This window comes from Apteryx mantelli, unplaced genomic scaffold, assembly GCF_036417845.1.
Source record: "Apteryx mantelli isolate bAptMan1 unplaced genomic scaffold, bAptMan1.hap1 HAP1_SCAFFOLD_34, whole genome shotgun sequence".
In the NCBI taxonomy this organism is placed as follows: Eukaryota; Metazoa; Chordata; class Aves; order Apterygiformes; family Apterygidae; genus Apteryx; species Apteryx mantelli.
In genome coordinates, this window is record NW_027118693.1 from 587,324 (window position 1) to 658,407 (window position 71,084).

A 71,084-nucleotide genomic window follows, 5' to 3' on the forward strand; every position below is an offset into this window, starting at 1 on the left:
AAGGAGCAGCATTCTGGAAACCAAAGTCGGCACTACCGACAGGAATCCAGGAGAGCAAGGCCTGTGTTTCTATGCGTGCAATGTTTATCACTGCTCGTGCCAGTGGAATAAGCAAGATAAGGCCCAAGTTTTAGACACAGAGCAATGGAGAGGAAACAAAGAAGACAAAGATGTCCCTGAAGCAGATCACTGTACTTGAGTTGCTCATTACCTATACGGCCATGCCCAGGAGTTCAGAGACAGCTGTAACAATTAAGTGATTAAATATCCACACGCATATATTTAAATTCAATCAGAATCACATATTTGCTGATTTCTGACCTTTTGTTTCTCATTTGAATCACATTTTCCACTTCCACAGTCACACTGAAGAGGTTGTGAGCAGAGGCTGCCGTTCTGCCTGTTGAGGAGTTCCTGGCAGGTCTTGGGAGGGAATAGCTGCTGTGATGCTGTGTACTTCAGGCACTTCAAAAAAAAAAGGGGGGGTGACATACAGGACTGGAATAATTTTCTCAGAATTGTATCAGGTACATACAGGAAAAAGTTCTAAGTGCTGTGGATAAATTAAACTCAAATGGATTATATGTTATTTCACATTGAAGCGTAAGTATCTCCTTGGGTTTTTGAATTGTCCCTACATAGTAGTTTCTGAATCCATTGGCTAAATTTCAACCAGATCTTACAGAGCAGGGAAGGGGTTTCAAAGGTAATTAATTTCTTATGAAATGTGAAAAAATAGGCAACTGAATAAGAAGTAGTGTAAGTATCCCAACTGAGAGAAAGATCGTCGTGTGAGCTCAAAGTATGCCAGGCACCAGAGACTGAGCTGCAGAGGGAAGGCCTTTGTAGATGTACAAATTCCAGATAAAGCCTCAGTTGGGATTTTCTGTCAGTCATGAGACATAAGCCTCCTTCATCTGCTCTACTGCTCAGGGACTGTGTGTGGTGATGGGCGGCTCAGAGCAATGAGCTCTTGTCTTTCTCTTTGCACAGGGTAGGGTGAGTTCTCTCTCACCCACCAACAAAGACGGAGCAGCTCTGCTAGCTGTCCTGGCCCAAAGTAACATACGCAATAAGCTGCATTTAACAGGGGGTAGCAACTGTAAGTGAGGAGGGCCAGAACAGGAGGCCATCACCCCCCTCTCAAATGCTCTACAGACCATCGGAGCCCAGACCCTGATACTGGAGCTGTTGGTCTCAGTCTACTTTCCGCAGAGTCTGGAGTGATGTTTTCTATTATTCAGAACAAAAAGAGTAGATGAATACAATCAGCATAGGAAGATTGATCTAGCAGTGTAAGTTATTTATTCTTGGTCTGTAACTGCATTGAACACTGAAGATTCATTCTCCTCTGCTCATTTCAGGGCATCTTTTTTCTTTTCTTTCTTTTCTTACAGTCATTCCTGGGACCTTTTTCCATCATCCATAATGAAAATTAAACATAGAGTTTCAGAGAATACCTGGAAATGTAGATTTTTACTGGCAACTTCTGGGTACTTCAAAAAATGCTAGCCTGGGTTGCAATGATTTTGTTAGAAATAAACTAGCAATTTCAAAGGAGAAGTGTAAAATGTGTTTGCCACTTCCCCTATATGATATTCCATCTTTAAAATCAAAGAAATAAACCCCTCACTGCTGACTGCTTTATTGCTGGGTAGAAGGCAAAGGCATCTGTGTCCTTTCTGCCCTGCTTCATCTCTGCCATCTGCAGGGATATTTCTACCTAGGAAAGCTTTTCCTGTCTGATTGATGCAATCACTCAGGTGTGGTCATATCCACATGGACAATCATCCTGGGCAGGGAGCTTATTAGTTCTCACAGTTCACTGGTTAAAACACTCACCCAGTGCCTTGGACATTCAGCTTCAAATCACTTCCCTGCTTGAAGGGATATTCTGCCACAGCAGCCACTGCCAGGGTGACTATCTTTCCACCCCAGCTCTGGGTTAGTTTGGATGTCCACCACCTCTCTTGGTCATGCTGGTCCACTTCGCAGACCAGTGAAACATACAGGTACATGAGAACCAGGACCCGGGAGCGCCATGCCAATGCATGGGTCCCACTTCTCTTGGAAGAGAGAAATTAATGCAGTCCATGTGCTTGCAAGAGACCAGCGCCAGCACCAGATGGGCCACCTTAAATGCAGCATGGCAGCTCTTCGAGTTTTTGTCTGGCTCCAGATAGGTGGGTCTGTCTCCTCTCAGCAAGAGACATAAGTTTCTTTCCTTTCTCAGAGTCTCCCAGCCCTGCTTAAATCAGAACTTTTATTTTTGGTAAGGGAAGTGATTCCAACCCATTTGCACATCTTTCAGTCTTGCTGCTACAGAAAAACAAAACCAGGAGAGAGAAGAAGAAGAAGGAAAAAAAGCATCTCTGATTCCTTTATTATGCTTCTCCGTGCTTAATTCTAACACCTCCTTCTGTGAGCCCAGAGAGCACTCAGCTATGCTAATGGGAAGGTATCACAGCTCAGCAAATGCATGACTTGCTAAGGCAAACGAATTATTGGCTGGAACTAACTCAGAAAAAGATGGCCCTGGCTTTTTTTTTGTCTTCCTGCCACGCTGTCTGTACTATGGTTTTAGATACCTTTCCTTGCATGGAAGGGTGTATGATTTATCGAAACTGGAGAGCTTGCAGAGAAAAAGGCTGCAAAATTATTTTGTATCTGACACAATCGTTAGTATTATTATTTCTTCTGTAGCTGGGAAGGACACTTATAAAACATCTAACAAGCTGCTAAGGAGATTGCCTAAAGCACTGATTTAAAAATCTGCTGCTAGAGCCTATTCCTTGGTGCTCTGTACAAATTTCAAGCTCCAGTATCTTTGTATGGAAGGGAATTCAGATGAAATTTCTGAATAGTTTACAGGGTCTTTCTGACAGTTTAGTGGGTGCTCTCTTCAATTATTGGGCCTAAGTTACCTGCTGATGACATGAATCAGAGGTGCCTGGAAAAGGCTGGTGCAGTCTGAGCAAGCGTGTTATAGAGCAGAAGGGCATTCAGACCTCCTACTTTGCGCTGCTGAAGAGCAACGACCCCCCCCCCTCTGCTCACATGCATATTGCAAGCCCCCCAGATGTCTTCTGAATTGAAACCAAGTGCAGTTAGCCAGATGTCAACTGCTGAGTGAAGAACACTGTTGGAGCGTTTTGCATGGTCTTGTATGGGTAATCCAACATGAGCTCTGCTTCAGCCAAAAATTGCACTGTAATCCAGCCTGTCTAGAAGTCCTGGTCCTGCTAAAGGGGATGCCAGCGGAGGCCAGCTGCTGGTACTTTCTCGGGGGGGGGGGAGAAATCTATTTTGTGCAGTTGCTGTGTCAGATCACCCAGGTCCAGCAGAAGGAGCAAACTTTGATGAGCAGCAGAGCCCAGCCTGTCCTCCTGGTGGCTCTGCTTACATGCTCAGAGTCAAACATCTGCATATGCACATCACTGCATCGGAGGCTGAATGTGCCTCTTACTCCTGGTGAAGTGAAGTCAAGGACTTGAAAACTGGTGCTCACCAGATCTACACAGAGGAACTGTATTTCTCTAGTTACAGGGACTGTGGCTTGTCTTGAGCATGAGCTGCCTTTTGAATGGTAAGCATGGAGTTTATAATCACTAATCCCTATATTTTATATGGCACTTTTCATTAGCAGATCACAAAGCATTTTGCAGAAGAAGGTCAAAATCATGATCTCCATTTTAAAGATGGGGACAAGGAGCTGAAGGGACGCAGAAAAAGGCTCCCCACAGGCAGCTGACAGAACTAAGGACAGTATCCCACAGTTCCCACACCGAGCTCAATGATCTGGCGTCTCTAGTCCCATTATTAACACTGAGAAGACTCCCTTTAATTGGTGTTGAATGTTTGAAAGTGGAAGGAGTTGTCGTCATGGATATAGCATCCACAGGTTCTCCTTTGACTTGGTTGGAGCAGTTCTCTTTCACAATAGCTCTGTGGTCTTCAGATGTCAATGCAACAATGAGCACAGAAACAGGGATTCATTTGCAATTGGTGCAGATGCTTACTATGCAATAAGAAGACAAAATAAATCGTTGACTGTAACCCTCTTAGATTAACTGAGCTAGTTGATTCACTGATTTCTCCAGCACCAACTGCTCAGGAGCAGACTGTCAGGCCCTGTTGAATCAGTTACCTTCCATGACTTGTGACATGAAACTTTCACTCAGTTTGTGTCCTTCACAACAGAGCATCAGTATTATCTCCATCCCCTGCCTTGGACACTAGCTCTCCTCAACAACATGTGGTCTCAGCACTGAACAGGGAGAACCCCCCCCCCCCCCGCCATTCCTTCACACACACACACCCTAGCAAGAATATTTCAGCTGGTGACAGACATGGCTGAGAACTCACCTGTGGTGTTGCTGACATCCTACAAACAACCTCCCTGCCATTCCCTGCCTTCTTCCTCCACATGCAGGGACACTCAGCTCATCAGAGCATCACACCATCTCCTTCTCAGAGGTGCCAGCTTTCCCATCTGAGCTCGGCCCAGCCCTCAGGTGGCTCCTTACACATTTTCCTTCCAATAAGAGGTTTTGCCACACTTTCAGAGCCAATATTCAGATTACCTCTGGCAGCACACCTGAGGGGTGGCACGTTAGGCTCACCTTGTGCAAGAACAGCCCTGGGGAAAGGGGCATTTTTGCAGTGCCTCACAGAGACCTCTTTATCCACAACAGCCTTCAGTTTGGGGAGCAGAACCATTTACAGGAATGAGCCCAGCTGGTGCAGAGAGTTTGGCCAGCTGTTAAAAATAGGGGTAGACTGATCCAGCTGTATTGCAGAAATGCTGATTTCTAACAGCTGTTTTAATGAAGTGTATTTTTCTTCCTTGTCTAGTGTGGATGAGGTGGGTTAAATCATCCTTCCTATGTTAAATAAATTGAAATGGTAGCAGCACAGTCAAAGCTTGTGGCCAGGCAGCTTGCCCAAGCAAGGCTCAGCTCTCTGTCCTTCCACTAGTCTCTTCCAGATTGTTGTTATAGGGATTTACGAGCACTTGCAACACGCTCAGCACATCTGAGATAAAGGAGATGAGAAGCAAATCTCTGCTTCTGGATCTCTGTCCTCCCCCACCCCAGACTGGAACAGTTCCTAGTACATACTGATGGGTTAGGTTCAGTTCTGAAGACCAAACTTTGCTCAGCCAATTACTGCATTCAGTCAATACCACCCATGCTGTCCAAAAAAAAAAAAAAAAAAAAAAAGCCAAACTCCTTTTCAGAGCAGTCAGCTTGATGTTGTCTGGTCCTTCAGAGTCAGTCTACCTCTTGGGTCCTTTGGCTGTTTTAGCAACCTGCCACTGAGTTGGATACAGTCTCTATAGCAGTGACTCCAGCCCTGAGATGCTGGCACAAGTTTTCTCATTGACTGTCAGTGGTCTAGCAGCAATGGATTCTCCACTTCGGTTCACCACTCTCAGCTTCCCTAATCTCTCTGCATCACCTTATATTAAGTGATCAGCCTACAAGCACAAGGTATAGCCAATGCCAATTCTGGCTACCTCTTCCTGTCCTGCTTTACTTTCCCTCTCCTCCTCTGCTGCTAAAAGAGATGGGGAAAAAAGGTTACCCATTAAACCAAAATAATTTGATTTAACAGATTCCAGGGGAAGGGGTATTCTGATCTTTATTGGAGGAGAAAAACCCAGACAAAGGAAACTCTCCTGTTTCTTTTTTCAAGAGTCTCCCTTTATTTTTGACCGTTCATCTTTATTTTCCTTATAAATACAGATGCTCGGCAGCTTCAGCCAAGGCAACAGTGGTAATTGTCACCATAACTACACAGTTGTTGAAACCTGACTGTTCAGCAGTATGCTAAACTCCGCAGCAGGCTGACAGCTATCACACTCAATACATCTTTCTAAGACAGAAAGGCTAAGCAAGGCTAAGCCAATACTACAAAGGATCTGAACAGCAATTTCCATCTGGAGAGTTTCTGTTCCTCTGTGATACAAACCACTGGGACATGCTCTTTGGTACTAACAGCAGCATACCCACAACACAAAATTGTTTGCTGTTTTCTACCTCTGTATGAGTTTTTTTCTGCTAAGGGGACTTAGCAAAACATTTTACTTTCAAAAAGAGCCATGAAAAATAAGCGATAAAGAGTGGGTGCAAGAGGGAATAGTAGCAGTTTCTTGGAAATCAGTATGGTTTTGAAAGGTTTTCTGCAGGAGTACAGGTGCTGAGCCAGGATGATACACTCATCTCTTTGTAAACAGTTCTGCTTTTCTCTGATGGCAACTAAAGGAATTTAAGAAGAAATCTAGCTGTTTGCTTTTTACTGTGTGACAGCTCACACTCACCATAGGCAGTAGAAGCAAAAACATTCATGTTTTTTTGTCTGGGAAACCCACAGGGTTTTACATACACACTACCCACGCACAGTCAGGCGTCTAGATCTAGGTGAACCATTTTAGGTAGACTGCAGATAGGTCTTACAGAATGTTCCTAGGAATGAAACGCTGACAATATAAGGAAAAAGCAGCACTGGGATTCATCTGGAAAGACCTTTTGAACTAGGCTAACCTTTTTGGGCAGGGAAGATAGACTGCAATATTGCAATGTAGATAGACAGACCATGACTGGACCAGGGGCTCTCATGGAACACAAGTTGCAGCACCTAGTGATTACTGCTCCTCACCATGCACTGCATGTTCCTGCGGGACACAGTGAGAAATGAAGGTTATGTCCCAACACGTGGGTGAGCAAAGCTGTGGTGGGTAGCCAAGCAGAGGAGTGCCTCAAGTGATGACACATGACTTTATTTCAGAAAGCTTTCTGCATCATACACGCTTGATCTTAATTTATTTAGAGGTGGCTTGGGATCACCAGGCTTGCTTATTTTTTACATGCAAGAATGCCTGTTGTTACAAAACTGTTCTTGAATCCTGAGTACTCCTGGATTAGAAGTCATTGATCAGTTTTAAGCACTGCAGGGGAGGGATGATTTACTATCAACAGCAGGAGTCACAGTTCAGGGGAAACTTTTATATCAGTACTAGCTAGAGAAGTTGGTTCCCACAAGAGTAGGTATTAGAGGAATTATTCCCCTCACCTTCCTTCTCTTTTGTCCCTTTTTGTGATCCTACAGAGGCTCTAGAAGATGGTGTGAAAGGTCCCACCAGCCAGGCAAGAGGTCTATTATGTTCCACATACTCCAGCAGTTCATTCATGCACTCCTGGCCTGTGTTCATTAAATGGTGTTTCTGGGTCAGGATGTTCCTGGACAGGTCTTGGAAAGAAGCAGCAGCCTGCAAGGAGTTGTGGGTCTCCTGTAATTCCTGCTGTACCTGCTGCATCTTGTCCTGGATGCTGGATGGGAAGCCTTGGCTGTTGGCCAGTAGAGTCTGCAGAGTGTGCTGCAGTTGCTGGGTGATGCCATGAGACATGGCCAGAATCTGGACCTCCAGCCACTACAGGGGAGGAAAGGAAGCTTTAGAAGCAGCTCCCAGTGCACCCACTCCCACCCCAAAACAGCTTCAGTGAGCCAGCATCTCCAGCAGACCACTACCTTCAGCTCCAAGGAAGTTGCGTCCTCACTCTCTTTTGGCTGCTTCTTGTTCCAGGTCAGCCACATCTGGTGCAGCTTCTCCTGCCCATTTTGAAGCTTCTGATCAATACCCTGCTTGACACAATCAATCTGGAGTAGGACAGGAAAGCGAAGACAAGGGTGAATTACTATAGCAGCAAGACTTGCCTTGTGACTACCCCAGCCAGCTTGTGAGCTGGCACAGAGATCCTCCTGGTCTTCACAGGGAGTAAAGGGGAAGACTGCTGTACAGCAAGCAGCTTCAAGACAGGACGCTTGGAGACAGAACAGTGTTCCTACCAGCTCAATGACCTCCTGCAACTTTGAGAAAGTCTCCTGTGTGACCATCTTGATCTTCCTCACTTTGGCTAAGAAGCACTGGTAAGCTTTTTGATGCAGATGAGTGGGCAAGGAACTCAGATGTATGAAATAACCCTGATGGTCTGACTGCTGCTGGACAGCTGCCCCTTCAGTCCCCTCCACAGAGACCACAAGGTCAGCTGGAAAAAACAGCAATGAGAAGTTAATTGTTAATTGTCCTAGAGTGCATACGACAGATGGTCAGCAGTCATGAAGCCTGGCAGGTTAGAGTCAGAGTGACCATGGCTTTTAAAAGTGTCTGTATCCCCCAAATATAGCAGGAACTGGGAGGCCGAGTACCCCAAACACACACACTCGCGCTACCTCTCTACATTGCAGAGAAACCTAGAAAGATCTTCTTTGCAGATCTGCCTCATGCAAGTGTTTTCTGACCTAGTGTCGGAGTGGGAGACGGACCCGGAGTAACGATGAGTCTCAATGTGAGTATGATCGTTCTCCCTTTATTAGAGCTTACACAGAGTATATATAGACAGGCGATAGGGCATGTGCTAGCAATAGCTGTATGATTGGTTTACAGTCTCTGTTCACGCGCCTAAAGCGAATACATGATTGGTGCAAAGTTGCTGTTCACGTGGAGGGGCTTGTCGGCCCCCTCCTTGACTTGTTTACCACTACTTGCCTTCCCCTTCTGTAATGGTCTAGGAATGTTCAAGGACAGTTCACATAGCTGTGGGATCCTCCCTCCATTGTGAAGACAGGATTGCTCACTTCTAAGAGATCATGCCCCTTTTCACTTAATCATTCTTCCACAACCTAGTTCCTCATCTGTGATGGGGAAATGGTGATCCGATTTTCCTGGCACAGCTTCCACACTTCTGTCAGTGATCTTGCCTGCTTCGCAATCCACTGCCATGCCCTGGCTGGTCACCACGGACCTAGCAGACTCCAGGACTCTCTGAACAACTTCCCTGGCTGCCTCCAACACCGCCACTCTGATAGCAGCATCTTCGGCACCAGTGATGCTGGGTGACACCAGCTCTTTGATGCTGGAGAGAACGTAGAGAGAGATCAGAAGACTGAATGTACCCACTTCTGTAGAACAGCATTTGGTACAACCGTGAGGTTGATGAGACTATTTCAACATCAGAGCTATTTGACCAGCCCAGGTGGGGAATAAGTCAGACTACAAGTGTGAGTAAGCTCTGCTTGGGGTGCAGTTCACCCAATTTGTGGGATGTGGAAACTGTAATGAGACTTGCATGGGACCTTCCACAAAAATAATCTGACAGTTTGTTAAAATTGTCATTGAGAGCTTCAGTGAGAAGAACGTGGGACAACAAATGTTAAGAAACTTCACCTCAGGTTAGAGTATTCAAATTTGTCAAGGGACAGTAGTCCAGCAGCAAGGATACAAAGAGTTTCCAGCTGTGCTCTAACATCTTCCCAGAAGATGGACTCTAGAACATGCATGTAGCAGAGTACCAACCCACCAGCTGGGAGAGAAGGGGACAGAAGGGCAAGTCAGAACAGCTGTGACAGCTCCAGAGGGTTCTGGCTTTGCAGCTTCAAACTTTTCCCAGTTGGGACAGAGCTGCAGGATTGAAACTCTCAACACAGAGTGCTCAAGTAACACTCATTTGTTTTTGGAGAGTAACTATTTGTTTGTTTCCTTTGTCTTTTAATCATTTCAGCAGGAAAGTCCAGCGCCAGGAGTGTCTGCACTGCAGCTACTGAGTACAGATTACAGTATGTTTGCCATCTAACTTCAGAATTTGCATTTAAGTCTATTGACTAAATGTACCACGCTTGATCAGACAGTCAAAAGAGCCATTCAGGCAAAAATAACCAAAGGAAGTTGGGAGTGAAAGGAGGAGCTGGTTTAGGCTGTTAGAGGAGCCTTGGGGTAGGAAGCAGGGGGAACGGACATCTGAGCCAGCCCAAGGGAACTGGCAGGTACCCAGGTCTCATCTCCTCTGTGAGGGAGAGCGTTCCAGAAGAACATGTCATGGACATTAAGAAGGGTGGGGGGGGGGATGTTCCTAGTTGGCGAGAATTTCTAGTTCTGTGTTAGATTGAAGGATTAGCACTTTTAGTCAAGGTACTCCTTCAGTCAATATTGGTTCTTTCCTCTCCAGTAGAAGTTGCATGTATGTAGATTCAACTGGTCTGTAACAAGGCTTTTCTCTGGAGGTCATAGCCACCCACCACCCTTCTTTTGTTCTGTTTTGTTTGTTTCTACAGACCAGATTTAAGTCTAAATTTTATTGCATAGAAGTTCAAGACCAAGGCACACCATTTGCTGGGTAAGGGTTCAAAGAGATTCAATACTGAAGTCAGTTATGAGTGACTCACAAGATACCTGGTGGGAGAAGAGAGCCTTGCTCTTCTCTCAGCCCAGAACAAGGAGACTGGCCAGGTCCAGCTAGACAAGCAAGTTCGCCTGGCCTCCCATCCACCAGAAACTGTTACCTTGTCATCTGGTTCTTGCAGGTTTGGCAACTTGTCTTCCAATTTGTCCTGTCCCAGGTAAATACATTCCTTCATTGTTGCAACTAAAGGCAAATCAGAAATCAAATGCATTTGAAAGTGAACGTGTAAATAGATCTTAGACTTTCTACATCCTGCCAGCATGTCCCCCACATCAGCAGGGGGGGAGACACTTGGAACAGCAGGTAGGTACTCTGTGTGAGCTGTAACTGGAGCAGCAGCTTCTGGGTGCAGGTGTGAGGAAGTGGCTGCTACTGTGGCTAGGGGGAAACTAAGCCTGCCCAAAGGGAGGAGTCTCTTCTGCTCAGCCTGTGCCCTGCAGCTTCTCTGGGAATGAGTGGTGGCACAGCCAAAAGAGCAGGCCTGAAGACCCTGTAAATAACCTGCTAGATTAAGCAAAATAGCCTGGCTCTTGCCTAGGAGTGATGCTTCTCTACATCTCTAGTCGAGAGCCTGGGCAATGCTTTCGTAGAATGGCTCCCATGTCTTGGGGGCCCCAAAACCTGATGCACTTGCCTCCGTGGACTGCAGCGTGTGTCTTGCTGACTAGTGTGGAGTCTTCCAGCTTAACATCAATGCGATCCTGTTCTGATAAAGCTTTTCCTGGAACTGTTTAATAACTATGTCAAATGAACTGGAGCTGGGTAAGGTTCTAGCAGTACTGAGACTGTCTACACTCTCCTCTGTCCCTTGGATGACTCTGTATTGGAAGAAAACCTTTCTGTTATGGACCAACCATAAATATCAATAGCGTTCCACAGCTTGTTTCTTTAGTGAGTTGCAGGTTTTGAAGTGAATATGAGCTGTGGTTTGCTCTCCTTCAACCAGATCAGGTTACTTGAACAGGCAGAAAGGTGAAGCTTTGGTGCAGGGCTGCATAGAAAGCTCTGTCAGGCTTGGAAGCCTCATGGCTTGTTTTATTTTTTTTGCCCTTGTAGGCTGCAATAAATCTGGTGGCTAACCTGACCTTGGTCAGCTCTGCCTGTGATGTGGTTTCTACAGCTTATGTCTCCACCAAGGAGAGCCACCCCTACATCAGATCTGTGGGTGAGGCAGCAGAGCAAGGAGTGAAGAGTGTGACTGAAGCCACAGCTACCTGTGTGCAACCAGTTCTGACTACACTAGAGCCTCAAGGTAATGTGGTGGGGAGGCTTACACCTGCTTGTGAGGGCCAAATCCCCTTCCCAGAGGGACTCCTAACTCTTTGGTTCCTTCCAACCCTGAAAGGAGCCCTTGGGTGTGGAAAGGCACCTCTCTCATTGACTTACTAAAGGGATAGCTCCAGACTTACAAGTAAAGCAAAAAAGGCTGAGTCCTAATCAGAGTAGCGTGAAGAAGTGTCTCTTCCTGAAGGACTGGATTTGACTCAGGTGTTGACTACCCTAAAACTGATCTTGCCAGGCCCAAAGTATTAGGTGACAGCTGCTTGTAGTTTGATTCTTAGAAGCCCATGGGGGCTGGAAGAAAAGCCCCACTTGGAGGGCTATCATTACTAATGGTCCTGTTTCCTGTGGAGCTGCCTTTCCCCCCCCCAACCCCCACAAATGGGAGGGGGGGGAAAAGCAAACAAACAAAAAAAAAAAACAAGAACCAGAACTAGACCCTCAGCATGTGAGAAGTTTTTAAACCTCATGGAGGGAGAGGGACTGATCCTGATGGCAAGGGTCTGACAAAACAGCTGATGTGACAGGCCTGGTTTAACTCTAAGACCAGAGTGGGCCCCCTCCTGTTTACTGTGTGATTCTAGATCCCTGGGACATGGAGGCTAGGGCAGAAGTGAGAGCTAAGCAACTGTCTGGTCAAGAACTAAACAAGCTGCAGGTGGGACTCCAAAGTATGTGGCTATGTTCTTGCTAGTGCAAGTGGGGACTGGTTATTCTCAAAGTGAACAGACTTAGCTCAAGACCAAGCAGCAGTGGAAACCAAGACAAGGTGCTCAGCAAATCCAGTTTACATCAAAACACATCTGCCTGAGTGAGAGTCTTTACCCACAGTCCCTGCAAGGCAGCATAATCGGGGAGGCAGAACTTGCAAGATGAAATAGTAGAAAACCCAAGTCTTGACACCTCCTCTTTTCTGCAGTTGCTGTGGCAAATGAATATGCCTTCAAGGGCTTGGATAAAGTAGGGGAGAAGCTCCCTCTCCTTCAAAAGTCAATGGACCAGGTAAGAACCAAAGGCTATGCCCTCCTTGGCTGGAAGAGGGGGGCAGAGCTGGCCTTCACAAGGATAGAAATACTTCAGATTCTCTTGAGGAAACAAATCTCTGAGTGCATAGAGTGAGCTCTCTTAGGAGTAAGAAAGCAAACGGGAGATACTGTCTGAAGACTCTTCTTGGTCCAGCAGGGACCGGGTCACAGAGCACTGCAGTTCTTATCTGACACTAACCTATTTCCGTAGGTTCTCTCTGACACAAAAGAGCTAATGTCATCCAGAGTGGCTGATGCATAGGATGCTGTGAGCAGCAAAGTGACAGAGGTGATAGATGCAACCAAGGAGGCTCTTCAGAGTGGCATGGAGGCTGCCAGATCTGCAGTGACCAGCAGTGTGGCAGTGGTTACAGATTCCAGAGTGTGCCAGATGGCTGCGAGCAGAGCAGGAGCTGTGCTGGAGGAAACAGGAGATGACCTCAGTCTGCCTATTGGAAATGAGGAACTAGGTCAGGAAGTGGCATATATGCCTGCATATTTAATGAGGATCATCAAAATGGGGATACCAACCTTGTTTTCTCATCTTTGAAATGGGTTTAAGAACTAATAGGAAGTGCTATGTTGGAGGCTACCTGGCTCATAGTCCAAGCTCTCCTGATGCTTGTTTAGTTTTCTTATTAAGCATCTCTGGTCAGACACTTACAGGCATTGTCTTTCTCCTCAGCCAAACTGGCAGCATCTGGGGAGGGCACAGACATAATATCTATGGAGCAGCAGCAGGAGAAGCAGAGGTACTTTGTGCGGTTGGGGTCTCTCTCTGATGAACTCCGCCAGTTTGCCTACCTGCACTCAACTGATAAAATGAAGCGGGCCTGGCAGGGCATGCAGGAGGCCCTTGCACAGCTTCACTGCGTCATTGAACTGGTAGGTAGAGCTCTGCCTCCCTGTTGGAGAGCAGGACAGGGCCAAATGTATGACTTGGTCTCAACCTCACTATGACAGTGACAGCTGTGTTGATGACCAGCAGGTTTCTGTCTTGAGACACTCTGATTCCCCCCCCCCTCCCCCAGATTGAAGTGTTTAAGCAAGGATTTAACCAAAAGCTTCAGGAAGGGCAAGAGAAACTATGCCAGATGTGGCTGGACTGGAGTAAGAAGTGTCCTAGGGAGAGTGGAGATGCAAGTTCTGCAAAGCCAGAGGTATGCCCATGGGGAGGGAAGCAGAGGGATCTGATTCACCCTTTCCCTGCTTGATTTCTTAAAGTAACTTGCTCCTCTGACCTTCTCCTTTCTGCCTCCTTCTAGGAGATGGAGTCTCTGGCCCTGCTCATGGCACACAGTATCACACATCAGCTGCAGATCACCTGCTGTAAAATAGTATCTGCAATCCAAGGCCTGCCTTCAAGCCTTCAGAATAAGGTGAAACAATCTCTTGGTAACCTAGAGGAGTTTCATGCTGCTTTCTCAGCAGCAAGCTCCTTCCAGGACTTGTCCAGCAGCATCTTGACCCAGAGCCAGGGGAAGCTGGCTGTGATCCAGGAGTACATGGAGGAGCTGCTGGACTACCTGAAGAACAACATGCCTCTCTCTTGGCTGGTGGGACTCTTCTCTCCAAGGGAGGAGAAGGAAGCACAGGCAGTAGGAGCAGGGACCCATGAAACCTCTGCCACCCTCATGTAAAGGGAGTAAGGCTCTGAACACAGTCTGCCTGGCTCAGCTCTGGGGGGAGTCTTTTCTGGGATAACTTTACACACACACCATTCCAGCTGAGGGTGAGATGTCACATCTGTGGTGTCTATTGGGTATTGATGAATTAAGTAAGAAGTCTTAAGAACTCTTGAGGGAGGTGAGGTAGCAGGGCCACACTTCCTAAATGGCTGTAGATCCATTCAGGAGTAGGGGCTGATACTTGGGCCAGAAGTAAAACAGCTGAAGCATCCAATGCTTCCTCCTCTCTAGCAAGGAGTTCATGATATGTCCTTCACCAATGTGCCCAGACAGTGTCTATGCTCAGCACAACGACTGCTGTTGGTCTAAAGCCTTCAGCTAATGTTCAATTTCTAGAAGTGTCTTCCTAGAAGCTGCTTGTACTAGGTTATAACTGTTTCAAATAAAACTACTGCATGCAGGAAAGCTTACCTTCTATTCTCTTTTGGAGAGAGGCTGCAAGAACAGGTATTGATCAACAGATGTGAACTGTACTCTTCTACCTGCAAAAGCTCTGGTGCAGAACAAGGCAGTATCACTTAAGGAACTGGAAAATGCAGTATGTGAACAGAGTTCTGAAAATAGTTTCAGAAGCCTCTAAGCAATGGTCTTCAAGTTCCCAGGATGCTTCCAAGTTGCAATTTCCATAGGTCTGGAGGTAAGGGAGTAGGTAGTCATCTTCCTATTCTTTGGTTCTGGGCAAAGTAGAGGCTGGACTTGTGCCGTAGGAGCAAGCCTGCAGTTCTGCTATGGAGACTCTGAGCATGCTCATCCTGGGTCTTGGGTAGCAGAGCAAGAGTCGTCACAGAAAACAGTAGCAGTGCTTGTGCCTGTCCCAGAAGTTTTCAGAGCCTGCCTTCAGCAATGGGGATGCACAAAACTAGTTCATCAGCTGGTGGTTATCCAAGTATTCAGGCCTTAAGTGTTTTGGGTAACATATCTTGATGCTGGGATACTGCACTCAGGAATGCAAGAAGTGGTCAACCAGCAGTGGAACAATAAGGAGTACAGCTGTGAACTTTGGTACTAGCCTGGGAGAGGCTGAGCTATAATGCCTTCTCATTTCTAGGCCTGGTGGCAGGCATGTGTCCTCCTGGTGCTTCCCAACACTTGGAAAAGCTGTGGGGAGCTTTCAGGATCCTGACAGCCTTTGTCATTTGGCCTCTTGTCGTGGGGGTGAAGGGGGGGGGAGAAGGTTATTGGTTATTAGTTAACAGATTTATTGAAGATGGCCATACAGTGTAGTCATAGCAAGCAAATCTTACTGCACATTTGTTAGTGCCCGAGTCTCAGTTTCTTACCACTCCAATGGTTTCTTGTTGGAGGTTCTCTTAACTCCAGGAGAGTAACCTTGAGGGGCGTCCCAACTCAAGGGGAGATTCACTGCTGTGCAGCCTGCTGCTGTGCAGGAGAGCTCAAGGGGCTCTAGGCTGCAGCACTATTTACGGGCACGGAGTTTGACTCATGGTCATACAATATTTGGTGTGGAGTTGTACCTTTTTTTTCTCATGCCCATTTCTGGCCTCACCAGTTGCAACCAGTATCACCTAGTTCCTCCTGGTCAGCCCTGGGTGCAGTCAGTTATTTGAGGTCAGCTGGGGCCTGAGATAAGGTGTTTGTGCATGGGGGGGATAGTTGTGCTTCACCACTCTTTGGGCCTGAGATGGGGGGGGGGGGGTAGTTGTGCTCTGCCATGCTTTGGGCCTGAGGTGTGTGTGTGCGTGTGTGGGGGGGGGGTAGTTGCATTCTGCCACACCTCTTACGCCTAATTCCCCTCTTAGAGTTATAGTTGTCTTCTATCTGGTGAAGACTTCAAGGTCTGTGGTGGGAGAGTGGACTGCTGGAGTGGCTGCCTGGGAAAGATGCGGACCCATTGGGATGGGAAATCACTAAAGCATCGGTGACAGATACTTGCTGGTGCTGGTCCTGTTGGCACCACCATCTCCTAGCCAGGAGGTGCTCCAATTGAGCCAAAAGCTCTTCAGCTACCAAGCTTAGCCATCTTCCAAACAGCTTCCCCTTCCCCCCACCCCGGACTTACCAGACTATGGAGTAGCTGAGGAGGACAGAGCAAATGCTTTGCTTGCCATTGGGAGTGAGGGACTGACATAATAAGAGTCATACTTGTTTCTCTTCTGTATGGCTTGCCTTCCTCTCAAGGAAAGAAGTGGAATCTGTTACCAATGTGAGTGCTGCTTCCTCCAGACTTAATGCCAGAGACACCAATATTAGCTTCCCTTTTCTTAGATGTTAGAAATGGGGACGCGGGAGGAGGCCCCCTTGTGGGAAGTAAGTATGGGTTTAGAGGAAGAACTCTTCCTCTATTTTTCTTCTCTTAAGCAGAAATGGCTACTGCTCCAACTACACTTCTATCCCCACATTACTGTGCGTAATGGCTTAGCGCTGTACCGTGGCAGGTTCATGTGGCCCTTTAGTCTTGGTTCAGTCATTCCACTGATACAATGTGATCCCCTGATGTGGTAAAGCTCCAGGTCCAGCTTCACTGAGCAGAGCACTTCAGAGACTATCAGATAACAACCCAAACTCTGCTTCTCATGTGTAGCCACTAGGTCTCATTGAAGACAAAATAATAAGCCAATGACAATTGCCAGGCCAAGCTATTGTCGAGATCTGATGTGAGATAAATTGCAGGGGTCATCTCTCCTCTGGATGCTTTGATTACTGCCAAGCAATTCCTCCCTGGCAAAGAGCTCAACGAGAGGCAGCTTCAGTCTGCCTGAGATCATCACAGCTGAGCTTGTAGGGAGGGAAGTGAGGCACTAATTGTAAGCAGTAGCAGAAGTAGTCCTGCTATTCAGTAGGAAATCTGCTGCAATTTCTCTTCTTCACCAGCAAAGCTGCACCTCGCTACCTTGGTGTCTGAACCTTTTTATTTAAACTTCCTTGGACAAAAGTGCTTCTTAGGAAATAATTACATATTCCCATACGCTATGTTGATTTTAATATTGCAGCATGTCAGATTAATATTATGCTTAGCCTAGTAAATCATGATTTGTCTACTTATGGATCACTGGGGCGTATTCTAACTTACTGCTTAACTCCATTTCCTATACACACTAATGGCTACTCTTACCCTGGGAGCCTGGTGCCCAGTTCTCTTCCTACTGGGAGAAGGTGAATCACTCTGAAGGGCTCTTTTTTTCCCCCTGAAGGATGTTTCTGGATGTTTGAGTTTATAAAGGAAAAACATGGACTACTAAACCATGCTGGAGGTAAACTGTTTCTGTGAATATGACCTCTTTGTGCTAAGCAAACAGGATGATTGCTAGCATGAGTAATTCCTTCTCTTCAGTTAGAAGGTTCCAGAGCAATGCCCCTCAAGGATGTCTTTAAAGCAATGAACTGCCCAAATGTCAGGGGAAAAACAATCACTTTTTTTCCTTAAAGACCTTGACTTTTTAAAATCTATAATTCTCAATTCTCTCTTCTCCCAGCTAAGAGATGCTCTGAATGGTGGGAATCTCTGTGGCTGCCTTTTGAGGGCTCAGGGCTACCAGATAGCACTTTTTACCTTTGTTTGTCCCTGCTCCCACCTTGCCTCGTTTACTCAAGGCACCCTGAGAGAGAGCTGCCAACTATCAGATGTTCAGGGAGGTGAAACTGCAGAAGTCAAAGCCCCATTGTGCAGTCCTAGCCCAGGTTTTGTGTCCAAATAAAACTGGTGCTTTAGGGGAAAGACTTTCAAAGTACTTGCATTCCTGAGATCTTTTTGAGACAAGCCCAAGAGAACAGAGCAGAAAGTCTTTTCCTTTCTCTCCTGGTTGCTGTACATCCAGCTTGTAACCTGAAGGAGCCATTGTCTTATGCTGCTCCCTAGCCACCCTACCCTTGGGCCTCTCTCCAGGTGCTAGCAGGTGAAAACTCAAGCTGTGCACACAGCTGGGATCTTCCTTGTATTCCCTGTGCTGGCCCTTGTGGGGGGCAAGCTAGCACCTGTATGGCTTTGGCTCTTCTGTAGTACTGCTAGAGCTTCTATGGCCTGCAACAGGCTAAACCATCCTCTTCACGGCAGCTCCTAAAGCTCTGCTTAGGAAGGGTAGGCTGAGTGGAAGTGTCTATGTGCCTTTTCTCCTGTGTTTAACCTCAGAAGGTTTAGGGAACCGTTGAGATTTGTTAGACGTAGCAAGGAGGGCGAAACTCTCACCAGACTAGTTGTGGCTAGGAATGGTGTGTGACTTTCCTGTGAGTTCTTCCTCTCTTGGTCTCATCCATGCTGCAGAGGCAGCAGAGTGATGAAGGTGGAAAGAGATGGATGCAGAAGAAATGGACTGGCTTTCTGTGATGATTTAAAGTGGAACTCATCTGAACTCGGTGGGGAGCATCGAGACTGCTCTCAATCTTATCCAAACCTGTTTTTCTGACTAGCTATGCTTTGAATTATACAAACTTCTTTAGACTTCTGTACAAAGTAATGTGACAATCCTCGCCAAGCACCCCAGCACAGTAGAAATGCTTTGAGATGTCTCTTTTGGCTCTTAGTGGCCCTTGGGAATGATGTGGTGTTCCTTGATTCTGACAGTTATAACCCAAGTGATTATATTTTACCCTTTCCTCCTACTATTTCTCCCTGGCTATGCTGTGGCCACATGTGATAACTCAGTTGCAGGCTGATTTGAGTTTTAAATGCAATCACAGGGCCACTTGCTCCTTGTTTGCTTCTTCCTAGATGCCACCTCACTTCCCTCTGCCAGTTTGCTTAATATTTTAATTATTTAATTCTCCACTTGTATTCATGCACTTCTACCTTTTTCTCTCTGTTCCCTGCTCTTTGTTCAAATGCTTGACTTCTAGGTCAGGGAGTGTGCTGGTCTTGGGCGAAGACTACCTTGGGCATGCTCTAAAAAGCTGTCACTTTCACAAATCTCTGGTTAGCAGCCTTGTCATGAAGGTAATAGACTAATCTCTCTAAAGTTCTTGGCTAGTGCTGAAAGGCAAAGGCTCTCTAGTTGTTTGCAAGGAGCCTAATTTCACCCTCTTATTTCCATGCTACTTGATGCACTCATACTGTCACCTCTTCTACAAAAACTGTACTGTTGCCTGCTGTAAGAAAACACCCTGTTTAAAGAATAAGCTTGTGACCTCCCTTAAGGGCTGCTTTGCTAGCTGGGGCCTGGATTAGATGTAAACTTCCTGTGAGTTCTAGTTTTTATATGACCTTAAGTCATCTTGGTTGGGGAACTTAAGTCCTTCAAAGCTGACTTGAATTAATTTGCAAAGGAAAAGGGATGATGTTTCTACCCTCAGTGCTGGGAAATGATGCTATCGTGACTGGTCAGTGTGGGAGCAGGATCAGGCTGTGGGAACTACTCTGCTTGATCTTTCTCCAGCTGTTGTCTGATGTGAGCAGGCAGGAATTCTATTTTGTGGGTTAGTATTTGGCCCTGTGCTTTTATATTGCAAAGCCCTATCCCCTCTTTCCTATTACTTGTCCCTACTTTGCATCAGAGAAAGATTGGATGCTTCAGTGCACTGGAGTGCTAACCCTGGAGGGAATTCCCTGTGCTCTGATATACCTGATGTGCTCTGAGTTGGATCCTGTGCCCCTGGACAGGGTGAGGTGATCAGGTGAGATCAGGATGGGTTTAGGAGCAGCTGAGAAAAGGCATTTATTTGCTGGAGAAGGGCAGGGCTGCTTTCAATAGCAGCATTTTGCAGTGATCCATGCTCCCAAATGGGGCACACTGGTGCTTTTCCAGTTAGAAACCTCTACAGGCCTCAGCATTCACTCTTCCTTCTTCCAGAGGTTCCTGCCGGAGGCCTCTTCTGTCAGGTCCTGGCAGTAGGACCAGACAGGTCCTACAAAGCTTTGTTTTGCTTCCCTCTGCCCTGCAGAGGAGGAAAGGGGATCAATAAATCTGCTTCGGATTGCCTTACAAATCAAGCATGAACTTGTGACAATTCCAATACTGCCTTTGTGTGGCTTGTTCAGAAACCCCCTGATGCCTGTGAGGGTGACAGGCATCTGACCTGATCAATAACGCAGTTGCCCTTTGCTGCTGCAAACCAGGCAAGGCACCTTCTGTGAATACAGAGTATAGGCAGCAAATAATTACCCTGGTTGTGGTGCTTTCTGGACATTGGTGCTTGCCCCTGTGGTAATGGAAAATCCATTTGCAGTATTGACTTCCCAGTCTCCTTTTGATTCTCATATTTGTTTAGGTTTGGAAATGCCTTGAGATTCTTCTGCAGTGAATGTGGAGGGGAGGTGATCCAGAGGATAATTAACAAGCTGAATGCTGATGTGGCTGTTTTTTGTGCCATCCTCAGTACCGATACTGTCTTTCTGTCCACTTGTGTTAAGCCCTTCATAAACTCTGGGAGCTCAGTGGAGCAGGAATGCTGGCCAGGTAGGCAAATTCAGACAGATTCCTGCCCATCTCTACTCCTGCATTGCCCACTTGGGCATCTCTGCGAGTTTCAGCAGTCTCCTTTTTTATTGCAGAATTCTTCAAATGTTAGTTTTGTCCTTACTCAACTCTGCAGCTCTCAGAGGTGGGCGAGGGAGTTCAGCTGCTTACTGGTCTGAGTTCAGCACCTGGGGGTGATGGAAGCAAACTCTGGACTTTGTTGCTCTTAATCAGTTTCTTATCAATTAGCAGCTTGCCTTCTCAGCTGAGTGTACCAGGACTGCTGGGGCAAGAGTTGGGACAGGCAGCAGAAACACTCCTAAGGTCTGGCAGATCTTCAGCTCAAGATATCTCTGTAAAGGGCCCCTATGGCAGCTTGCAAATGGGACTGGGATTAATGGAGAGAATTAGTGTGTCAGGGAGGAGTGTTTGAAGAGACCAGAGCAGAGAAGTGGGAGAAGAGCAGGAGAGTACTGTTCAGAGAGGGGTTCAGTCTGGGTGGGATTTGGCCAAGGAGGAGAAGGATAGAAGGGAAGGAGCTGAAGGATAGAGGGCCTAAGTTTCCTAAGAAACAGTATCCTCACCTACTTCAGTTCTGCAGGAGCTGTTATTCCCTAGAAGGAAAAATATCCTGAGCTATCTGTTTTTGAGGAAACAACAAACTGCCTTTACCTTACAGTGGTCCTTCCTCTAGCAGAGACATCAAAGAGCTTAGTCTTGGGCATGCTGTCCCCACTGAAACGTGATTCTCTGTCTCAATTGGGCTGATTTTTGGAGGAATATCTGGCTGGCATGTTCACAGGCACCTCTCACGTTGGGAACCAAGTGCTGCCTTCCCTCCCCACCTCTCCTGTGGGATGGTTATTGCAGCTGTAAGCTGAAGGTCACTTCAAATGTCATCTTCATTTAGGTGCCTTGATAGGGTAATTATGGCTGAAAATACAAGGTTTACCAAACAAATTAGAGTGCAGTGTTTACCCTGCAAGAAACTGATTGGAAGCGCTGCCTTTTTTTTTTTTAATAGAGAGAAAAGCAATTTTAAACCTTCAAAATGGTTCTGCCTGTAATATCTACTGTTGCATATGTCTCACTTCCTATCCCTTCTTGCTGATCCTCAGCAGATGAGGGGATGCAGTCTGTGATGCAGTGTCTGTTCATCCCCTGCTCATATGCCCTGGTCTGGATCCCCTCATCCTCATTGTGGAGCTGAACCATGAGCCCAGAAGGGTGAATGAGCATCAGCTGCAGAACCATGGGGACTTCATGCTTTGTAATAGTCTAGCCACTGGAGGAGTGGGTGTAAAGCAGGGAAGATCACATCCTAGATGGTCCTGAGTATTTCTGAGCTCCCTTGAAGACTAAGGAGTTCAGGGTGTTAGCAACCTCCAGGGATGGCTCAGCACCATGCTGGATTAAGGAACTGAGGGTCTCTTAGGCTTTTCGTACAGTAGAATAATTCAAGCAGTACAACCTTCCTTGAGGAACACAGGAGAAAGCATACAGGGTAATGCACACAGCTACAATAGCTACAGATGGAGATGTTCTTGGACAAAAATGCAGTGACAGCATAAGCAGGCAAACAGGCTTGTGTGCAGTATTCAGTGCGTGAACATGGAGTCTGTTGCCTTCTCTATGGAAACAGTGGGGAAATAAGACAGCCAGGAGCTGAGATGCTCAAATTCACATCAGTTACCTGTGCTAACTTCCTCATGTGTGCATTCCTTGTACCCTACTGGGATAAGTTCCTATACAGGGGAGGAGTTGTGCCTCCTCCAAAGGCTGCACTGGCTGATAAATTACAAAAAATTCTCTACACAACTATATCAGCACAAAAGTGGTTTTGGAGCAGACTAGAGGCTTATTTTGCTCCCACTGAATTAGTTTCCCTTTTCTTCTGTCTGCTGGTTTACCCACTCTAGGCAGAAGAACCAAAGTCTTATTTCTTTTCATTTGCGTTTTAACTCAGAAACAAGATTAAGTAACAGTCCTTAAAGGAAAGTTTCAACGCAGATTTCCCTTTTTCTTCATTTACTTTCTTTAAGATCCAGTGTGAAGCTAAACAAGCTTTTATATTATTAGTCTCAGGATTTCCTTATTCTGGCTTTGATTTATGGTCACACCTGGAGATTCTCAACTGTGTAAGAAGATTTGGCACACATCTCAGGTTTAAAAGTTGCAGAATTAAATAAAATGGAGAACTCCTTCCAGAAAACCTGATGGTTGCAGATCTTGGCTCAGGTTTTCATACCTTCCCATTGTCAATACTGCTGTAAAGAACTTGGCTCAAAAGAGAATGCAGCAAACTCTAGAGTAAACAACGTAAGGAAGGACAGAGGGCCCAAAAGCTTGGTTTCATTCCCCTGCAGTTGAGCTAGCTTTTCCTATTTTCTCTGAGGAATCTCATTCACCAAAGTATCTATGCAAAAAAATCTGAGCAGACATAGCAAATTCCAAGAAAAAACTTTTTTTTGGATTGACTTAATGTGGAAGGGATTCTTGTGTCAAAAGGAGTCAGCTCAGTGGAAAGATGTGTACATGCTTGTCTGCAGAGACAAGATCAAGTTACTAAGAATTCCAGAACTTATATTAACTCACATGTTGACTTTTTTTTGCTCATTTCCTGACTAAATGTGGCTGGGCAAAAGTAAAATTTAGTTGGAATTTTGTCATTTTCTTTTTCATATTGGAATATAAGTATTTCCAACATTTTGTTCTCATGGGCATGTTTCTCATGTCAGCTGCACCCATTTTAAAATGGAAGTCCAAGGGAAAATTGTTGCTGCTGGTTTGCATGGTGTATGCATAGCAGTGTTTTGCTATTGCTATGGCCATGTGTATTATGGGGTTTGGGACTGGCAGTTTCCAAAACAAGGGGAAAATAATGCAGTAACCAAAAACTTAAACTTGGTCTGAGTTGAGAAAAATGCTTCTTTTAGAATATGATCTTCTCTCTCCTGTTCAAATAAAGTTATAAGGAATTTTGAAACAAGCTGTTCAGACTGGCCAAGAGAGATGCATTCATTCTGCAAATTTTAAGATGAAATGACTTTACTAAATAAATACCAAAATATTTCTTGCTAGAAAGCAAAAAGCAGAACCTGAAGAAATGTACTCAGCTGTATTCCAGTGTCTTCAAAGGCTTTTATATTGCAAAATTGTACTGACTTGTGACTGTTCATGAAGTATCACTACTGGGAAAAGCCCACTCTGTAGCCAGCTCCTGAACATTAAAAAATAAAAAATAAAAAAAAAAAAAGGAAAAAATCTACAAAAACTATTTGTATATAATCAGCTGCAACTGCCCGGTGAGGACTGCTTCTCTTCAGAAGTTACCATCTGTAATAATTTCATCCTTTAATTCAAAGCCCTGGCTTTACATCTTAAAAAGTCTTCCTCAGAGAACAGCAGAGCTGAACAGCCTTTTCTCCTGTGACAGCTCCTGCAGAACCCGCTGGCACAGCTGTACAGCTGGGGGAGCAGGGTGCACCAGTTCTGTCATAGGATCCGCTGTGCAAAATACTGGTTATTCATCCCTGTTGCTTGTTGGAAGCCTTGGCTTGTTCCAAGGTTGTGTTGTGCTTAAGTCTGGTTGTTTTTATATAAGAGTGATGATTATACAGACTCAGCCACTTTTAGGTTCAAGGAACAGCAGGACACGGCACTACTGATTTGAGTAATTGCACCAGTTTTAATGCACTTCCCCGAAGCCTTGGCAAATCACAGGTGTGTTTGATGTTAGAATCCCTGTGCAGATAAGGGCACAAAAAATGCATGGCACCCATGAGTCTTCCCCCCATGGGAATGTCACCTAAATCCAGAGAGAGATGGGAATCAACACAGCCCTTGATTCATGCTTCATGTGTACTAGGAGGGAAGAACTTATCATAACACTTGCAAACAATACTCTTGGCAACAAGATGAAGCTGTATTTTCCCATGTGTTTTGGTTAGGGACACCTTTTCACAGCCTTCAAGACTTCTAAGACTGGCTGATTTAGTCACGTTCAGCACTTCTGAGGATTTCTGCCACCAGGAATAAAAACCTAGGTAATACTAGAAGGTATTTAGAAAGGAAAAGACAAAAAGAACCTACCTGCATCTTGCTCAATAGCTGTCGAACCAAAACTCCTGTTCCTGGGATCCTGTAAAACTGTTGCATAGTGGCAACTGCCGACTGCATAGCTTTGCCTGACTGCAAGGCAAGCATTCGGCTGTGGGGTGGAAGCAAAGAGCCGTGTTCTTAATCATCACCGAGAAATAAAGAAACCGATCATAAGATGCTGCACAGTCAGTTGTCAAGTCTCCGGGTAAGAAAATTTCATCCATAGCAAAACAAGAAGAGAATTCAACAGCCTCTCTTTCTTTGGTCCCTTTGGTAATATCATCTGGTAGCAGGATGGGCTAAAGACCCACGTTCACAGCACCCGTCTGGACGGGCCCGTCCAGTCCAAGCAATTACAAACGGCAGCAATCCCCCCTGGACCACTGAGGCAGACGCAGGTCTTTGGTACAAAGCAAGCTTAGAAAACACTGGACAAGCTCTGTCTTGCGTGCAAAGGGGGCTCCTCGCTTCTCCCCGAGACCTCCTCTCCACGCTGCCACCTGGCCAGCACGAGATTTCTCCTCTGCTACAGCAGCACGGCCACAAAACCCCACAGCCTACCTACGGCTGCCGCTGTCCCGTCACACCAAGGAAACAGCTTCACAGGCCTGGGCCACCCCAGCAAGGACAAGCTCAGCTTTACATGGGCGTTTGAACACTGAGGAAGTAGCTGTACTTCAGAAACACAGCCGGAAAGCTTGCTGGCACTCAGTTTCAGTGGAGCCGTCCTCTACGCAAGGCAGGTACCTGGCAAGTTTTCGGAGGAGGAAAATGAACTCCACTCGCCCCAAGGAGTTTGGTGGGCAGGGGGATTGCGCTGCTTGGTTTGGGTTTGTTTTCCTCGGAGGGAGGGAGGGAGATGCCCTACGGCACCGGGGAAGTCTCTCTCTCTGTCTCTCCTTGGCTTTACCATCCTTACCCTATGGGGTGGCAATTCATCTCCGTTAGCAAGTGACCCTTTTAGCCAGCCTGGCACATGGGGCAGCTTGCTGGGCAAACGGGACTCGTCCAGCAGCTGTCAGCAGGGGATGCGCTTGGAGCTGGAGGAGTCGGTCTTGAGAGGGGGTGTAGCCATGGCTGGGAAGTGCCAGGCTGCAGTGGGCTGCTGTTGCCCCAGAGAGAGGGTGTCGGGGCAGCGGTGCTGCCACGTGGGGAGCGGCACGCGCACACTGCCCCTTTGCCAGAGCTTCCCCTGCACCAGCACCTCACACCCCTTTGGGCACTGCAGCAAAGGCAGCGTCTTTCTCACACCGTTCACAGGTTTTGAGACCTGTGAGCCTGCCCTGCTCATTGGGGCTCCCGGCACACTTGGAGAAGGCGATGACCGCTGACAGACAGCAGCACGGCCTCTCCCTGCTCAAAGGAGAAAGGCCAGCCCTGCTCAGAGAGACCTTCCTGAGCTAAAGAGCAGCACCGCTGCTCTGGAGCAGGGAAAGCTTGTGTCCCTAGAGACACTTCGGGCCATGAGCTTGGAGGCCTAAGGTCGCCAGCACCATTCCTGCCCGACAGGCCTCTAGTTTAGCCTGCTCTTCTAGGAAGGCGGGTGTCCTTCCACTAACTGAGCAGGAAGAGTTCCCAGCAGCTTTGGCTGAGCTCCGCTCCAGATTTGGGTGTTATTCAGGGAAGCTCGGGGCCCTTCCTTGTGCGTTTGGCGCCCCCCAGGAAGAGGAGTCTTCGGGGAGGGCGAGGTGTGGGGCAGCACGGAGTGAGCCAGAGCAGCGTCCTGGTCGGCAGCGCTGCCTGCGCGTGTCTCTGAGCACCCATTTACTGGCTTGGGTGCTCTGGCTGGTGCCTGGGAAAGGCCAAGCCCTGGGCACACATGGCCGTGCCCGGGGAAGGCCTGGCATAGGCTTGTCAAGGGCTGGCTCGGCCTTGCTCTTGAACTCTCCTGCAAGCCAAGGGCAGGCCAGGGCTGCAGGCCGGCCCCGCGGTGGCCTCGCAGCAGCGGGGCGGTGGCGCGGGAAAGCGGCGACGCAACAGTGCGCGGTTGTGCTGGTAGTGCCAAGCGCTGGGAGACCGGCTGCGGCGAGCAGAGCTGCGTGCCGCTGGAGTGAGAGGTGCCAGCGGAGGGTCGCAGCTGCAGAAGGGCTCTTGATAGGAGCCACGGAGCATTATCTCGCTGCTGGCCTCCGAGACCTAGACGGACTGCTGAGTGCAGAGGAGAAGAGGGGCAAGGTGCATGCTGGACGGATGCAGAGGGCTCAGCTTGGGAGCCGGCGACCACGCAGGGCTGCTCTGGGGCATGCGGCAGTGCAGAGGGAAGTGGCAGCGATAGACAGAGGGCAGTGGAGGCTCTCCGGGGGTCCTGTCTCTCTGCCCATGCCGGATTCCAGCTCGGCAGACGGCAGGGGTGGCGTGCAAGGACGCAAGGGCTTTGGTCTACAGGCTTTGGAGCTGCAGGGAAGGAGGAGACAAAGCAGAGAGCTGCTGTGGAATAGGCCACTCTTTGCACTCTCCTTGTCTCCTTGGGCTCTTTAAAGAGCATTTCTGGTACGTGCTGGGCAAGAAGCCTCTTGAGATGGTGGCCCGAATGCCCATGAGCGTCTCTGTCTTTTTAGCTCAGGCGCAGAAGACAGCAACTCCGAGTAGGATGTCCTGAGCTGCTGGATATCCCGCTCGGGGTCAAACTCCCGTTGCTGCCTGGCTCCAACGCTGTCTTCTACCGGACCGAGCTGGGGGAAAAGGTAAAAGCAGGGCAACGGGGGAGGAAAAGTCCCTCCTTTTGCATTATCTCCTTGCCCAGACCCATTGAGCAGCCTGCAAAAGAAAGAGCCTTTCACAGAAATCAGCGTGGCGACGTGCTGTAGAGTGGGAGCTGCAGTCCTCAAATGAGGCAGGCCTCAGCGGGCAAAGCAAGCTCCGGGCTCCATGCCGCTGACAGAAGGCAGGAGTTGCAAAGAGCAGGGCCCGATACCGGCCACAGGTCAGCAGAGCGTCTCCCACCGCTGCTCTCTGCCCGTGCACGAGCTTGCCAGAGCCAACGCCAGCCTGCCTTGTGGCGCCGTGCAAGCGTGCCGCTCATGCCCTGCGTGCAGTAGGCAGCAAGGCGTCCAGGTGCTGGGGGAAGGGCTCCTTCTGGCAGGGCCCGAGATGTGAATCCAGGCTCTGCAGGCAATACCCTCAACCTCGGAGGCCTGAAAGCACTACCCTATGGGCTGACAAAGCTCGGAAGTCTCTTTCTCTCTTTCCTGATCTCTCCTACCCTGCTCATGCTGCGGACGATACTTTCTGCAGCTTCACCAGCCATCCGGTTATTTCAGTCTGGGAGATCCATACTGCCGCTCCCTGAGCTCCGAGTACAACAGTCTGCACGACCCACATTTGCGAGCCTACTACCACCGCAAAGACAACCTCTGGCGACTAAGGAGAGGAGGTTACATCACCAGCGACGGCAAAGTAGGTTGGACATCAGGGTGAGAAGAGCAGTTTCCATCGGAGGGGCAGCGGCAGGTTGCCAGAGCGCTTGCTGCAGCCGCTTCTTCCGGGTGGAGGGCGCAGGGCTGCTGGGCTGATTTCCCTGGGGGCAGAAGGAGCCCAGAGCCCGCTCCGGGAATTTCCACTCCTGCTCTTCCAAGGCTGTGCCGCGCTGCCTCGGCGCCGATGGAGCAGCGGGCGTGTGGGCTGGCAGCGGAGCGAGGGGCGCTGCTCCCCGCTGGCTGGCTGGCTGGCTGGGAGCAAAGCCGCCAGCCGCTGGGCAGGGCAGGCTGTGCAGGGGAGCAGCTCCCGCTGCCTTAGCGCTCTTTGGGGCAAGGCAGGCTGCGGAGTGAGCGTGACAAGTGGTGGCTGCTTTCTCCCCCTCATCTCGCCATAGGTCGTTTGCACCCTGCGGGAGTTCAACGAGTACAGGCAGTACCTGACCACGCTCAAGACAGAGGCCGACAAAATGTACCGTCGAGAACAAGTACGTAAAGCTCAGGGTTCACAGGGCTGGGGCTGGGGGCGGGCAGGAAAGTCATCCCCCAGCGCCTGCCGGCAGTGCCGAGGGAAGTCCTTCTCTCCTGCCCTGGGTGCGCGGCTGAAGCAGAGCGCTGCTCTGGGCCAGCGTGAAGCCTGCACACGCAGGCACGTGAGAGCATGTTGTGGCAAAGGGGAGCTAAAGCCTGCTGTCAACTTTCAGCAAATGCTTCGAGAACAACCGGCAAAATTAAAGAATGCCCCCGAACTGCCGCAAGGCATGGACATTTCTCACCTGCGAGAGCGGCTGCTGTGGGAGCAACGAGAGAGCCTGAGAGCTGCAGAGCAGGACGTGAGGGCCAGGTAAGAGGCAGCACAAGGAAGGCTTGCGCTCGGAGCGGGCCCGTGGCCCTTCGGCGAGGTGCTGCCTGGGGCCTTGTGTTCCAGGAAAGTGCCCAGTTGCTGCGTGAGCAGAGGCTGGTTGTGCCTAGAGTGGTGCAAGCAGTGCCTGGAGGCTGGCAAAGGCAGCTGGAAGCTCTTTGGGGCACTGGAGCCAGGAAGCCCAGAGCAGGAGGAGGGCAGGGGCTGAGCAGGCAACGGTCTGGGCAAGACAGCTCCAGGCGCTCTCTTTCAGCCATCTGTATGTCTCTTCCAAGGTATCTCGCCAGGATTGCGGAGAGCATGGAGAAGCCTGAGGCTCCTGAAGAAGACGCACGCCTCCCCCAGCCGGCTGAGCAGGAGCAGGTGTGCCTGGCACTCTCAGTGGGCTCTTGTGCTCTCAGACTCCGCCACTCAGCACAAATCCCTTAGCTGCACCACGTGTCCCCACGGTCCCTGTTGCTGGTTTCTCGTGTGTCGAGCAGCCAAGCATGCAGCGTCCCTGAGGCCAGTAGTGGCAGTGCTTAGCCTTTGGCGGGTTGGTTTCCTCCTGCAGGAGCTCAGAGGTTAGCTTAGAGAAGAGCCTGCTGTTGCCCGATTCTCATTAGCGGGGCATGTTAAATGCTGCCCTCTCATTAGCGGGGCATGTTAAATGCCGCCCGGCTCCATCCTGTGGCACAGCCTGACAGGCAAAGCATGACAGCAGCTGGGTGCTGCAGGAAGAAGGACTTATTTTTTTTCTCTTGGTCTCAAAACTCACCTTCTTTCCATCAGCACTGGAAAAGGTGCAAGCGAGCCTCCGAGAAGAGGCGGAGGTGTCATGAGAGCAGGCAGCAGCCATGGCAGAAGAGCGCAGAGTCCAGTCCAACAACCTAACCTCCTCCCCCTCCTCTACCCTTTTCTTCACCAGTCACTCATCACTTCCTGCTGGTTTCTCTTACAGAAGCCTGTAACGAAAGAAGTGCATCACCAAGTCCGCACCACGCTGGCATGGACTTCGCTGACAGAAGCCCAGGAGCTGGAAAAGCTGGCTGAGAGCGTGCTCGAGGAAGTGCTGGAGAGGGTGAAAGAGCTGCGTCCGTCAGTGCACATCCTAAGGAGGGCTCCCCTGGCAATCAGTGGAAGGTTATTTGCTAGCGCGAGAAGGGCAGAGCCTTCGGAGACGTCACCTGCAGATCTCCAGCAGGAAATTGCACAGGTGGCTAGAGCGATTGCAGCAACCCTTTTGGATCGCTTGGGGAAGCGTTTGGTAGGCAGCCCGTCAGACGCCTCTGAGGCCAGGCTGTCGGCCAGGCGGAGGCAGCAGCGCGTTGCCGGAGGAGCCACGCGAGCTGGCAAATGGGGAGAAAGCAGAGCGAGGCAAGCTGAGGTGGCAGGCTGTGACGGAGCATCTTCTCTGCCTTCTCGGGACCAAATCGCCACAGATGCTGTTGAGCGTGTTGTAGCCACCTTGCAATCCTTCGTAGCTTCCCAATTTGAACGGCACTTCCAGTGCAAATTTTCTGACATCCTGAAGCTGCCCCTTGAGGCTATTTCCAAGAGAGAACCGCAGCCACCCCAGACACCTGTCTCCACCCAGGTCACAAAAGAAGGGCAAGGATCAGCTAGTGCCTCTGGACATCGGACACCAGACGCCACAAGGTTGCCCCTGCTGCAACCTTTGCAAAATGTTGCTGCTGTGTCGCAAGAGAGTAGCACACTTGCAAGGCGTGGCATCCAAAATGCCATTTCCAACGTTCAGCACCTCCATGCAGAATTAAAAGCGTATGCGGAAATGATCGTCCGTGATGCTCTTGACACCCTGAAGAAGGAGAAGAAGTTGTTAGAAAAAGAAATGCATGCCAAGGCAAGATGCTTTGAGGACACTTCAGAAGAAAGCACCGAGGAGAGTGGGCTAGTGGAGCAGCTAGTAGAGCAGTGTGGTCGCCCTCTGAGCACAGCGGCTTCAGGAGGGAACTGTGGAAGGCGGGTCGCAAAAGAGCCCAGACCAAGAGGTGGGAAGGAGAGCTCTCTGGGCCAGGGCTTTCTAAGGCCGGAAGAAAAGAAAATCCCTGCTAAAAAATTACACAAGCGTCCAGCAGGCATGAAGCTCCCACCTATCACCAAATCTAGTATCTGGACCTCACCAGTTGTAACAGGACATGCGTAATCACTATTCTGCTGCTTCTTTTGCTAGTTCTGAACGAGCTGTGAATTTAGAGTAGGAATCAGTTAAACAGCAAATAGGTTTCTTTGTCAAAATCAATTAAGTCCTTTTCCCAGCCAGTGCAATTGTCTCCCTGGAATATCATATTCTGCTTGGCTGCCATTTCTTCAGGAGCTTTTGCTGGATAATGTTGATGTTTTATAGCTTGATTTAAATCATATGGATCAATGCATATGCATACCTTATTTGGATTTTCAATTACAACCATATATTTAGCCTAAATGAATTATCCAGGTTATAGTTTTAGCTACATAGAGAATTTTTCATAATGTCCAGTTCAATTTTTACTTTCTCTGTAAGCAAAATGATTTTTTTTTTTTTTTGAGAGAGAGGGTGGGATCATTAAAGTTATTTTGCCCTTCCCGCTGTAGTATTACTCTTCCAGATAGGCTAGACCAAAAGTTTTCAAACATCTTCAACCTGTGGATTCTGCATTTGCTTTAGATAGAGATGCAGCCTCTTTGGAAGTGTCACTGCTGTGGATTGCTCTGTGGCATGGATGAAGGCATAGTTTTCTTAGCAACTTCTTATGGATTCTTTTGAACTAGCTCACAGCCCCCTCATGCTCTAAGTCCTACCCAGAGTTCTCAGATAACAGGTAGAAACCACTGACCTAAATTTGCACTCTTGTAGGCTTATTGCCTTTTGACTGCAACTGGGATTTTTAAGCAAACATGGGTAAAATCAGGTAGGGCTTGGGTGCTTGGAGAATGCTTGGTGAGGACAATTGTAGGCAGGCACCTCTCTTCAACTGAAATCCATGAGAGGCAAAGATGGGACTTCTCCTCATACCTCTAGAAATTTAAGAGCTGGGCTTCTAAATTAAGGCAATTGTCCAGACTCGCTGTATACTGAGGGGAGAGAAGGCTGCTCTAGAAGGAGATTAACACCAACCTATGGTCTAAATCATCTTCTGGATGAAAAAATGATTCTCCTTCTCCTTGACTATGATGGGCCTATGCACATGATTAACCTGAGTCTACATGTATCTCTGAGCTCCTAAGTATATCTGGCTTTTAGCTTGACTAAATTTCCAAGTTACTGCTGAAAGCAGGACTTTGGCTTCTAAATCATCAAAGTGTCTAAGGAAGTTTTCCACATAGTTAATATATCCTCATTCCCTGCCTGGGAGAGTGAAACATGCAGGGATGCGACGAGGAAGGCTAAGGCCCGTTTGGAATTAAATCTGGCTAGAGATGTCAAGGACAACAAGAAGGGCTTCTTCAAATACATCAGCAGCAAGAGGAAGACTAGGGAAAATGTGGGCCCTTTGCTGAATGGAGTGGGTGCCCTGGTGACGAAGGATGCAGAGAAGGCAGAGTTACTGAATGCCTTCTTTGCTTCAGTCTTTACTGGTCAGGCCAGCCCTCAGGAGCCCCAGACCCTGGAGGCAAGAGAGAAAGTCTGGAGAGAGGAAGACTTTCCCTTGGTGGAGGAGGAGTGGGTTAGAGATCATTTAAGCAAACTTGACACCCACAAATCCATGGGCCCTGATGGGATGCACCCACGAGTGCTGAGGGAGCTGGCGGATGTTATTGCTAAGCCACTCTCCATCATCTTTGAAAGGTCATGGAGAACAGGAGAGGTGCCCGAGGACTGGAAGAAAGCCAATGTCACCCCAGTCTTCAAAAAGGGCAAGAAGGAGGACCCAGGGAACTACAGGCCAGTCAGCCTCACCTCCATCCCTGGAAAGGTGATGGAGCAGCTCATCCTGGAAGCCATCTCCATGCATGTGGAGGAAAAGAAGGTGATCAGGAGTAGTCAGCATGGCTTCACCAAGGGGAAATCATGCCTAACCAATCTGATAGCCTTCTATGATGGAATGACTGGCTGGGTAGATGAGGGGAGAGCAGTGGATGTTGTCTACCTAGACTTCAGCAAGGCTTTTGACACTGTCTCCCATAGCATCCTCATAGACAAGCTCAGGAAGTGTGGGTTAGATGAGTGGACAGTGAGGTGGATTGAGACCTGGCTGAATGGCAGAGCTCAGAGAGTTGTGCTCAGTGGTACAGAGTCTAGTTGGAGGCCTGTAGCTAGCGGTGTCCCCCAGGGGTCAGTACTGGGTCCAGTCTTGTTCAACTTCTTCATCAATGACCTGGATGAAGGCACAGAGTGCACCCTCAGCAAGTTTGCTGACGATACAAAACTGGGAGGAGTGGCCGATACGCCAGAGGGCTGTGCTGCCATTCAAAGAGACTTGGACAGGCTGGAGAGGTGGGCAGAGAGGAACCTCATGAAATTCAACAAAGGGAAGTGCAGGGTCCTGCACCTGGGGAGGAATAACCCCATGCAGCAGTACAGGTTGGGGGTTGACCTGCTGGAAAGCAGCTCTGCTGAGAAGGACCTGGGAGTGCTGGTGGACACCAAGTTAAGTATGAGGCAGCAATGTGCACTTGTGGCCAAGAAGGCCAATGGTATCCTGGGCTGCATCAGAAAGAGTGTTGCCAGCAGGTCGAGGGAGGTGATTCTCCCCCTCTACTCAGCCCTGGTGAGGCCACATCTGGAGTACTGCGTCCAGTTCTGGGCTCCCCAGTACAAGAGGGATGTGGCACTACTGGAGCAAGTCCAGCGAAGGGCCACAAAGATGATTAGGGGACTGAAGCATCTCTCTTATGAGGAAAGGCTGAGAGAGCTTGGCCTGTTTAGCTTGGAGAAGAGAAGGCTGAGAGGAGATCTTATCAATGTGTATAAGTATCTGAAGGGAGGGTGTCGAGAGGATGGGGCCAGACTCTTTTCAGTGGTGCCGAGCGACAGGACGCGAGGCAATGGGCACAAACTGAAACACAGACACTTCCATCTTAACATGAGGAAAAACTTTTTCACTGTGAGGGTGACAGAGCACTGGAACAGGTTGCCCAGAGAGGTGGTGGAGTCTCCTTCTCTGGAGATATTCAAAAGCCGCCTGGATGCAATCCTGTGCAATGTGCTCTAGGTGACCCTGGTGGAGCAGGGGGGTTGGACTAGATGATCTCCAGAGGTCCCTTCCAACCTCAGTGATTCTGTGATTCTGTGATTCTGTAACAGTTCTGAATCTTTAGCCAAGCTGTGGCTTATCTTCAAACTGGAAACTTTGTCTCAAAATTCTGTCTCGCCCGCAGATTGCTGTACAACACCCATCAACCACCTGTTGTCTATTTAGTTCTTCAAAATAAATCATCACTAGAGTTTAAACGACACAGATTCTGCGCTGTCATCCAGGGGTGTTCTGTGTGTAGACTGGACTTCACTAGCAGTGAAAACACCATTACAGAAATGGGGAATTTCATGTATATTTTATTATATTGGAAATTACTAGATGCTAAGAGGTCCAGAATAATAAACCCACTATTTTAGATTTTCTTTAACTCCAGGGACCCAGTTTTGCTAAATTAAATCTGAAAAGAGGGGTAATTGCTAGAATGATGTGAATGACTGATTTTTTTTTTTTTTTGCTATGTAACAGTCAAACCCCCCAATTTTTTTTTAATTGTTGAGTTTCAGAAAGCAGAAGCAAAAATCCACTCTCCATCTTTCCCAAACTGCAAATCTTAAATATTTCATGGGGTTCAATGAAGTTTTCTATTTAACACAAAACTTTTCATGCTGAAAACAAAGGCCAGAGGTTATATGCTACTCAAGGTTGATGTCACCTGAATTTTCTCACTGCTTGAGGGGATTTAAGGGATCAGTCATCTGCCAAGAAAAGTGCCCTGACCACTGGCAGTCCAAGGAGACAAACTGTATGCCTATATGGTAAATTTCACATTTCAACACTGTGAAGCTTTGTATAAACAATTAAATGTTCCCCGAGGCAAACCCACTTCCCAAATTACTGCTCTTGCCTTCAGGCTAATGAACCACTCTCAGGCTTTTGCTCTTGGATTTAATAATCATCTAAAAATCCTTGCAACCAAGAGCAATGCCAACGGCAAGGCATGAGGGACCATCAGCCCAGAACAGCTCATTTCCTAGAGGATACAGGACTCAGCTGGGAGTCAAATCAAATTAATTCTTTTCCATGTCTAGAGCAGGGACTTGAACCAGTATCTCATTGTCACAGGGCTCTTCCAACCACTCTTTGCAGGAAGGTTTAATCCACGCCCTCTCTCCAGAGATCCCATGCTGCTTAGCAGATTTCAAGAGCCATTAAAAGTATTTGACGGTTAAACAGAATTCTAGTCTTTGCTCCAGTGAATTTTAATTCCCTAAAGAAGTGGAACAGCTTAGGAAATAAAGATGCCATGTGCTCATTTGTGCACTGTGTATTGGAGCAGGTTGTTGTGGAGGTGGAGAATATCACCCAGATCCCTACAGGACAGGAAGGAGATGGACCTGGGCTTCCCTCATCTCAGGTAAGTGTTCCCAGTCTCTGAGATATGGGGCAAAAAGATGGTATATTATTTTGTGAGTTAGCCTGCCTTGGTTCCCCTCCCTTTCCCCACTTCTTTCCTCTAGCAGATTTGCTGCTAGTTGGGGAACAAGGAAAATTGCCTTTTTGGGGACTAATTTCTTATTAACTGGAGGGAATGGGAAAATGCACAGATTTTTCACCACCACGTGAGTTACTCTGTTATTGCTACTGTGGGATCAAGGTACCAGTTTCAGCTCCTAAATTCCCATGTGTAAGTGACTGGAGTTTTATTCAGACTTATGTCTGCGTATCATATAACTTTCCCTTTACCACCTGCATGCTGCTGGGATCCATTTTCAGAGCTCTGAGAAGACTCTGCCATGTGTTAATTTAATAATTGCCTAATGTTGTAATACACACATGCTTTAATCGAGCAACTCCCCAGGTCCCATCGCAGAATCTATTTAATTTGTCAATATTTCTTTATAATGCCTATTTTTTTCAGGTCTTTTTAAAAATAGTGACATGATTACAATAACTTCAGTTAAGCCTGGCACTTCATCAGACTGGCTTCTGAGATGCTGCACAGTAAATATTATAAAATCCCCATATGTCTTCCTAACAATTTTGAAAGTTTTTAAAAATTAAAGTAGTACATCCTCATTCTTACAAGGCACCAGGCTTGATGGTGCAATTATCTAGTCTATCAGTTATAATCTGGCCTACTTAAAACATGCATACTATTCTTCAAATGGTATGAAATGATGCAAATATAAATTAAGAATGGTCCCGTTTATTTTATGTCCACTGCAACTTTGGGAAAAAAAGTCTACAACAGGATGCCAAATGTGTGGCATGTTGGATGAGAAATGGATTTACTCAGTAAAATGCTGTCTGTGTTCATGCTTTTCTTCCTGATTTGGATACTTACTTGAAACTCATCTTAGAGTCAGATGAGAAAAGAAAGAAAAACATGACTCCTCGTTCCTGCCAGATGTGCTGGATATATTTATCGTATGGGGAGTATATGCCTCAGTTGTACTTCAGAGCCTTCGCTTTATTTAGACTTAATGAAATCTCTCCCAGCTGTAGGTTTCATGGGCCAAAAATGGCCAGTAAGAGCACTGACAACCTCATTAAGGCCTCTTGCAGTATGTCATTCCTGTTTCCTTGAGAAGGTTTTGCTTTTGGATAACTTTGGAGTTTTGCAAAATTATCAAATAAGGTTTCTCATAAACGCATCAAGAGCCATTAATGAGCCCCTAAGAACAAGCCTGATTTTTAACTGTCGATGACACTGAGCCATGGTCCATACCTGGCTGACATTCTTTTGCCTCCTTCCTCTATAGCTCTTCGGCAGGTGCCTAAGTCCTCCTGAAAACATTCACAACCCATTACCATCATTGTTGTTACTATTATTATCATCACTTGCCTTCTACTATTACAAGCCAAAGTACCCGTGGCTCTGAATCAATTGCCGAGACTACCATGACACACTGGGAAGGAGTCTTCTAACTTTAGATACCCCAAAGTTGCAAGTCTAAATCCGTACTCTTTGCCCTCAGATCCCATTGAGAAAAGCAGGCACCCTGAGGCAGTGGGTCATTTCCCCCATCTTTGGCACTCGGATAGGATTGATTCCTTCCTCCGGGAGCATGATTGTCTCTGTCAACAAGAGGCATCCTCGATGACCAGCCGAAAACAGCATCTGACTTTAAGACGGCTAAGTCAGGGCAGCTGAATCTTGAATCTAAGAGCTGATCTTGGTCTAAATGTCCTTCTTCCACATCATTGCTTTGCACCTTCTTAACCCTGTCAGTCATTATTATGTCTATCCTCCTAATGCCCTCGGGAAAGGACGTGCATTTCTGCTCATTTTGTAGCAGCAGTTTCAACACTTAGGAAGGATTGTGTTGGAAGACTGTGGTGAAAGAAGGAATCAGATGCAGATCAGCAAGAAGGCAAGTAGGCGCTGGGCCATGTTTCCTCCTTAGACATGCAAGTTCAGGATTTGTAAAGTGCTTTGAAGTCCCCTGGGATGAAAGCTGATATAAAATGTGACAGTTATTATTATAAACTCTCACAGCAAACTTGAACTTGCACAAATGTCTGTTCATAAGCTTATAAGAAATCAATTCAAAATAATTGCATTATGCCCTTTGTATTAGTGGATTTTCTACAGTAACTGACTTTATAAAGACATCTATCAGCTTAGCAAGGAGTTTACACCCAGTGCACTACTAGGAAAATTACATGACTCTGGATGTGAAAGCATCTTTAACAGAATAGTTTTAAATAAAAAGCAGCGCTAACAATACCGTAATTACGAGCATTGCCTTAGGCTAATCCAGCTAACAGAGTTTAATGCTGAACGAGTTTTCATCTACGATTCAAATGCACTGTGGAAGAGACTGAGGAGAAAAACACAGTGAAGACATGCACATATGCTTAGGGTTAGATTTGTAAAGGGGTGCAGGTATTTGTCTGTCATTCTAGGGACCTAAGCTGAAATATTAGATTTACATTTTTCCCAGTGGATCCTGGGGGTGCATATGTCTAGGAAATACCACCATCCCAGAGGTACTAACATTTCTGCCTCCAGGCATGTGTGTAACTGCTGAAGACCTGATGGCCACAAGCTGATCGGAGCTCTTCTCAGGCTTTCACTCTATGTGATTTGCAGCTCAGGGGCTTTTTGCCTGACTTTCAGCATGCTTCAGCTTCAACACAGTGCTGCTTTTGCTCCGTAGCTCAGGCACTCACAGGGCACATGGGAAGACTCGGGGTCATATCCCTTCCCCGCTTGATTTAGAGCAAGGATGTGAACGGGCATCTCTTCTACCTGAAGAACTGGGTTTGTGCATATATGTGGGTTGAGGAATCTTAAACAATATATTCATTCGAGAGAAAGAACAAGCAAGGAATTGGCCTTCCAGGTCATGGCAGTTAGGTATGGCATGAGAAGTTCAATTTCTGCTCCAAAACTCATTTGTGCTAAGCAGAGCAGCCACATTAGGGTCACAGGGCTTAAGGGAAACACCTCAAAATATTACAGTTTTGTGACTGGGCTCCTCAGTAGGAGATCCAAAGTCATGTTTCAGGAGACTTTATTTTAGGCCTGATGCCTCCCAAATGAGTGCACTAGTCCCAGGGCTGGTGGGGTCCTTGGACTCAGCTTTATTTCTTCATTTATTATGGCAGGGTTGAACAGCTTTGGCCTGTAACCCCAAGAGATGGTTCATGGTTCTGAATCCTGGCCAGAAGGTGGTCCCTGGCTCCCTCAGAAGGAAGGGTATAGTCTTCCTCCCTCCCTCGCCCCCCCCCCATGCCCCCGACACAACTGGGAGTTCAGCTATGGGGTGAGCTCTCTCTCAGTTTGTAGAGGGAAATACCAAAGAAAAAGGGGCTAGACTCATGGAATGGACTTTAAGTTAGAACAGGAAAAAGATATTTCAAAGATCAAAAAATATACAGGAAAGTCCCAAGTCAACAATCTAAAAAGCAAAGTGAGACACTGCCTGAAGAAAACCTGGGTTTGGGTTTCTAGAACCAGGTTCTTCCGTTTAGTCATTAAAGCATTTTTTTATCATCAATAAGCATTTGAAAATGTTATCGTAAAATTTTAGACAATTTTGAAATTCTACTTTTCAAATTTTGAGCCAGGAAATGTCCCAAGCTTAGCCTTTTCCCAGAAAAAAAGGACAAAAGCAAAAAACATACACTTTTATTGGTTAAAAATTTCATGTTTCCTTTGACTGGAAATGCTTTGAGACTTCTGCTTGCTTGCTGAAATGTGTTTTTCCCAGGGGATTAAAGTTAGGGTGGCATTTTCAGTGCTCGACTGTCGGAAAAGCAAAGGATGGGAGGAGAAACTCAGTCACAGAAACCTGAAATTCCTCATGTAGGGCCACACAAAGGATGTAGAAGATCCAAGACAGACCTCCGGCCTTCAGTCCCATGTCAATACATATTTGCTATCCTCATATTCCTGGATCTGGAGGACTCATCCAGGATATTTCTAGAGAACCCTTTCACTAAAAAATAGAATTTAATTCACATTCCTTAAACAGTTTGAAAGCAAGCCTTATGCAGACTTGTAGTTCCAGGCACTATTGCAAACTTGATGTTTAAACGACTAAGTAATCACCTCTAGGGAAAAGCCTGCTCCAATTTTATCTGTATCCCTTTCTTTAGCAAACAAGGAAATGATGAAGTTGTGCTGAACGTAAACACACTGAAACCTTGGTAGTTAGACTCTTTCTCGCATTCACAACAAAGCCAAGACTAACTGAGGAACAATGTTCATTAAGAAAAAGAAATCAAGCCTTTTCATGATTCTATAATAATTAACACGCTGTCTAAATAAATCAATAACTCTAAGCAGCTTAACAAGGAGGTGGCTGCTCTAGGACCAGCACAGGACCCGGGACAGACCGTCTGTGTAATCAGCAAGAGATTATCCCATAGCCTCTGGGGGTGATCATGGTGTCTTAGGCTGGAATAGCATGAACACTATTAAGATTTCTAGTGATTTTTGCATCTTGAGGATTTGAACTATTGCAATAGTACAGTCTCGGCCCCTGCTTTTGTCCCACTCTACAGTCCAGAAAAGGGCATAAAAAAAGGGAGTTAGACTTAGCTGTAAGATTTAGCTGTAGATATCAATTGCTTCACTTCTCTCACAAGGGTTTTCAGTCTGGAGTTTCTTGTTCAGGTTCATGACTAGTGCAAATTTAACACAAAGAGACAAATATGTTCTTTAAAAATTAAAGAAGCTGGCTTTGATTTTGAACATACTCGCCACATCTATACATTTTAACCAAGCCTGCTCATTCATTCCTATAATCATATTGAGGGTACCATACACTAAAATAGGAATACAAATAGTGTCAAAATACCTGCAAACCACCAAAACCCCAGGGATCTAATATGAGATACAAATCTAGAGGAAGTAATAATAAATGTGAAAGAACTCTGCTTGCAGTATTATATTTACAATTTCATCTAAAGTTTTTGCAAATATGTAATTTGCAAAGTACTGTCTTTGTAAAATCACAGCGTCTCAACATTTTAATGTATTGAAATGGCCCCTCTGAGACCTCACCTGCATCCTTTTCAAATTCTTCCACATGCTTCTCTCAGCAGAAAAGACAATTAGGAAAAAGCTGCGAGTTTGAAAAGGTGCCACAATGCAATAGAAAAAAAACCTCAGGAAGGGTTTGGGACCTTGATAGTAATCAAATCTACTGCACAAAAGAAAATCAATGATGTTGCTATTTTTATATATTAACATAAACATTTATATTTCATTACAGCAGTGAGAAGGACAAACTGTAATGAATCAACAGGGATTTCTAGAGTGGAACAAAGAGAAAAAGGCTCAGCTCGTCAATGTTCCCTCTCATGAAATACAACCCTATCCCTCCAACAAGTTATAAATCCTTCACCTTAAGACCCTTATGCAGCCAGAAGGAGGAAGAAGATCAGACCTCCAGCAACTAGTCATGGCCAAATTACTCCCATTTCTCTAGCTCTCTAATGAGGAATATTGACTGGGATTTCTTTAGCAAGGTGGACAGGGCCACAGGTGAGGAGACCTCCAAGCCACATGCCCTCCTTGATGCCAGCAATGGGAATGGATCCAGCTGGTCTTTGAGAAAGCAGAGCTACTGAGCCAGAGGGAAGACAGGCCACCTTGTTACCCTGTGGGTACCCAGAAGGCAGATCTGGAGCTCCCTGGAGACCCAGCAAGGCCCTGAGACCAGCCCTGTCAATGCTCCTTACGCTCAAGCACGTGGTCACATAGGGTTCCGGCCAAGCTCAGGAGCTCCCTGGGGCTGAACCTCACCTGGCAGCGGCATGGTCCTATATCAGGATGGCATTAAGGACAGTATATCTCAGTGCTGACCTGAGTAAAGCAGCTAAAATTCTGCATGCTCTTTCTCTAAGGTATTCCTTAGATATCCTTAGAATACCTATAAACATCATACAAGCTTTTTCAACTAGATACAATGCAAATGCCACCTGTATGACAAATGTGTTCATGAAGGCATGTTCCCGTTTGAAATGTTTTTCTTTGTGTGTGTGTGTGTGTGTGTGTGTGTGTGTACACAGTCCCACTGATTCCTCTTCTTAGCCCTTAGCCATAGGCTTAAGGTAAATTCACCAGCATCATCCTTTGGAAAAGAAGCTCTTCCTCACCCCAGAACAAAAGTAAATGTGGGTGCTTGTGCGACAACTAGAAGTAAAACTGACTACTTATTATTCAGTATTCCACAGCTATTACTTGGTATTAAGTCTCTGCATTTGTAATTCACTAATCCTTCATTTCAAAAGATTTGGGTAATGGGAACAATACTCTGAGACTCAAATGACCTCCCCACCATGGATAATGTTTTGCAAACAAAGCAAAATGTTCCCAAATACTCTATATAGGCTGAATGTCCTTCACATAACAAGTCAACAAACACTAGGAAGCAATGAATACATTTGAAGAAAATGGGTTTGGATCATGGACGGAAGGACTAAACCACTGAATAATGTATTAATTCTAACAGCTCTAATATGAATGAGGAAAAAGATATTTAGATACATGAGCAGGTCAGGCATCAGAAATATTAGTCTGTGCAAAGTTTGGATCAGGAAATGTAGACTCCCACTACCCTTCAATTAGAAAAAAATCTTACTAATTTTAAATTGCATAGAAGCATACCAGGGTGCTTGTAGCTATTGCAGGATAAAACTGGTCTCCTTGACAGCTCAGCCTTTAGGGTATCTTCCCTCCAAATTGGGGGGAATACTTGACACACTGGAGGTCAGGGCTGTTATTTAGAGGGACCTGACAGGCTGGAGAAATGGGCTGATGGGAACCTTATGAAGTTCAGTGAAGCCAAATGCAAAATCCTGCCCTGAAAGAGAATAATCCAGTGCAGCAGGACATGCTGGAGGCAGCTAGAAAACAGCTTTGCAAAAAAGGTCCTAGGGCTGTTGGTGGACAATAAGTTAAGCACGAGTTAACACTGTGCCCTTGCAAACCAAGGCACAATTGTGCCAACTGCATCCTGGGTTGCGTTAGCAAAAGTGCAACTAGCAGGGCAAGGCAAGGGATCCTGGCTGTCTGTTCGGCACTGGTGAGACCCCATGTGCAGTGCTGGGTCCAGTTTGGGGCTCCCAGTGCAAGCCAGAGAGCCCAGTGGAGGCCACAGAAATGATCAGGGCTGGAGCACAGGACATATGAGAGCTGGGTTTGTTCAGGCTGAAGAGAAGGTGAAGCCGCAGCTGCCCGATGGAGGGTGTGATGTGCCGTGGTGTGTCAAGTGAGTTCTTTTGGATCCTGACTGGAAAGAGGATTCACTCACATGAGGTTGGAGCAATGTGAAACTCCCTATATTACCATAAAGTGCTAATAAATAATAAAGTGAACTTATGACAAATGCTGTAGCAGATTTCAGTGCACAGTGACTCGCTGTTCTTGCCCAATAGGGCCACCTTCCTGCATGTTCTCCCTGGAGTCCCTCGGTGAGGGCATCCCCAGCACCAGGTGGCGGCCTGGCAAGCCAGCCGCATGCCGGGGTCCACACGCTGCGGTGAGCGGTCCTGCTTTCCGGGCTGCCTCACTTCTTGTGGCAGTTGGTCTCCAGCCTATCACGCCCATACCCGCCACCGCTGCAGTTTAAACCGTCCAATCACAACGTTTTCCTGTTGCTGGGCGGCTGGGCGAGTCTGCCCTGTCACTGAGGTGCAGCCAACGGGTGAACTGGTTTGCTCCGGTTCGCTCCGCTTTTGTGTGTGTGTGTGGGGGGGGGGGGGGGAGGGCAGTGTTCGAGACCGTCCGCAGGTCACTGCCGGGCCTGTGCCTTGGTCTGCACTAGAGCTGCGCTCAGGACTGTATTAGGAGCCGTAATGCACCCAGGACTTTGCTCTCTGGGCAGCGACCCCAGGGCGACCCTGTCTTGAGGGGTTCTTGCCTGTGCAGTGTGTCTCAGAGCGTGCTGAGAAGACTCTTCTTGGAGATGCATAGGGGAGAGCTGAGACACAGCAGGTTGGAACAAAGGTAATTCTCATTAGATAGAAGGAAAAAAAAATACCTTAAGGATGGTCAAGCAGTGGACCAAGAACGCAAAAAGGCTGTGGGGTCTCCATCCTTGGAGACATTCAAAACACAGCTGGACAGATGTTGGAGCAACCTGATCTTACTGGCCCTGCTTTGAGCAGCAGGTTGTACTAGGGACCTCCAGAGGATCCTTCTGTCTTACATGGTGCTGTGATTCATGCAGAGTTTTCAGTGCACCAAAGAATACAGTTTTGAGGCATAGAGTAGTATTGATTACAGGTAAATAATCAGAAGTTGTTAAATGATCTTGTTGAGGCTTTGACTATTCTGTGAAAGATGCAGCACTTTGTCCTACAAAATCATGTATGTCTGCACACCAGACACTGAATTCCAAAGGAGAGGAGGTTACATCACCAGCGACGGCAAAGTAGGTTGGACATCAGGGTGAGAAGAGCAGTTTCCATCGGAGGGGCAGCGGCAGGTTGCCAGAGCGCTTGCTGCAGCCGCTTCTTCCGGGTGGAGGGCGCAGGGCTGCTGGGCTGATTTCCCTGGGGGCAGAAGGAGCCCAGAGCCCGCTCCGGGAATTCCCACTCCTGCTCTTCCAAGGCTGTGCCGTGCTGCCTCGGCGCCGATGGAGCAGCGGGCGTGTGGGCTGGCGGCGGAGCGAGGGGCGCTGCTCCCCGCTGGCTGGCTGGCTGGCTGGGAGCAAAGCCGCCAGCCGCTGGGCAGGCTGTGCAGGGGAGCAGCTCCCGCTGCCTTAGCGCTCTTTGGGGCAAGGCAGGCTGCGGAGTGAGCGTGACAAGTGGTGGCTGCTTTCTCCCCCTCATCTTGCCATAGGTCGTTTGCACCCTGCGGGAGTTCAACGAGTACAGGCAGTACCTGACCACGCTCAGGATAGAGGCTGACAAAATGTACCGTCGAGAACAAGTACGTAAAGCTCAGGGTTCACAGGGCTGGGGCTGGGGGCGGGCAGGAAAGTCATCCCCCAGCGCCTGCCGGCAGTGCCGAGGGAAGTCCTTGTGATATGTGCTAATTTGTTGCATCAAATTGAGAAACAGCCTTGGGAACATCTTGTATTGTCGTATGTACTAATTTGTTACATCAGCGAGAAACAGCCTTGGGAACATCTGTGGGAACATCCTACAGCCTGTGGTGGGGGGCATGTACTCTGCCTGAGAAAATTGAGTTGAGCTAGCGAAGCGGCAATGTTAGTTTAGATAGCCTAATATGGCGCACAGTGCAGAGGAAGACTCCAGCCTTCATCCCCACGACCACCAGAAGGCTGAAGAAGACCCCCTAGCAACAGCCGGCGCAACCGCAGAAGAAACAGGAAGTGCCATGTATACCCGGGACTGGAATCGCATATAAGGAGACTGTGAGGGGGGGTTTGTGCGCGCCGTTGGTGGAGCAGGAGACTCCCCCCCGGCCGCCCAGCGCTGTTTTGCTTACTTGTGACTTGCTCAATTATTTTATAAATTGGAATTTATGCAACCCGGCCCGAGTGGTTGTCAATTTGTCACGTTTACCTATAACACTTCCCAGCTCGCACCCAGCCCTCGCCCTCAGCCCCAGCCCTACAGCACTCGCCCGCAGCCCCAGCCCTGACCCGAACCCAGCCCGTGCCCGCACTGCTCCCCAGAACCCCTGAGCAGAGCCTGAACCCTCCCCTGAGCCTCCCCTAACCCCTGCCTTAAAAGCCGAGCTCTGACCCATAGCCCGAGCTGCATCAGCCCTGGGATTTGCATTCAAGAAGTAATTTTCCCCAGAGCCTACTGACCAACTTCAGAGATATTTTCCCTTTTTTCTGTGTTTCATAGCCAAGCTATGAAATGCAGTATTAATTAAATGCAGAGTAGGTGGGACTGATCCTTTCTGCAGCCCAGACTTCAGGGTGGGAGTTAGGCTCAGTACCGTCTAAACCCTTTGAATACATGCTCGATTGCATGAGGATCTCCATGATCAAGCCCCTATGGAACAACTAAATCCAACATGGAAACATGCCCCATAGAAAAATGGGTCTGCCGTGCCCTAACTACGAACATTTGCAGGAGCTGCTCAATCAAAACAGAAGCTGCAGCTATGTTCTTTGAAGAAAAGGAGGTTACAGATGGCCGCTCACTCTGCACAGAGCTCCACTCAATTCAGGCAGTATTATTGCACCGGTAATCTGGTCCCATCTCTGTATGGAGAGATTATTGCCCTTGGCAGTTCTGCTGGCAAACAGGGGAATAGGAGGGCTCCCAAATGGGCTGAAGGCAAAATTAACCAGCTTAGTTCAAAGGGCCGATGAGCAGACTGGACTGATTCAGGCTGAAGCACATTATACAACATATAAATTATGCCCTCCACTAGTATAAGTAGGAGGATGCTGGCCTATTCATATGGCAGAGTTAGAACTGAAAGAAGATGCCTGTTCATTGTCTAAAAAAATTGTTGTAAAACTTAAGATGTTTTACCTATGCTTTACAAAAGCAAAACAGCTAACCTCATGTGAACTCAAAATGCAATTGCTCTGGGATGACTGTATTAAAATTGAGAATTTTTTTTAGGATAAAAGCAATCCTTCTTTTTCAAACCCTTGAGTTGGTGTTCTTTGAATTTCATACTTTCCTTTGTCTAAGCCGAGAAGCCTCTTGTCATAGCTATAGGTGTTTATTTTGACAAAGGCATCTATGTGCTTTCTGATCCGGTCTCCTAGAACATCTTCCAGGAACTTGAACTCCACTTGCTTCTTGTACTGTGACCAACCAATAAATCCCCCCAATGGAAGCAGGGTCAGGGAAGAACGCAGGTGTGACTGACCCCAGCTGTCGCAAAGAAAGCTGAATTAATCTCAGCACAAAGGAAACCAGAGCCTAAAAGAAAGGCCACCCTCCAGACTCATGGGAACACCTGAAGGCTGGAAAGACATCCTTAGAGGAGGAGAAATAATTGGCAGTAGAGAGAATGTGCTCCCCAGCTGAGCTGCAACTGGTCTAGCAAGCATTGCTGGTTTGAACCAGTGGCTTGCTGCTTTCCCCTTTCCCAGGGAAATACAAGCTGATAATGGATCACATCTGAAGAATAAAGAAGTGCAAACTTGGTGTGCTTCAGATGGAGTTCAGTGCACTTTCCACCTACTGTATTATACCTCAAAGTAATGTGGTAGCAGAAAGATGGAATGGACGACAGAAACAGCAGCTACACAAGAGTGACTCTTCTCTCGTAGAATACTTCTAAGTGGTGATCCCGTTTGTGGGAAGCCATAAGTCGGCTAAATAAGTGACAAACGCCGATGGGAAGTCCCATAGCTAAGGGGTTTGTGTCAGTAGCTGCATGAATCCCTCTTAAAACAGAAATAAAACCCTCTCGATGTCCTGGAGATGAGGTTGTGGTTAAACACCCAACTCAGGGATCAGTCTGGGTGACTCCGCTGTTTTCCAAAGGAAAAGGAGTATGGGATGCTGTAGACCCTGAAAGGAGTAAGTTCACCATAAGTGAGGCTTGGATGGTGTCCAAGACCTGGGTGTCTTCTCTTGCAGGGAAATGGGTTGTTATCTTCTCACCGTGGGAATGCTGATAACTGGAACAGACACCCGAAACCTGTTTCTAGCAGGTTCTGCCTTTTCATGTTGCCCATGGGACAACTCGGGTATTGAAGATCAGTTGCAACCCCTCCTTAAAACTACAGTTGCAGGAGGAATACCATCTGCAACAGCATGAGGTCAAGGACTGATAGGAAGCACTAATGTTACCTTCACCCTAAGATCTAACTTTAGTCTAAATGTAGCTGTTTGTAATAACACTGGATGGGAAGCTGCCCATGGTTTGACATAGAGTGAAATGGGTACTACATACATGAAAGGCAACATTTGCTGTTGTAATGTAACGTATATTTTTGACCAAATCACCAAGCAGACTTACTGTTTAACTGGGACTAGGACTAGGACTGAGGAAACGATGCCTTTTTTTGCACCATTTAATGTATCAGTAACACTTGAAGTAACCTTCCACCAGCTTGAAAACTTTCTCAAACAGAACGCCAAGGTTACTCATGTAACTGTCTAAAACTGGAGAATGCTTAGAGGAGAGAGAAGGAACGATGATATATGATAATAGCAAATGGATTTGGTTAGTAAAAGTGGTAACAAGCCTTACTGAAGCTCATGGATATGATATCCTTCAAGGCTGGTTTCCCCCAAAGCTAGCAATGTATTGCGGTTGATGTTACATCCTCTACTCCTACTGTTAATGATCCCTCTATTGTTCCTCAGCTTTCCCCATGCCACGGATGCAGCCCCAGGCAGGCAGAGGGATGGCGGCCTCCTCCATACCAGCCCGCTCCTCCCATGCCTCTTGGCCCTTGCAGGGGGCTGGAGCTGCCCCGTCCCAGGGCAGCCAGGCAGCGCCAGGGCTGGGATGGGGCATGAGGGGACAGGGAGTGCGGGGGCAGTGGAGCAGGGTGAGCAGCCCTGCTCGGGGCCCTGTGGCTGGGCCAGGGAGAGCTGAGGCTGCTGGGGCTGGCCGGGCTCCGGATGCTGCTTCGACATCAGCTCCATGCTAGAAACATCGAGTTTCCTCCCTTTGCAGAGGAGCAGCCTGCAGCGGAGGCCCCTCCATCTGGCGCTTGTGAGCCACATGTGGAGTGCTGTGTGCAGTCGTGGATTGCCCAGGAAAGAGAGAGAGTGACAGACAGGAGTGAGAACAGCAGAGGCCAGAACGATGGTTTGGGCCTGGAGCCCATCAGGCATAAGGAGCTGCTGAGAGACATGGGTCTGTTCAGCCTGGAGAAGGGAAGGCTCAGGGGAGATCTTATTGCTCTTTACGGTGACCAGCTGGGAGGGTGTAGAGAAATCAGAGCCACGCTCTGGTAAAAAATGGACAGTGGAAGGACAGGAGGCAACAGGCACAAGCAGAAATATGGGACATCCCACGTGAAAGAAGGAAAAACATTTCCTTCTTAAGGGATCAAACAATAGACCAGCTTCCCAGAGAGGTCGTGAGGATCTCCATCTTGGGAGTTTTTTTCAAAATTTGTCTGGACAAGGTCATGAGAAACCTCATCTACTTGGAGATGTTTTGAGAAGGAGCTAGGACTAGTGACTTATGGCCTAGGAGGTAGGACTAGAGACTTAGTAGAAACTAGTGCTCTCTCCCAGCCAAAATTACTCTGCAATGCCATGGTTCTACATGGTACTGAGGAGAATCACATCATAAGGGCACCCCCCCCTCCCCCCCGAGCTCATGTGTGGCCCCAGCAAAGCGTGAGGCACCCTTCTTCAGGGGTTCATTCCCTGGCCTGCATTCACCATCCACTTTGGCCTGAGGAGAACAATTTTTGCTTGCCCTCCAAACATGGTCTTGCTGGGATCTCCTGGAGCCGTGCAGGGAGCCCGTGGTGGCCATCTCCAAGCAGAGATGTATGCGCTGTGGGTCGCTGTGTGGGCTCAGAGGGCCCTTCACATCTTGGTTCCTTTCCCCAGAGCCCTGACTCTGATCCAGCAACACAGCGGTGTATGCCCCACACTGCCTAGTCTTAGCCCTGATGTACTCTTCTCCCGGGCCCTTTGCAGCCCAGCGCAGCTCCTCCCCCGCTCTCCCCACCCCACCGCCCTCTCTCCAGCCCAGCAGAGCAGCCCAGGCTGGGGATGGCCCCGCAGCAGTGCCCGCTGCAGGGTGCTGCAGAGTTCTCAGCACTCACACCACAGCTCGAGCCCCTTGGAAGGGCACAGCAGCTCCTGGGGGGCGGACAGAGGTGTCAGCCTCCCCATCAGCCCCAGGGCTAGGGGCCAGCAATGACACGAGGCAATTGAGACCAGTCGGTCCCTGTCTCCATTGCCTCGTGTCTAGGAGATCCTTAACCTGGACTACCTGCAGTCACTCGGTGCCAGGCCCTCTCCTCAGGACAGCACAAGACTCCTGGCCCCAGGGGTGTCAAGCAACTCCACTTTCTCGAGTGACGGAGCAGCCCGTCCTGAGTTGACATGCATAGAAACAAGCATTCATTTATTCCTCCCTGCAAACACACAATTTTCCTTTGTTCTTCTCCAGAGATGACCCTGCTTGCTAGAGAGCCTTTCCCCGGGTGAGTGTGTCCATGCCGGCCTGACCGGTCGTTCTTGCGCCCCTCCTCTGTGCTGCCCACAGGGCCCCGGGCTGGTAGTGCTGCTCTGCAGCGCAAGCGGGCTGTGGGGCCCCGGGGTGACTCTGCCCTGGTCGTGCTGGTCAGGGCAGACCCAGCTGGACCAGCATCATTGCACCTGACAACCCCCTCCCCAGGGTCTGTGGCTGTGGAAGACGTTTGGAGCAATCACAGAGCATTTCCAATGGTTCAGGATGGGTTCAGATGTGTCATTAGACCAAGGCCATAGTTTTTCATTGTGGGTGACATGAACCACTCCTGGGGCTCTCTTCCCTGTGTCTGCTGAGTCACCACTGCCCCTTCCGAGATTGCCAAGCCCTCGTTTTTTTAGCCCTTTACTTTGGGTGACTCCACTTGTTTTTGTGAGTCTCCACTCACTGCCCATCCCAGACACCCGCTGTCCTGGGAGATCCCCTGTGCTCACTGTGTGGCTCCGTATTCCCTTCCAGAAGGAAGGGCATCTGTCACCAGCCCCCTAATAAGTGAGACAGTCTTCAGCAGATACCTCTTTAACACTCACCATCTCCAGCGGTCCTGGGCACCCACAAGTGAGGGCTGAATCCAGCCCTCATTCTCTAACACATCACCCTGCAAGCGCATCCCCCTTACCCCATGGAAAACCCAAGCAGAGCAACAGGACTTTTTAGGGTGCAATTCCCTGAGTGCATTCCTGGCTCCCGCTTTGGAAGAAGAGCCCAACCTTCAGGTGCTGCACTGAGGAAATCCCCTTTTATTACAGAGATGCTACCTGGGAGGCCAGCTCTGACACAGCGATAGGCAGATTTACAGAAGGCCTCTGGGTCAGGCAGATGGGGTTTGTGCCTCTGGAACAGTGGGATGAATTCCACCATTTCTGTACAAACATGAATGTCACAGATAGAACTTGCAAACCACAGCAGTTGCCTGAGATAAGTTGGAAATCGCTTATGAATAGAGACGGGCAGCTTATTGCTGCTGAAATAGTACTAACTGAATTAGTTTCTTCAGTGCCTCCTTGAGCTCCTTGTTCCTCATGCTGTAGATGAGGGGGTTCACTGCAGGAGGCAGCACTGCGTACAGAACAGCCACCACCAGATCCGGAGCTGGGGAGGAGAGGGAGGAGGGCTTCAGGTAGGCAAACATGGCAGTGCTGATAAACAGGGAGGCCACAGCCAGGTGCGGGAGGCACATGGAAAAGGCTTTGTGCCATCCCTGCTCAGAGGGGATCCTCAGCACAGCAGTGAAGATCTGCACATAGGACAGCACAATGAAAACAAAACAGCCAAACACTACAGAAAAAGTAACCACAAGAACCCCAGCTTCCCTGAGGTAGGCGTCTGAGCAGGAGAACCAGAGGATCTGGGGGACTTCACAGAAGAACTGCTCCACGACATTGCCTTGGCAGAGTGGTATTGAAAAGGTGTCCATAAAGAAAACTACTGCCCCAGACAGCTGCTGCCATTTTGGCACAAGCGCTGCTGCCCATGAGGGTTTCATAGTGCAGGGGTCTGCAGATGGCAACGTAGCGGTCAGAGGCCATGACTGTGAGGAGAGAACGCTCTACTGAGCAGAAAAAAAAGATTAAAAAAGACCTGGGCAGCACATCCTGAGAAGGAAATGGCCCTGGTGTTGCTGAGGGAATTGGTCACGGATTTGGGGACAGTGGTGGAGATGGTGCCAATGTCTACGAGAGAGACATTGAGGAGGAAGAAGTACATGGGGGTGTGGAGGCGGTGGTCGCAGGCTATGGCTGTGATGATGAGGCCGTTGCCCAGGAGGGCAGCCAGGTAGATGCCCAGGAAGAGCGAGAAGTGCAAGAGCTGCAGCTCCTGCGTGTCTGCAAACGCCCGGAGGAGGAACTCATTGAGGGAGCTTCTGTTGGACATTTGCTCACCCCGGGCATGAGGGACTGTCCAAGGAAAAAGAGACAGTGACAAGTTAGAGCAGGCTTCTTGGAGCCCAACCCCTTCCATTTCTCATAGAAACCCCCACATTTCCTCTCTCCTCTCTCTTTGTGCAGCTCCCTTTCTGGGGCTCTGATTTGCACTGGCTGAGTGTGCCATGCGCAGCAGGGGCCTCTGCCCATGGTCTCCAGAGGAGTCAGTTCTGCTCTGCCAGAGGTGTAAATGGAGGCGTCAAACAGCCCCAGGGATTTGGTGGGATTCCTGGGGATGGGCGCCATGAGCTGGGTGGAGGGGACTTGGTCCAGTGACCCAGTGGGAATAATCTCTCTTCCCCATAATGAGAGCTGAGTACAGCCCTCATGCCAGCTGTTCCTGAAAGAGAAGATCCTTGTGAGGCATTCATCTCCCCCAGCCTTACCCTCTTGAACAGAGGTGCCTGTACCTGAATCACTCACACCAGCTCCCACTCCAGCAAGGCAGAGAAACACTCAAGTGAAGGCAAGGGGTGACCTGATCCTTTCTAGACAACTCCATTCCAGGGAGATAGACCCTCTCCTCATGCCAATTTACCATCTGCACCCTTCCTCCAGGCACTGCACAGGGAATGGGAAGTGACTAGCTCTGATGTACACATCCTGCAGCAGATTACATCCACCCCTGATGTGGAAGGGTAGTTCAACATTTTGAAACCCATTTTTTCCAGAAAATGATCTTCAGTGGAGGAGTCTGACTATATATTTATTAAGTTTTTTGATACCTCCATCTCACTGTGGGAGCACAGTGTGTGACGGGGTAGAAAATTTTGCCATTTCAGTTGCTCTCAGCATGAGCACTTGTGCATCCCAAGAGGAAAAAAGGGCTCACTGTGACTTTGTACAGGGTCACGGCACCTGGTCTGTCAGTGAGTTTTTCCCCTCACTGCCCTGTGCTTGCACCTCACCAGCTAAAGGAGAAGCACACTCACAAGATCCTCTAAGAAAGAAAGTGGACTGAGCTGGGAGTGGAGGAGTTCAGTTCCACAGTGGAGATTTGCAGATTCTGCTCTTTCAGCCCAGAGGTGGAGAGAGTGATGAAGAGTGTGACAAAGTTTCTCTCTCCCAGGATCAGACCAAGGACTCTCAGATATCACAGAAATGCTACTGGGAAGTCGTGCTCTTCTGGAAGGCAGCTTGCAGCTTGACAGGATACCCAAGAGAAACAGTCACAGGTCCTATAAAGGGACTCTCCTTAAGAGAGAGTCAGCTCATTCCCCAATCTGATGAGATGCATTGCCAGGAGCCTCACAGGTTGGAAGGGGATTGAGGCTTCTCACTGCCATGAAGAAAGCACCGTGGAGGACCCACAGGGCTGGCGCCTTAACTGCAGCTGAAATGGAAATGGAGCTGTGAGCTCTGGACGAGGGACTGAGACTCATTAATGGTTTCAATGAACAGTCAAGGGGTCTGCTAGGACCTTCTGAAAGTGCCTTCACCCATCGCTTAGTCTATAGACAACACCAGCTCCCCCTTTGCTGGCCTCATCAGGGTTTGTCTGACCTGCTCCTTAGCACCTGCAAACATGGGGATGTCCCTGGACAGTGCCCTGCTGCTGGGAGGTTTCTGCAGGGCCAAACTGAGAAAACCAAAGAAGGCGTCAGTGTTGCAGGGACTGACCATGACTTGCTCAAATCCATCCTCCTATGATGTTTCTGTTAGCAGTCCCCTCTTCTTCCCTGCCCATCTCTGCTGCCTAGAGCTGTCCCTGCTGGGAGCTGTTTCTCTGTCCCAATGTCTTTTCCCGGTTGCTGCTCACAGACCCCATTCCAACCTCTGTGTACCCACTTCTGCCCTACAGAGACCTCCCACAGGCAGGGCAAAGCTCACAGCTCCCTTTCCATTATCCCCTTGCCGGGTGGTAGGAAACTAAAAGCACCATCTCAGGAAATTAGCTTCTCTTTCAGGAAAACCCTGCATTTGCCTTCCTCTTGAAAAGTCCCCTCTGAAAATCCTGTGCAAGAGCAGCTGGGGCTGTGAGCAGTCCTGACCCACACAGCACTCTCTCAACAGGAGAATGAACCTGCCCTGCTGGGGGTCCATCCTCCCACCCAGAGCTGCTCCCTGCAGCACTTGGGGAGTTGTCCAGGCAGGCTGAGTGCTGACCCTTGCAAGTGGCAGAGTCACTGCCCCGGGCACACAGCACCCTGGGGCGCAGGGACACTGTTCTGAATTACAGCCCTGGGCAGACCTGTGTGCACACCCTGGCTTCACCCCCCTGCAGCGTCCCTGGGAGAAGGCAGCTGGATGCCCTGTCCCAGTGATGGTGTGGGAGGGAATCCCTGCTCTGAATGATCTCCTCCTCCTCCACCCTGGAGAAGCCAGGATAGTGACCCCACCAGGAACCTCAGGAGTGTTGTCCTTCAGCCAGAGACTTACTGTGTAAAGGGCTGTGAAGATTTCTCCCACAAATGAGCTCTCTTCCGTCTTCCCGCTCCAGACTGCCTTTCACATCTCTCTGTCTTGTCTCATCTTACGTCAGAAAGAGCAGGCAGTTCCCAGAGCCCTGCTGCTCTTTGCAGAGGAGCTGCTCCTGGACGCAGCTATCTCTCGGCAGTGCTGCCCCATTGCCATGAACTCCCTGCATCCAGGAACCCGGCCCTGCTCAGGAGCTGAGGCCCAGCAGAAGGTGTGATTTTCTCTGTCCCTTGTGCTCACTGCTCCTGGGAAATGTTCACTGAGGCAGACCAAAATAATCATCCATGATCCCTCTCTAAACAATGGAGAGAGACCAGTTAGAGTATTGCAGTTTGCCTCATCAGAGGATGGTTAACTAGGAGAGTTGGAAATGTCCCACTCCAGATGCCCCTATTCCCATCTCTTAGCTAGGCAGGACACCTCGGCAGGGACAAGACGTGAGTTCATTTTCCCACACTGCAGGTATTGATTCAATCTACACATCTCCTGCTGGTTTAAAGCCCCTAGGATGGAGCGGGATTCAGATCCCTCCCATGAGCTCTGCAAAAACACTGGAGGTGGGATCCTCCTTGCCAAAGCTGAAGTGAGCACAACAGAGATGTCTGCATATGAGCTCCTTGGCTACACTCCCATTATAATCAGTGGAGATGAAGGGTGGGAGTCAGCTGGTCACCCACTAACACTTGGTGAAATTTTAAGAGACAGAGGTGGTCCAAGGCGTGTTCCAGTGTCTGCTTGCTCTGATGGAGCAACTATGAGACCTCTATCCTTCTAGAGCATCAGGTGGGGGCCAGGTGGGGAATTTCCTTGGTCATCTGAACAGTAGAAGCCTCACAGTGCTAGATGTCCCCTCACTCTGAACCTGAGAAACATGCAGATCCCTCCATTATAAACAGTTGATGTATTTCAGTGCAGACACTCGATTCAGTGACATAATATTAGGCCTGCAGTGCCCTGTCCGATGCCTGGGGTGTCCAGCACAACCCCGTTTCTAGCAGATCCAGCATGGGACCTAGAGGAAAACCATGCCCTTTTGGAGTGTTTGCTCAGGAGATGTCCCAGGGCACCTCGGGTTTCCTACCTGTGCCTGAATAACTGAATCCCACCACGGCATTTGGGCAAAGTCTGAACCATCTACATCCAAGCATGCTGCATAGATGGGAGGCACATCACACCAAGGTCTCCACTCATTTTGCTGCAGGCTGTCCCAGCTCAGGGACTTCTTCATTGGCACCTTGTCCTTTTGGAGATCAGTTCACCTCTGTCAGAGGCCCCAAGGTGCTGCAGATTCAGCTTGGGCAGCAACCCCCTCTCCTGCCATTCCTGCAAGGCCCAGCCCTGTTTCTCCCTGGCCTTGGGTACTAGACAGTTTGCCATCTCAGTGGGAACCTCCTTTCACCATTACATTGCCACCTGCTATCTATGCCAGCATGTCTCTGCTCTGAAGTGGGGCCATTGCACACACAGTGTCCTTGGCCCTTGGTCACAGGTTTCCACATGACCAGTCTGTGCTTTGTGCCACAGCTGAGGCTCTGCAGCCCAAATAGACACAAGTGCATGCAGCCTGGGGCACAGCAGGAGGCACTGGAGACACACAAGCTGTCACAGGGCTGCCACATGGATGGAATAACTGAGATGTGGTGGGTTCACTCGCACAACTGGAAGGCTGTGATAGTAGGGTACAAGTTCTTCAGGGGAGACCAAGGCAGAGGATGAGGAGGGGGATGCCCTTTGTGTGAAGGCACAGCTCAGATGTATGGAGCTCTTCCATGGGACAGACAAGGGGAGGCAACTCTGAAGGGCAGAGTAGCTCAGGAGAGCCAGCAGGTCTTTAAGGACAGCATCCACCAAGCACAAGAATGGTCCATCCTGATACTCAGTTAAACTAGTAGACATCTCAGGAGACCAGCTTGGCTAAAGAGGGAACTCATGCCTGAGCTCCAGTGCAGTAAGGCAGCATGTGGGAATGGGAAGGAGGGAGAAACTGCAAAGGAGGAATTCAGAAATGTTGTCCAGTGAAGTAGGGATGGTGTTAGGGAAGCCAAAGCTCCCATGGGATTGACACTGCAGAGATGTCAAGGGCATGAAGAAGAGCTGCTACTGCTTCAGCTGCAGTAAAAGAATGCAAAGGAAAACATGGGCTCACTGCTGAATGGGGCAGGGAATCTAGTAGTAGCAGATGTAGATAGGTCTGAGGAACTCAATGCATTCTTGGCTTCAGTCTTCACCAACAAGGTCTCCTGGGTCGTAGCACCTAGAGTCAGAACTCCAGAGGGGAAAAGTGACCAGCAGTGGATGAGGTCTGAGTGAGGGATTACTTGCAAGAACTCAGCCCATACAAGTCTAAGGGACTGGATGGGTGGCATCTGAGGGCATTGAGAAAGCTGGCTGCTGTTGTAGCAAGGCTGCTCTCTATTATTTTTGAAAGGTTGTGGAGATGAGGGGAGGTCCCAATGAGCTGAAAAAGGGCTGTTGTGCCCATCCTCAGAAAAGGCCACAAGGACAAACCAGGGAGCTACAGGCTGTTCAGCCACACTTTGGTGAGCAATGTGTCATGGAGCAAATGCTCTCGGACCATAGTTCTTGGCTCATGCAGGGTGTCCCTGCTCCAGCGCAGGTTGCCTTCAGACCACAGTATCTCAGAGGTGTACCCTCTGGGAATGGAGCACCTCCTTCTAAGGGCCTCTAGTCCTGCCACGGGGCACCACAGAGAAGATTCTGGCTCCACCTTCTTTACTTCCTCCTGTCAGATGCTTATAAACCTTGATAAGAGTCTTTTCTGAGCCTTTTCTTCTCCAGGCTAAACAATTCCAGCTCTCTCAGACTCTCCACATGAGAGACATGCTCCAGTCCTTTAATCATCTTTGTGGCCCTTTGCTGGACTTGCTCCAATATGTCCATGTGTCTCCTGTACTGGGGAGCCCTGAATGAGACACACCAGTCCAGATGTGGTCTCACCAGTGCTGAGTAGAGGGGGAGGATCACCTCCCTCAACCTGCTGCCAATGCTCTTCCTAAGGTAGCCCAGGATACCATTGGCTTTTGCTGCAAGGGCACATTGCTGGCTCACAGTCAACTTGGTGTTCACCAGGACCCCCAGGTCCTTCTCTGCAGACGGCACCCAGGCTGTACTGGTGCATGGGGTCATTCTTCCCTAGGTGAAGGACTTGGCATTTTCCTTTCCTGAACTCCCTGAGGTTCCTCTTTGCCCTTTTCTCCAGCCTGTCAAGATCACTCTGAATGGCAGGGCAACCATCTGGTGTATCAGCCACTCCTCCCAGTGCTGTATCATCAGCAAATTTGCTGAGGGTGCACTCCTGAAGCCAAAGGCATGGGACAGAGCTTTGTAAGCTCCTGATACAGTTATCCTCCTCCAGGAAATGGTCTTCTGGTTGGGCAGCAAAGTCCTCTTGGCAGGCCAGTGTCTCTGTAGTTTCCTTCTCACAAGGGGGACCAGGGAGATGCCATGACTTTCTTTGGGTCAAGCCCCAGCCCCTGCTGCAGAGACACATGGCCTGGAAGACCTTAGAGCCAGCCTCCGGGTACACAGAGCAGCAGGAAGTCAAGCTTCCAGCTTCTGGTTGAAAGACAGTTCATGCTCAAAGCTAACAGGCGTGTTTCCAGGAACCATTTGAAGCACAAGGACGGCAGTTGCCTCAGTGATGAAAGCTTCACACTTGCTCTACAGGCAGTGAACAAAATGAAGAAAACCCTAGCTGATTAGTTCAGTACTGAGCTCCACCTCTTGGTCACTTCTTTGGGTGTCACGGGCCCTCCTCCTGCTCCTCACCCACTTCTATCTAGTAACAGCTCTCCCAAGCCTCCTCCACTCTTTCTGTCTCCCCATCATGTTCCCCAGAGCCCTTTGGACCCCTTGTCCCCCTGGTTTGGCCCCATGGGGGAGGAGGGATCCCAGCACCACTTGTGTGCACCCCTGTGCACCCAGAGTTGTGAGCTGCAGTGGGTGGTGCTTCCCACCACCCAGCAGCACCAGCCCTGACCTCAGGGGATGGCTGTGGTGGTGCCAAATGCTCCCACAACTGGGGTCACATCTGGAGCATTGCTCCAGGTGTGGTTGGAGACTGGTCCAGCAGAGACCCCCACCAGGAACAGCTGCCCTCTGTTCAACTTACAGTTACAGAAGGATGCTGAGTGTGGATAAAATGCCACCCTGACTGGTGTACATGACCACACTCACTAGAGACAGGTGGATATATTTCATAAGGACAATCACTCATAGCACACATTCTTCAGAATTCCTTCATGCAAACCCTTTGCAAGCAAGTGCTGTGGTCAAAATAGATCCCAAGATGCAGGAAGACTGGCCAAATGTCTCTGTGCATCAGCTCTACACGAGGTGATACATCAGCTGGAAGCACAATGACATGGGTACATGCTTCCTGAAAGACTGATGAGGAAACTGAGGGGACACTGGGCTACGCCAGCCACTCCTCTGCACCCCCTGGATGTATTGGAAAATGAAGAAATGGGCTGAAATGAGAAGAGATCTAGAGCCCTGCTTAGACAGAGATAGGGTCCAATAGTCCCCTGGGAACACTGGAGTTCAGTAACAAGCCTATGGACAGAGGCTTATGCTCTGCTGGGGCTGTCCACACTGAGTACAAAGGAGGTGGACTAAGAGCCTGCCTGTACTCAGGGAAAGGGAAAGCCTTGCTCACTGTCACCATGGATGAGATTGCTCTCGCTGAACTTCAGGTGAACAATTCAGAGGTCAAAACAGAGGTGCCTAGTCCTAACCTAGATGCATTAAGATGGTAAGAGAGGTCTGCATTATGTTGGCAGTTATAACTCTGAACCCTCAGGTTCATACTTCCTTTTGGAGGGGTAGAAGATAGTCAGGTGGCCCTTAGGAACCAATGTCTCACCCCTGAAGAGCTCCCAGAGGTCTGCAATGAAGATGCCTACATGTCAGTCTGTCACTCAGGCCTCCCTCTGCCCTTAGAGAAGATGAATCTCTTCCTCTCATCTCCTTTAGAAATCCATTTTGTGAAAAGTTGAATCATGTCCTAAACTCTACTGACTAACCTAAGGCAACCTAAGGTGACTACCTCTTGAACATTTAAAATCTATCCTTTAGATGTCCAACATTAGAAAGATAAGGCAAGGAGCGTGACAGTAGCTCCACAGAAGCTGCTTTCACAGATTACATTTCTTGATAGCACCTTTAAAGATTTGGTGCTTCTCTCTCTTAGACTGCTTCACAAAATGGATCTACATTTCTGCAGGGATTAGGTCACCTGGGTACCAGCTATCATTTTAATTAATGTCTTGTCACCCTCTCAGACCAACTCTGCTGAGGAGCATCTCAGGAAAGCACAGAGGACCATGATTCTTCAGGGAATGCCAAAGGGCTTTGGGTGGTTTTACTTGAAAGGAAAAAAAAATCAGAGCTTACTTCTGTCTGGCAGCACAGTGCACCAGAACAAATGGCATTAGCAGCTGACTCAAAGAGGCTCTGCAAGAACCTTGAAATGAGACATGCCAGATTGTTCTCTCAAGGTTGTGGGAGGAGAGGGAAGGAGATGATGGTCTGCAGAAATTCTGCTGGCCTTCTATTTCCCCTTGACAGTGTTTCCTGCACATAGATTAATGTAAGTAACTACTTTGCTGCATTTCACCTCATTTTTCTTTGATTCTTGTTGTTGTTGTTGTTGAGTTCCTAGACTGCCTGCCTGCCTGCCTGTGACTGTCCTCCTTTGCCTGTGATATTTCTCAGGCAATGAGACCTTGCTGATCAGTCTGTGTCTATGTGCCTAGGTCCCTGCCCCTTTCTCTGCTTTAACTTGTTGGCCAGGTCCAGCTAAGCTGCACAGAGTAGTCCTGTTCTCTCTTTTGGGCTTATACAAGTTCTGTGAGCAAAAGCGGCAGGATGGAAAGGAGATGGTCTACATAGGGGTAGACTGTCCTGAGAGGACTGCATAGAGAATTCAACATCTTCAAGAGCTCGGGTAATGAATTCAGGACCAACTCCACATCAAATCAAGCTTCGTTTTTTCCAGTGTTCACAGAAAAAAAAAAAAAAGTCTTTTGGGTTTCTGTTTGTTTGTTTATTTGTTTTACAAGATAGGGCGCTTATTTTTTTTATCCCCAACTGATGAAGTTCCCTACTTATCTTTTCATCTCCTAGGATTTTCTTTTTTTTCCTTCTCTCTCCTTTGTATTACTTGTATTACTTTTTTATTTTTCCTTCTGATGGCCAGCATGTTTTATCAAAACCATTTCTCAGCAAGAAGAAAAATCTGGTTACAAAGATTTCTGCTCTATATGGAATAGTTCAAGCTTGGAGGGAAAGACCACAGTTTTAATCATAGAATATATGTCTTCCCTCTTTTTGGCTTTGTCCCTCCTATTGCCTTTATTTCCCAGTGGCCTCCTCCTTTATCACCATCCTCTTTCTGCTTTCTCTCCATTCCTTACCTAAACAAAAAGTTAATGTCGCTTTAAAGAGATGCCTTTATCTTTCTCCAGGATGCATTTTATCTCATCCTAAAATACAGATTTAAGATAGACTAGAGAAAGAATGACTGAGAAATGTCTATCTTTTTCTCCATTGGCTATAAAAGGACACTTGAGTAAGGAGCTCAAATGCAAAAACTTACATGTTGTTAATAGTGAATTCCTACTCTAACCTAGAAACTAAGTTTGTTGTTACTGTTTGAAATGGTGTCTCCTTACTCTATGTTGTTTCTCCGTGCCTCTCCTCTCTTCTCTGTTTTCCTTAGACTTTTTGTGAGTAACCGCACGTATCTCTTTCATTACACTACATTTCTCTACCTTCTCCGCTCCCTCTAACCTTCTGAGGAATTGTTTCCTCCACTGACCATCTTCTATTACTCACTGCAGCTCAGTTGTTGCAGATATGTTGAACCATATGACTGTCACAGAGTTCCTTCTCTTGGGCTTCCCCTCCCTCCACCATCAGGAGTACCTAATAGCAATCATTCTCCTGGCTTCCTACCTGGTGATCTTAGTTGGAAACCTGCTGATCATCGCCTTCTTTCTTTCTGACCGAGACCTCCACAGACCCATGTACTTTTTCCTCTGCAACCTCTCCTCTTTGGAGATCTTCATCACTACGTGCATCATACCCAAAACAGTAGCAAGCTTGTTGATGGGCAACAAAACCATCTCCTACCCAGCTTGCATAATTCAGTCCTACTTCTACTTCCTCTTGGGCAGCACTGAGTTTGTCCTTTTCGCTGTTATGTCCTACGACCGTTATGTGGCCATATGCTACCCTTTTCAGTACCCCATGCTCATGAACAGTCAGCTTTGTGTTCAGCTCCTGTTGGGGTCATGGACTGCAGGCTTCCTGGTCACCGTTGTCCCCACTGTCCTAGTTGTCAGGTTGCCCTTCTGCAATGCCAATCGTATTGACCACTTCTTCTGTGAAGGTATGCTTTTGATCAAGTTGTCCTGTGCAGAAACACAGACTGTGGAGCTGATAAATTTCATGACCTTTTCCATCATCCTCCTTGGCTCACTGGTCATGACAGCAATGTCCTGCTTATACATCATTAACACCATCCTTAGGTTGCCCTCAGCTTCATCGAGGAACAAGGCATTCTCCACCTGCTCCTCTCACTTCACCATTGTCATCTTGGGCTACGGCAGCTGCATCTTCCAGTATGTGCTGCCTTCAAGTCACCACACTTCCTATTACAAAATGGTGGCCCTGCTCAACACAATGGTAACTCCTCTGATGAGCCCCTTTATTTTCAGCCAGAGGAACGAGCAGATGAAGAAGGCTCTCAAGGTGGGCTTGAAGAGAAGTGTGATAATCTCCAGAAAATGTTTTTCCTTCTGAGGAGGGATTTTGTAAGTGGAGGGAAAAGGGAGGGGGACGGAACAAATGATTAGGATTCGTTTGCTGAAATTACACCTTTCTTTCTTGGCAGTGTGAAGTTTCATGAAATCACACCAGTTTCTCTCCTGAACCATATCACCATGATACGAGCTAAACCTTATATAAGGATGCCTTTCAAATGGTCTAAAAGCACTTTACAAACCCTGGTGAATACCCTGGTGATGGTGTTTTCTAAGAGTGGAAACTGAGACAGAAAGCAACAAGCTGAGGAGTTCCTCCTTCCTCGGCACACCAAATTCTCAAGATGGTTCACCTTCCTCCAGTTTGGATGCAGCTTCTCCTTGTCACACAATCTGGTTTGCCTGTTTATTTTGGTGGCAGAGCTTTGTTGAACCTTCTTGCCTTTAGAAAGAGACAGAAAACAGGTGGAACAAATGAAAAGGAGAGCAACAATAGCTTTATTTCTCTGCTAAGTGGCACTTACTTCTCCCCATTAACCTCCTGGTAAGGACAAGAACAGAGACAAAATAAAGTCTATATTACCCATCTAACATCAGCTCTCTTTTAAGCTGCAACAAAATCCAGAATATTGGTCAGTAATTTAATTGTTGAGTAACAATGCAATTGTCCACAGGTCAAGCTTAATGAAATAAATGCCCAGTCCTTATGACACAATGCTGTCAGAGTCAATACTTCAACTAATAGAACAGCCTCACGCAGTGGAATTAGTTTGTCCACATTTGTAACTTAAATGCCCTAAGCTGAGTGCATTGCCCGCCCTCCTGTGATAGTCTAGAGGATTATATCATCTCCTCTTACGCTAGTTGTCCACAGTACTTCAGAGGAAGTATACTGAGCATAGGAGGCTCATCTGTTTAATAGAAAATGCCAGATGCACTAAACCACATGCTGGGTAATGTGTTATAATTTGTGCAAGTGAGGGACTTTTGATCAGTGAAGTCTGTCCTCTGCAGCCCCACGGATTAGACCTTAAGTTCTCTCCAACCCCTTCACCAAACAAAAGCAAACAAAAAATTCCTTTTCTCTAATCCTTGTCATGGTATTGTCATTTTGTAATTTTCATGGATTCATTTTCATTCACGATTTGCAAGACAAATATTTTGTTTTGGAATGAGAATCAAAAGCAGTATTTGTTTATTCATTTTAAATAAAAATAAGAGATTTTCATTCTGAGAGACTTTTTTTATTGTTTAAATCACTCACTCCCAATAGTACAGAAACACAAGATGGATGAGTTTAGTCTTAAATGCCTAGCATGGAAGGTTTGAAGTTATTTAGTTGGATGACTCCTATCCCCTTTAAGTTGGCAAAGAATCCCACCAAGGCATCTTCAGTGAAGAGACTTTGGAATCACAAGCAGTGCTTTTAACTTAGCTATCTTAGACATCTTATTGTGAGAAATCCTCCCCAATCTCACTGAGGCACTAATGGCTCTGATATTTCTGGATAGATAGCTACAGTTTGACTGTGTGAGAGCCACACCTCTGGTTACAGCACAGAAATAACAGAACCTCACTGTTTGTCCACTGCTACCTCTACACCAATATCTTAGGCGTTTGCTTTGCTCTGATGGCATGGCCTCCAGACTGTTCACCTTATTCACACCAGGGAAAAGTCCAGGTGCAGTGGTGGGACAGTTCATTCAGGAATTTGCTTCTTCCATTGAAGGAACAGGTCACTTGAAGAGTTCCCCCTTGCAAGGGGTACAAACAAGACTGTGCTGGGTGTTGCTTCCTCTGCTCTGTGCAGACATCAAACTGTATTTTATGCCCTAAGGCATGCAGCACATATCCTCACTGCCACACTACAAAACAAAACAAAGCACACGTTTTGTCAGCCATGATCAACAGCCCTCACTTGATTTCATGTACCTTGAATGGAGGAAACGCACACAAAACTACATGCCTGTGTCTCTGGGCTGCAGGGGCACTACGTGGGCCAGCAGACACCCAGGAGGCCCAGAAGTTAAGCAGTATGAGCAGCATTTCCTGACAACAGGGTCTGCTTCCTGTAATAAATGTGCACAGTAAATAACAGACTTTCTTCTGTGGATAAAGGTCCCCTAAATAGCTACCCACCTCCTTGATACCTGAGCTGCATGAATAATGGATTTTTTTTTTAATAGGTGAATTGAAAATGAAATAAGTAAATAAATAAAAGAGGTGGACTTTGAGGACTTTGCTAAATGAACACAGAAATATTCTTGTCCACTGCAAACCCTTTCTTAGATCTAAAATGTTACGTTCCTTCTGAAAGTACTGACAACAGAAGTTGCATTCACCCCAGCCAGCGAGAGGGTGGCCCTGAAGCTCTTGTGTTGCCTACTCCTGTAAAGGCATCAGTACATGCTCCATGAATGTGACAGGAGAAAGCAAGTGCCCAAAGTAAGTTTCTAAGATCTGCATGAGAGAACGTAGGCCAGAAATCATTTGCATTCCATTATTTTCTTTCTGGAAGGCTCTGCCCATGCTGCCATCCAACAGAGTAGGTCTTCTTTCTGTGTAAAACTTTCAAACATTTTTGCTTCCTTCTAACAGAAATATGATGATATTCCTCTTTAGTTTCATCCTAAATTATAAACCAGCTCAAGTGAGATAAATAATTTTCTACAGCTGCCTATTCCTGTTCCCAAGTATAAAGGGAGGCCAAATGATTAACACAAACTAAGACAGCTCAACTCCACAAGTGCACACATTATTATAAAGGCTGTTAACCAAAATCTTAATAGTGTTCTGTGTGATTCAAACATAAATGGACATGATTACATGCGAAATATAGTCCATTTGCCTGTTTTTCTGAATAGCCGTGGGCTTAGTAACGCAAAAAAGCTGATGGTAGCTTCAACAACCAATGGAGATGTTCCTTATACAGATAATGCAGGTGAGGTTATACAGGAGAATTATATGTAAGTTATAAAACTATTTAAATAATTGGCAGATCATTAATGATACTTTATAGCTCAAAGAAATACATATGAATGGAGAAAATACTTAATTTTTTTTTTTTTTTAATAAGATTACACGAAGAAGTTGACAGGAGAGTTTCTCAGAACATTAACACAAACTAAGACAGCTCAACTCCACAAGTGCAAAGGCCACCCTACCAGACTTCTGCTAAGTCACTGTTTTAACAGAGGGACTCCATATGATCTTTTGATAATGCACCCTAAAAGCTTGGGAAGAGAGTTTCCCCTGTGTCAGTATGATTCCAGCCCCCCAGTTTGTTGTGTGATAAGCACAAAAGAACAATCTACGGATAAGCAGCTTGTAGCAGCATGGGTGCCCTCTTCGCTTTCTGCTCCCTGCAAGGCATGGACCTGGCTGCATATTTCAAGCACTACGCAAGTCTAAGAGTGAAGCGTCTTCTGGAAAAGGAACTAAGGGATGGAAAGAGAATGGTCATGAAGGGATGTGGCGGATGAATGGCACGGACTCAGGAGGATTTGCATCCTGAGACATTTATTGTTTATTTCTGAGCATATTTAAAAGTTAGCTGCTTCAGTGGTTTCACAGACACACTTTGCTAAGCCAGTCATCATGCAGATTATGTCACAGGTAGCCAATCATTACACCGATCACGCACGCAGTGATCATGCCTTGTACCTTGCTACTTGTTTAGAAAAGCTGTCTTGCCCTTAACCTTGGTTCCCACTGGCTTCTGCTAGTTTGTCTGTACTTTCTCAGGATGTATCATTCCCAGCTGCACCAGTGTCCTCGGGTACGTTTGTCTGAGGCTCCTGTTGCTTGCTACTTGCAACTTTCCACCAGTTTAACCCTGTCATGACCCTCCACAAAGGGACAAATGTTGAAAGAGGAAGATAGAATTAAAATTTTCAAAACTACCTCTTCATGCCATGATAGCGACAACTTTAATCCTGTAAACATTACTACACATCTGGCACTGATTTTTTTTGCCATAATTATGAATATAATTCATGTACCTGCTTCCCAGCTATCCTAAACACAGGAGGTGTTCCAAAGCTATATTAGAACAGGAAAATATTAAAACTCAGTTTGCTCTTTCTCAGATCAGGTGACAACAGTCTGCGCAGTTTTGGAATCTATCTCCTGAATATGTCTACTTCATGCAGATCACTAACCATCTCTCTTGGGCTGAAGACGCACATTCAGACAGATGCATGCATGCATGGTTAAATGCATCTTTTCTGTCATGATATGAACGATAAAAAAGAGCTGCTTGGGGATGGGATTATCAATGGCAACCTGAGCATCTTGATTAGAAGAGTGAGGGCTGTGTAAAAGACAGAAAACCCTTTGCTAGGGGTTGGCAGGGTGTTGGGTTTTGGTAAGAGATACACAATGATTAGGGTGCTGTAGAAATTTTTACTACAGTGAGGTGGAAGGAGATGGCTGAGAAAGCCTTCTGTCTTTCTCTGGTAGAAGGGGTCATCAAAATAGTGAATAGGGTACTAACACATCCCATGCCTGGCAGAATTGAAAGGCATGGGAATGCTGCTCAGCAATTACCAACATAACAACGTGGATATTCCCCAGGAAGGTCATAATGCAGATAACTAGAACCAGCAGGAAGAAGAAAGTCTGAAATTCTGGGACATTAGTGTACCCTAGAAGGCTACTTTTGGTAACAGACGTCCCACTGTCCCACGTCTATTCCATAGGATAGCACTAGATGGCCACTGGAAATGGACATTCATGAAGTTCATTTAAAACACGCTAGTGTAACTTTGTTAGGCTTAAACATGAGAAACAAATGAAACCAGAATACATCATGTGCTCATTCAAAACTTTTGTGCTTAACAAAACTCTTAATTTCTCCTACTAGCCACCCTGCAGATTAGAGGCAATGACAAGCTCATTAGGGTTCCCACAGTCTTACAAACTCCCAGGGGAAAGTTGCCCAGTGTGAAGTGAAATCACAGGAATAAAGTGTCTTGGAGGTTTAATGGGGCTTACTGAGGGCTGTTAGAGATAGAGCTGCTGCCAGAAGTCCATGTCTTTCACCAAGCACTGATTAGACCAGACCATCAGAGGCACCACTTGCAGGAAGACAAAGGAAAGGGACAGAGGTTCTTCCCTCAAGAAGCACCTTTGATGTGGGGTGCCTCTTCCATTTTTGACACGCATGCACTCACAGAGTTTTAATGCTTTGCTTCAATGCAGTCTACACATCCCTGCAGCCCCAGCCCTGCGTAACTCTCCCCACATCATCCTCCGTCCTCAAGCAATGCCTCTCAGGGATGAAATATAATCCTTGCAACTTCAATTTTCCTGATATTCCTCAGTCCTAGCCTGCAGGCCTCCTGCAACCTGACCCCATTTGCTGGTACCCAATGTCTTCACAAGGAACCTCATGGTATCCGAAAACTGCTCCGCATCCCCCAGATCCCACTGTTTGAGTGGTGCCTCTCAATCAGAAATCACAAGCCACGCTATGTAACACCTGCCCTTTTTATCCCTGAACTTCCACTCACCACCAAAAGTTTTAGTCTTCAGCTCCTTCTTCTCCCAGCTCATAAAGTGGGCACTTGGGATGCTCTGTAGTGTGTAAAGTTATCTGCACGGGGCTGGTAAATGAAACCAGGGCATGCAAGAAACTGGCAGCCACCTGCTGCAACAGCTAGATAACAGGCTGGATATCCTAGGACATGTAAAATGGCACTAGACAGCTGCTTAAGCAATTAAAGGCTGATCGGTGGAATTACTCCCCAGCCCTATGAACTGAATACATTTCCATGTGAGATCAACTACGCAGCTCATGTGAAGGTACCTGCACAAGAACACCCACAGTCAGGTGTCTAGCTCTCTGAACTGAATCTCCTCCGAGGCATCTTCCTTAGGATGATTTGCATCCCATTGGAAAATCAACTTATTCTCTTCATTGATGGCCAGGGTACATCAAGCTGTGGCTGTCTACACTTAAAATATCTCAGTTTAGCCAAGGCAGAATCTCTTCCTGGGGTCTTCATTTTTCAAGGACAGTGAACACTTTTTACATCCAAACCCTCTCCCCACCCCAGCTCACCCCCTGCAAAAAAAAAAGCAAAGCAAAAGAAACAAGACTTGAGAGCTGGAGAAAATGCTTTGCTGTGAGGGTTTCAGATTCTGCCATAGGCACAGGAACTTCCTCCCACGGAGCCCCCTCCCCAGCTAGCAGGGAAGAGCAGGGATGGGGTGCAGTAAGGAAACGTAGCTTGCGAGCTGTACGGCAAGAGCTGTGAGAAGGGGGTCAGATACCAGTGTACTGTTTAATAGACTACAGTCAGGAAGCAATCAAGGGGACATTTTACCCTGAAGAACTTCAGAAATGAACCCTGAAGAGAACAAAATCTACAAAATTGAGATGATCATTGCTGTAAAGGAAGAAAGAAACAGCTGCTTGTAAAATGCTATGGCTGGTCCATAAATTGAACAGTTGCATAGAAGCCTCCCAAGTGTGCACGTCTAGTTTTGAGGGATGAATTGGGGGAAAAACAGGATAGAGGACAGTGGTTTTTTACATCGTACTGCCTAGCAATGCCAGCACCAGGGTTTGCCACCAAACCCAACTCACACTTTGCCACAGAGCAGGTGAGGACCCTGGAGCACTCAGGCAAGTGAGAGCTGGGGCTGGCAGAAGTACAGTACCTGCACAGCTGGAATAACATCAAAGATAAACTACCTTTGGAACCACGCTGCTGGGTATGGCATGGCATTATCCTTCACAGAGAGGCTGTTCACTGCCTCTCTCCATCCTGGTGGATAGCAGGAACAATTTTACTCGCCCCAGAGCAAAGCTTCAGTGATTGACTTTCCAGCCATAATCCTGGTCTAGATGGTATAATTAAGAAAACAAAGCTTAAAATAGATGAAATCTTCAAAGCTTTTGTACAGCCGGGGCTAGTGCAGGGGAATTAGCTGCCTGATTTAGAGTTTAGGTCTCAGCTCGGATCTTAGCTTAGCTTAAGCTCAGAGCTAAGATTTAGACCTGAGCTTGCACTAGATGCTCTGACAACTGAAATTAGGTGGAAAAAATTCACCTGCATATCTCCGTATTCGTATTTCCTTATTCCTGGGGGTAGCAGGACCTTAATATCCCACACCCAGATACTTGATACTTCCAGTTTTTTGCAGTGCAGCCATTTCAGGCCTTCTCTGAATGCCACACAGCTGACACCTGAGAGAGAACTGAGTTACTTGCCAAGGCTTGCACTGTGGAGCAGGCAGAAGGCAGAGGCAGGACCTATCAGCCACTTCTGGAGTTGCATCCTTATTCTTCAAGTGTCCCGTATGAACAGAAAGCAACATGGAGCTCCAACAAGAGCATGGAACTGCAATGAGATCAAACTCCCAATAACACACTGAGGAAGAGGACTAAACTGTCTCTTTTTTGTTGGCAGTTTGCACTATGTTAACCAGATGTGGACCTAGAATAAGATGATGCCCAGGATGAGATGGGAGCTGGGGCATTTCTGAGCAAGAAAGGAATAATTTGGCACAAGCTTTTGCTTTTGCAAAATTGAGTTCTTATGTATATTTCTTTGCTATATCAAAGCACTGTGTGAAGGCAAACTGGACCTGATTTGTCCTGGGTGAATGCATGTTAAGCCCCCTTTCTACAGCTAGAATGGCAGCTGTGATGGGGAATGAGAAACAGAAGTGATAACTGCAAATAGCTAAAGAATGGAGGAGGTGCAATCAGTCTCAGACAATTGTATACACCTTGGAGAAAGCTGCAAAGTCTAAGTTGCTCTTCTGTACTTCCTCTGGGGTCCATGGAGAGAGCCTTCCTTAAGGAAATCCATTGCTTTCTCATTCATTTGTGCAGAGCACTTCTGGTAAATCACTCTCTTCATAATGTTTCCTGTTGGTCAAGGGGACCATGTCTTCATCTGGAGGAAAGATGATGGTCCACAATGGGAGCAGATACTTCTAGAGTGGTTTCAGCTGCCCACATGAAGTAGGATAAGTCATGCCTCCTAAATTCTACCTTTTCTTCCTGGGGAATCAGAAGAGAGGCTCGATGATAAGGTCAGATGTAGATATTATATTAAAGACATCTATACTTGGGCAAGAGAGATCCTTCCGCAGACTTTCAGGTGGCAGAATTAGAGAGCAGTGAAGCCACTCCATTCTGACTGGACATAAAGGAAAAAATGACCACGAGGAGAGTCAGGTGCTGGAACACATTGCCCAGACAGGCTATGGAGTGTTCCCTCTTGGAGGTTTTCAAGACGCCACAGGACAAGCCCAGAGCCTCCTGGTCTGACTTCACTACAGACCATGCTCTGAGCAGCTGGGCAGCCTGGATGACCTCCCAGGGTTCCTCTCTCCCTTTCACACTCAGTGGAGAGGCAGAGGAGTCTCCTTGTCATGAGGTGCAAGTCAAAGAGAGCTGAGAGGAATCATGCCCTCCTGCTCCCCTTGACCTAAAACAGGGGCGGAGGAGAACGCTGTGCACCTCCCATGCAGGAAAGAGGAATCCTGTGTGCGAGTCTGTATCAGTAACTTGGCTTCCTCTGGCTCCCAGCAAGTCAGGTACCTTTGCCTCTGGGAAAGGTCTGGGTTTCCTCTCTCCTCAGAGGGCAGAGCCTGGCACCTCTGAGGGTGAGGCATGGCATCCCCCATTGCAAGTCTCCAAATGCCTGCTGACTCTGCTTTTCTGCCCACTGAGCACTCATGGAGTGTGCAAGGAGAAGCTGTGGCACCTGTCTCACTCTAGTTCTGCTCCATGAGTTTGAAGAGACCAGTGCTCATTCCCCTGGCTCCTTCCCACTCTTCCTAAGAGCATGCTGAAAGGCCATAGAGGTGTGGGCGAGGGCAGCTCAGAGCTTTCATCCCCACAGGGCTTCAGTTACCCAGGGCTCACTTTCTGCAGCACAAAGAGAAGCTGAGCTGCAGCAAGGACCTTCAGAAGACTCACTTGTGCCATAAACACCAGAGACACTGCAGAGCAGGTGACATTCAGGTGCTGCTGAAGACTCACAGCAGAAGATGTGGAAAGACAGTTCGCAGCATCCTAGTCCAGATGGTTTTGCTCATGGGGATCTGATCCGGTCTGATAAACTCGGAGGAATAAATTCTGGACAGCATTGCTAATTGCCACAGTTGGTTTATTCCTGCTGTGATAGTAGCCCACCTGGTGAGCCCGTCATCGATGTCCACAGCAGTCGGCCAGGTTCACCGTGCTGCACCCAGCACCCACTCCATTAGGGAGGGGAAAACGTTTAGAATTTGCTGCTGCAGGGTGCGGAGGGTGTTGCGCAGCCTGGCATCCTGGCGCA

At 47.8% G+C, this 71,084-nt stretch overlaps 1 protein-coding gene and 1 pseudogene across 1 annotated transcript; one reads left to right on the top strand and one right to left on the bottom strand.

Annotated features, from left to right (window-relative positions):
- Positions 1 to 5,479: 5,479 nt before the first annotated feature.
- Positions 5,480 to 9,876, bottom strand: LOC136996310 (perilipin-3-like). The gene is made up of 6 exons (XM_067317239.1): positions 9,827 to 9,876; positions 8,683 to 8,915; positions 7,849 to 8,048; positions 7,531 to 7,659; positions 7,075 to 7,432; positions 5,480 to 5,559 (listed from the first exon to the last, which is right to left on the bottom strand). Exons 1-6 carry the CDS (start codon positions 9,874 to 9,876, stop codon positions 5,480 to 5,482), a joined length of 1,050 nt encoding a protein of 349 aa, XP_067173340.1.
- Positions 9,877 to 10,985: 1,109 nt separating this feature from the next.
- Positions 10,986 to 37,179, top strand: LOC136996311 (perilipin-3-like; annotated as a pseudogene).
- The last annotated feature ends 33,905 nt before the right edge of the window (positions 37,180 to 71,084 follow it).

Bases quoted from the DNA above. Each gene is read 5' to 3' on its own strand.
- LOC136996310 (XM_067317239.1), bottom strand. From the start codon at position 9,876: ATGACATGTTCTTCTGGAACGCTCTCCCTCACAGAGGAGATGAGACCT. The intron at 8,916-9,826 runs GTACCTGCCAGT...CGTTCTCTCCAG, and splicing joins ACAGAGGAGATGAGACCTGG to CATCAAAGAGCTGGTGTCAC. The intron at 7,433-7,530 runs GTAGTGGTCTGC...CCTCCCCTGTAG, and splicing joins CAACTTCCTTGGAGCTGAAG to TGGCTGGAGGTCCAGATTCT.